This window comes from Quercus robur, chromosome 8, assembly GCF_932294415.1.
Source record: "Quercus robur chromosome 8, dhQueRobu3.1, whole genome shotgun sequence".
Classification (NCBI taxonomy): domain Eukaryota; kingdom Viridiplantae; phylum Streptophyta; class Magnoliopsida; order Fagales; family Fagaceae; genus Quercus; species Quercus robur.
The window spans coordinates 48,520,733-48,592,821 of record NC_065541.1 but is presented as its reverse complement, the minus strand read 5'-3'; the positions used below and the strand labels follow the sequence as shown (position 1 = coordinate 48,592,821).

General features: G+C 34.3%; 3 protein-coding genes, 1 long non-coding RNA gene and 5 other non-coding genes across 9 annotated transcripts; 8 read left to right on the top strand and 1 right to left on the bottom strand.

Annotated features, from left to right (window-relative positions):
- Nucleotides 1-12,910: 12,910 nt before the first annotated feature.
- LOC126696400 (uncharacterized) lies at nt 12,911-14,578 on the bottom strand. The gene is made up of 3 exons (XM_050393152.1): nt 13,961-14,578; nt 13,238-13,588; nt 12,911-13,138 (listed from the first exon to the last, which is right to left on the bottom strand). Exons 1-3 carry the CDS (start codon nt 14,576-14,578, stop codon nt 12,911-12,913), a joined length of 1,197 nt encoding a protein of 398 aa, XP_050249109.1.
- Nucleotides 14,579-15,284: 706 nt separating this feature from the next.
- TRNAG-CCC (transfer RNA glycine (anticodon CCC)) lies at nt 15,285-15,355 on the top strand. The gene has a single exon. It is a non-coding gene; the product is annotated as a tRNA-Gly (tRNA).
- Nucleotides 15,356-18,044: 2,689 nt separating this feature from the next.
- LOC126696785 (protein KINESIN LIGHT CHAIN-RELATED 1-like) lies at nt 18,045-21,413 on the top strand. Its single transcript, XM_050393507.1, has 3 exons — nt 18,045-18,834; nt 19,441-20,349; nt 20,952-21,413. The coding sequence occupies exons 1-3, from the start codon at nt 18,239-18,241 to the stop codon at nt 21,181-21,183; spliced, it is 1,737 nt and encodes a 578-aa protein (XP_050249464.1). The 5' UTR covers nt 18,045-18,238; the 3' UTR covers nt 21,184-21,413.
- Nucleotides 21,414-34,438: 13,025 nt separating this feature from the next.
- Nucleotides 34,439-34,655, top strand: LOC126697974 (small nucleolar RNA U3). Its single transcript, XR_007646345.1, has one exon. It is a non-coding gene; the product is annotated as a small nucleolar RNA U3 (small nucleolar RNA).
- A 17,527-nt stretch (nt 34,656-52,182) lies between these two features.
- LOC126697970 (small nucleolar RNA U3) lies at nt 52,183-52,398 on the top strand. The gene has a single exon (XR_007646341.1). It is a non-coding gene; the product is annotated as a small nucleolar RNA U3 (small nucleolar RNA).
- Nucleotides 52,399-57,884: 5,486 nt separating this feature from the next.
- Nucleotides 57,885-58,100, top strand: LOC126697971 (small nucleolar RNA U3). The gene has a single exon (XR_007646342.1). It is a non-coding gene; the product is annotated as a small nucleolar RNA U3 (small nucleolar RNA).
- A 5,277-nt stretch (nt 58,101-63,377) lies between these two features.
- Nucleotides 63,378-63,593, top strand: LOC126697973 (small nucleolar RNA U3). Its single transcript, XR_007646344.1, has one exon. It is a non-coding gene; the product is annotated as a small nucleolar RNA U3 (small nucleolar RNA).
- On the top strand, nt 63,457-64,312 carry LOC126696784 (uncharacterized). Its single transcript, XR_007646100.1, has 2 exons — nt 63,457-63,649; nt 63,800-64,312. It is a non-coding gene; the product is annotated as an uncharacterized LOC126696784 (long non-coding RNA).
- Nucleotides 64,313-67,975: 3,663 nt separating this feature from the next.
- LOC126696783 (LOB domain-containing protein 1-like) lies at nt 67,976-69,619 on the top strand. Its single transcript, XM_050393506.1, has 2 exons — nt 67,976-68,583; nt 68,973-69,619. Exons 1-2 carry the CDS (start codon nt 68,404-68,406, stop codon nt 69,324-69,326), a joined length of 534 nt encoding a protein of 177 aa, XP_050249463.1. The 5' UTR covers nt 67,976-68,403; the 3' UTR covers nt 69,327-69,619.
- The last annotated feature ends 2,470 nt before the right edge of the window (nt 69,620-72,089 follow it).

Here is a 72,089-nt window from a genome sequence, read left to right as displayed (position 1 = left end):
AAGGGGGAGATTGTAAAGTTGTAATTTACAACTATGTTTTTGTTGGCTTTAATTCCATGCCAAATTTGATTGTAATTATGTTCAATCTTTTGTACCCTGTATTTCATGTGGGTTTTATTTGTAAAGGTTGTGTGTGAGAGAGAGAGTGTGTGAAGACTCAAGGCAAATTGAAAACTGAAGTGTTTTCGCGGGTAGCTCGTGAGTAAGCATCCCGCAAAGTGATGCATGTGCCCTACACATGACTGGAATGCGAAGAGTCAGAACAGGATGGAGACAACTGGTTTTCACGAGTGTTTCGCCGGTAAGGCCTTCTCGCGAGACACCCGCGAAACATTTTGTTTTGCTGAACTGTCACTCCTGATACACACTATCTGTATTCACACTATATATACCCCCATTACCCACATATGTTGAGGAGTGCTTTTGAGAGAAAATCCTAGCCACAAACCTTGAGAGTTAGAGATTGTTATACCCACAATTCTCTACACAATTGCTTGTGGATTTTCCTCAACTCCTACCTCTCCATTTCCATACCATTGAGAGGTTGATAGCCCAAACACTTACCACACCCTTTTAGAGTGTTCAGTGAGGTTTTGGTGCTGTTGGAAAGCATTGGAAGAAGCCAAGTTTTGGCGGATGCAATCGGGCGTATTGCAGGATCCGGAGAGTTAGACAAGACACGGTTCCGAGAAGCCTTGTTGGAGTAGGAGCTTGGAAGGCTTAGGTGCATCGGGTAGATTGGGCTTGGAGGGTCTCTTGCTAACCCATGTATCTCAACTGATTATCTAGTAGATCGATTACCACTTGGAGGGCGGCGGAGAGGTTTTATGCTGAGTTCTTCGGTTTCCTCTTCGATAACACATTGACGTGTTATCTTGTGTTTGCATTCTTCTTCCCTACTCTTTGCAAAGTAGTTATTGCATTTCTTACACGGACAAAAAATTGTATCCCCCATTGTTGTATGCTCAAAAGCAAAATCAAGGAAGTTTTTAATTCCTTGTCTATATTCAGGAAGGGCTCTATTCCTAAGCTTTATCCAATTCCGTTCCATCTAAATTTGAATTAAAAATTAAAAAAATCTTCAATGAGGGACACACCTTAAGCTATACTCAACTGGAAAAGAGAACTAAAACCAACGAAAAAGTCTGCATAAAAAAATGTTTCAACATTAGAGTTTGAGACATTATATAAGACAATAGATAGATGATAGATCTTTTATATATATATATAATTCCTATTGCAATATATGAATAAATATTCCTTTTTACAATAGAGATAGACCATAAAGGAAAACAAGAATTAAGAAAAAGTAAATGATAAGAGTAAGTTTTCCAAAAAAACTAAGATATATTATAGAATTATGTAATATTACAAAGCTGCAGAGAATAATGAAGAATTTTTAATATAATAAGTTCTTATTTCCTAAATTAAGTAAATCCATCAATAGGAGCAAAATTTTCTCTTGGTCTTTCAAGTAAGATGTATAACTACAAAGAACAGCAAGGGCTGAAATTTCAAACAAAAGAACCACAACCAAATTCGGGGGACTTGATAAAAAATAACTTCAAAAAAAAATTATATATATATATATATATACTCATTACTCACTACAAAAAAACTGGTTCTATAGCTACGTTTTTTTCCCACTAGTTTTGAAAACTATCACTATAGGATACCTAATACAGTGCTTTTAGAAATTGCCACAATAAGTTGACCTATTACGGCTATGGCAGTTTAAAGCCGGCGCAATTTAAACTACCACTATAGATACCCTACTACAGCACTTTAAGAAATTGCCACAACAGGTTGAGCTATTATGATAGTTTCCAACCGCCACTAAAGGGGTAAAGATCTAATGCTTCAAAGCATAGGTTGGGGAGTAAGGTGATTAATTCTTCCCTCCCCTGTACATGCAAATATACATGCATGTATAGGTAAAGAAAGGAAATCTCAAACAAGATATGATAAATATAACAAAAATTGTAAGAGGGAACAAAAAGACAAAATAGTTATGACGAAGCAATTATTCAAAATCAAGGTGGAATAAAGAATTCACAGGACTGAGACAAAAACATCAGCAAATACTAAAATAATGACTAATGTTCAACGTGAGCAAAATGCTGCCAAGCAATACATGAACTTGTGGATTGAATTGCAAGATGTGTCCTTGCAATTTCCCAAAGCTTTACAGGCAATAACTTTGATTGTCTTATAGTAGAATGGTTAAAATTATCAGCTTAATAAAAATTTAAAGAGTAAGTGAATAAAATGTCATACACGGTAAGAATATGGTAAAACTTGATGAAGAAAAGGTGAGAGACGAAGCCAAAGCTATAATTACAAATGCAGAAGATAACTCAAAGGAAAGGATTCATTTGAACATTTCTTATTGCTATGCCCTTTTACCAGCGCAATTTGGTGGGGTTTTGAGCTTAATTTAAGAATAGAACAAGTGCAGCAAAGCTTACTGCAGAAGAGTTATACTATATTTAACTTATTTTGTCCCTATATATATATATAGTGTATTTTCATGAATGTTGCGTAACATGTGTCCTTAAGACATTCTTAATTTAACAAAAACTTAAAGGAGATTAAACATCGTAGTGGACAAAAAGTCATTAAATTTTTTCACCCTCTACCATTGTCTTTTCTCTCTCTCTCTCTCTCTCTCATCTTGGACCCCATGAACTCCTCCAATGGACAAACATGACTTAGTCCCAAATAGAAGCTCCTCCCATAACCCAAAAAAAAAAAAAAAAAGACATGGAATTGGCTTTTTTAATTTCTTAAATTTACTTTACTTTTCCTAGCCTTTTACAATCTTGTAATCCGTCAGGTGGTTCACAAATAAACAATTGGCCTTCAAACTTTTGCCAAATGATTCTAAATAATCATTGTACATGTAACCAGTTAGAACGTAATTTGCTTCTTCATCACGATGGTTATAACCATTGTGGACCATCTTGTATGCCTAAATTCCGTCCTTCATATTTCCAGACAGACTGCCTTTAAAAAATTGACTGTTCCTTTACATGCTCTTTTGGGTCTTCAATAAACGCCACTTTATAGGAAAATTAGAGTAAATTTAAGAAACAAGGAATTAGGTTCTGGTGTTCAGGTTTTTAGGCTGAAAAGGTTAAGGTGTTATCTAGTTCTCACAAGAACACCATTACAATGCATATATGGAACCTTTGAACACCTTTTTTTTTTTCTTTTTTTTTTTGGGTTATGGGAGGAAGAGCTTCTACTTGGGACTGTGAGTTATTTGTGTCCATTGGTGGAGTTCATGGAGGTCTAGGCAGAGAGAGAGAGAGAGAGAGTTTAATGGCTTTTTGTTTATTTTTAGAAAGAGAATTTAATGACTTAATGACATGACACTAGTCTTTTTTTAATCATTAGATCTAATGGAAATCAATGGTTTAAAAAAGATGTAACTTGAATCCATCTCATATATATATATATATATATATATAAAATTTTCCATGTCAAGGGGTTCAAACCCCCCTAGGTTGAATGTGGCACTGCTATTGGATAAGTCGAAGTATATTATGAGGTTATCACATTCCTTCTCATTACTGAATGAGACTATGATCTAAGGGTGTTCACGGTGTGGTTTTAGGCCATATTTAGCATCGCATTGCACTTTAATAGATCAGTCATAGTGCGGGACAATGCAGTTTGGTCAGTTTTCATATATATTACAACTATATACTATATATATAATATATATTTAATATAAAATAACACACACACATATGGGTGCGGTGTGGCACTCTTAACTTTGAACCGCAAATTGCATTGCACTGCACCGCACATTTTTTCACCTCTACTTGTTGTGCGATATAGTTACTCCTTTTGTGGGCGATTTTGGTCAGTTTTGTGTAGTTCAAGCAATTTCGTGAACACCCCTAATCACATCCCCTCTCAATAATGAGTGAATAAAAGTCATGAAAGAAGAGATAGGGTATATGAAGACTAATCCAGTCTAGAATTTCGTTGATCTTCCAAAGGACACAAAACCATTGCAAACAAATGGTTTTAAAGGTAAGACTGAGGTGGAGGGTTCAATTGAGAGATATAAGGCACACCTTGTGACAAAAGGTATTGACTACAATGAAACTCTCTCTCCAATAATGAGATTTTCCTTGATTACTGTTGTCATTGCCGTGTATTTGGATTTTAGAATTATCCAATTGGATGTCAAAATTGCCTTCATGGCCAAAGGACAGGAGCATAAAGTTTTATGTTTAAACGATCTATTTAAACAATTATTTGAGCAATGGTATCTATGATTACATTGAGCTATGATTTCTAGTAGGTTATTTAAACACTCATTTGAGCAATGGTATCCAGGATTCCATTGAGGTATTATTTCTAATAGGTTTACAATGATCAAAGAAGAACATTGACAGTAAAATGACATCGACATTATTGTCAGCACTAAATGGTAAGTGTCCTCTGCTTTTGAGACAACGGATATAGGTGAAGCAAATTATATTCTTGGAGATTTGAGAGGTCTTTCAAAGAAAATTCTTAGTTTGTCTCAACAGACTTACATTAAGAAGATTTTAAAACGTCTCAAAAATGCATAACTGCAAACCCATTAACACTCATGTTTATAAAGGCAAAACCTTAAACCTAGAAATGTGTCCCAAAACTAAAGAAAAAAAAAAAGGTAAGAGATGGGTGTTAAATATTCTAGTGTTGTGGGTAGTCTAATATGCGCTATGATGTGTACTAAACTCGATCTCGATGTATATTATATCTTTGGATTTGCCAATAGTTTTCTATCAAATCCCAAACTTGCTCATTGGAAATTGATCAAACAGTATACACTGATACCTCAAAGGAATAGTAGTTGACACACTTGGTTATCAAATGGAGATTTGTGCTTATTTGGTTATAGTGATATTCGAGTAGTGATCTAGCTAAGCATAAATCCACAATATTGAGGTAAGCATTTTTGCTCTGTAAAGGAGCAATTTGTTAGATTAGTACAGAGCAACCATGGATTGATCTATCTACTTAGGAGGCAACTTGGTTGAGGAAATTCTTTTCGCAATTACATATGGTCACATATGCTGATAATCTTGTGACCATATATTGTGGTAGTATGACAGCTGTTGTCTATACTAAGGATCCCAAATATCATTGAATTACCAAATACATAGATATCATATTATCACTACATACAAGATATGGTCGTTAAGAAGTAGACCTCAAATATATCACTACGAGGTTTTAGTCTAGTAGATTCTCTGACAAAGCCTAAATTTCAAGATACTTATGTGTCTCATGTTAGGAGTTTGGGATTATGTAGACCATTATAGTATTATTGACCACAAATATTGGATGTATTTGAATTGGAATTAATACATGTGATTTTTTTTTTTCATTCATGGTGTGACATTGTATTAATCACACTTTACAAGCGCACACATTCACCAGGTTTTTGGATTTATGGTGTATCAGTGTGTAAAGTTTAGAGATAATCTTTGTGATTTCTAGCACCAATCACTCAATCCATGGCTCACAAGGGTAAATGGGAGTGTTGGATTTGATCTCCTCTCAATGTGTAAGGTAATTTGGAGAGGGTGAAGGTATGAAAGTTACTCTGAGTTTCTCTACAATGGAATGGGTAATCTCTCCTCTCTACTTTGAATTAGGGTTAGATTTCATGGCTTCATGAGACAATAAAAATGTGCAATTGGATTTGAGAACAACGAAGAAAAAGGCTAACAAGTTTTTCTCAAGTGCCACCTCACTCGATCGAATTTCAAGCGAAACATTCTACCTAACTAATTTTTGAAATCTATTAAACTCGCTCAAAATTTGCTTGACAATAAGATTTTGATTGAGCGAGATACATATTGTTGCACTACCAACTTTAACTCTTGATCCTCTTGTATCAATGCAATTACAACTCAAATGAAGCTCAATACATGAAAATTTTGTAAATTACTAAGAAAATATTTGACATGAAATTAGCTAACACTAATAGACCTAATAGTAATCCATGAGCCCACTAGTTGCCACATTTTCATTTTTCCTTTGGATCCAATAAGAACAACTTGAAAGGAAATTTGAATTCTACTTTTATGTAAGGAAGTCAATACCATACCAGAGATTGTACTGGTTTGGCCATTGATATGATATATTTCGGATATTGGTCAATACCGGTGTACCGTTTCAGGTTTACTACTATTTTTTATATTTATAAATAAAATATATATATATATATATATATGTATATATATATATATATGTATGTGTGTGTATTATAATAAATATAAAAGTTTACCATCAAACATTTCCTCAATTCAGAACTAATTATTCATGGTTTTAGACTTTAGTATCAATTAAAAAAAAATAAAAATAAAAAAACTTTTTTTTGTACCAGCCAATATTGCTTGAAATTAGCTGGTATGGCCGGTACGGCCGGTATTTAAACCAATACGAAATGTTGATGTTTCGATACCGATATGCATACCGATACGGTATTGACTACCTTGCTTTTATAAGATTTTCAAAGTTTTAGAAAAGTAAGAATTTCTTGAGACTGTCTCATGGAAGGTTCTTCACACATTTGATGAGTCCCACACCATTTGTGGGACTTACATATCATGTGAAAAGCATTCTATAATGCGGTCTCATAAAATAATTTTTTGAAAAGCATTCTATAATGCAGTCTCATAAAATAATCTTTTCTACTCAGTGCAAAAGAAGAGAATGAATTAAAAACAATTTATTGAATCAACAAAGTGTATCTTCATCACATAACATTCATCACTTGTGAAACTCATATATTATGAATGTAAAAGTGGCCGTATAAGACGGTCTCATAAAATAATTTTTTCTGCTTCAGCTGAAACAGAGAATGAATAAATACTCGCATTGGATGGATAACGATTATGCTAAAAAAATGACAACCCTTTTATTAGATCCTGATTACACAACAAGGCAGCCCTCACCAGTCAGTCACCATCTTCATGTACTGCCAAAGTAGGTGATGGTGAAGATTGACACCAAAAGCCTTCTTCACTGATTAATGACCTCATCAGCTTACTATAATAATAACAAAGAGGTAGCTAGGTAATAATTAAGTATAGACCATAGACTCCTCCCCAAATGCTGAGACACTGTAGCCAAAAGGCAGCATATGAAAGCTGAAACCTGGCTCTAAAGTCCTCAGCAGAGCTTCTAAGGATGCCACAAGTACAACATTCCTAACACCAACCTCAATCAAATTAAGGCAGTAATGTATAAACCTAACAGCACTCATGCAAAGACAAAACAATGTAACTAACTACTGTAACCTCTCCCACAAATTTCTCTGTAAATAGTATTAAGAAAAAAGGAAGCTAGGACCAGTCAATGAAAGAGGGACCCACAAGTGATTATTAAGGTTTGCTTTTCTTCTTGATGTTCTACTAATAATAATAATAATAAGTTCTTTTGTACAAAAGCAACTGAGAGAGAGAGAGAGAGAGAGAGAGGGAGCTGGAGGGAGACTTATTATTAAGGAGCATGGGATGGCAGGCTTTTCGGCTGAGGAGACGATGCAAAGTTCAAAGTTCAAGTGGGGTTTTGAAAGAGAAGCGAGCAAGGCTGTACATCATCCGCCGCTGCATCTTGATGCTCATTTGCTGGAGAGACCATAAAGATAAGTGATTTTTGCGTGGCTAGATTGATGTTGATGTTTCTGCTTTCGCAATCATATTTAGTTGTAAACGGGAAAAAATGTGTCGCAAGCCTTAGTATACAGCTGCTGCTGCGACGTTCAGACTTTGCCGGTTTATTTTTATCTGCAAAGTGAGTTTTACTTGTGACACTTAAATGTATGTGGGCTTTCATTCCCCTTTTTCCACTTGTTTTCACTTTTCAGTCGTAGGTGACACTTTTTTTGTAGTTACGCTGTTAAAGCAATCATCTGTTGACTGTTGTATAACAAAAGCCCGTACATACATTTGCTTCAGTTTAAAAACAGTGGTAAAATCTTCCACAGCCCATTGTTTTCTACTGGTATGGAAAACATTTTTATTGGCATATGCAATGCTTATTTATCAGATTGTCTTCAGTTCTTCAGAGAATCAAACATTACAAAGTTAGGGCTCTAGGTAACGAGTAGGATGGAGCAATAGCTTTTACAAGAAACATTGACAGAATATGAAAACATTTAATTAATTTTGTCAGATGTTGCACTTGCAGCTAAGACCTTTGGTTTAAATTTTAATAACACGAGATCACCATGACAAGCCACTAAGCCTAACAAATTACCATTTTAATGTCAAGATTTCAATCCACATTTGTATCCACCACTTTTTGCCTACCAACTCTTGACATTTTTTTTTTAACAAATTATCATTTTAATGTCAAGATTTCAATCCACATTTGTTTACACCACTTTTTGCCAACCAACTCCTGACTTTTTTTTTTAAACAATGTACGGAATCTTTCTAAAGAAGAACTCTTTAGACTCGCCTCTACCAGTAAAATCTATGGACAATTGACACCACCTGCCAAAACTAATTGTCAAGTAATTTAGGGGCATTCATGTTCAACGGGTTAAGTAAGTTGTGCTCATGCATAGAAAACCATTTTTCTGTGTGTGTTGTGCTATGGCGGAGTTTTAGAGGGGAAATAAATCCCCCGTGTGTGACTGTAAACAGAGAAGGGCCTCAGAAATTGACTAAATATCACATGAAACTCAAGCCACATCATACTAGAAAAAAGCTTCAATTCTGATATATTCTTTGTCAATTCTCCAAAGAAAGCATATATTCTTCATCCCCAATACAGATGGAAAGTAGGTTCCATATTCCTCTGTGTATACCCAGAATCCGCCATACTGCAGAACCCTACGTAAATATCCATATAATATGTTAATGAAAAAATTCCTCTCAGGACTGAGGAGAAAAGCTCCCTTCCAGAGAACCTTTTCTTCCTCTTAATGCCACTACAGATTCTGGCTACGTTACACTGCACATAAACTGATCAAGACAGTGATAATCATTTCAGGTCTACAGAGTGACATGCATTGGATGCTCCATCCATGAAAAATGTCAATGTTTGAGCTCAATGCCACATGAGCAAAATGTCCACATTACATATATATTTCTACTTGTAATGAGTCTGGTGACTCTTAAGATTCAACACTTTAGCTCAATACATAAATAAAAATGGTAAAACTTAGGTTCATTTCCTTAGGTGTTGTGCATTAGGTTCCCCAATTAAAATCAAACACATGGCCATTGATTGATACAATATAAACATTGTTATCTTTCTCAAGGAAAATTAAATTCAATAGAGCTATGTGTTTGAATTTAATTGGGGAACCTAATGTAGAACACCTAAGGAAATGTACTTAAGTTTTGTAATGGCCAGGAAAAGCAACAATACCAGAAGTCTCATTGCTTTAGCAACCAGATAAGAGAAAAGAGGTAAAATCAAAACCAACCTAACTACAAGAGTACATGACCTGTTAGTTTCTTAACTTTCTTTCTCTGTTTTCCCATTTGAAGAGGATAAAAAGGTCAAAAGCTTTCTAGCCCAGCCATATTGCATAAGTAGAAGTAAATCATCATCTACTTCCATCTTTTTTTATTGGTAAAAAACACATGCACCCGATGAGCCTTAAACCCACGACCTTACCCTCCACTTAGCAATTATAAGGGAAGGAGGTGACTAGCTCAATTGGCAAGTCATCATTGGCTTCCAATAATTCCATGGATCCATATATCAACATTAAAATGGCAGACGTATGCATATATTCATAAGTTCATTTACAATACAGTTATGGATTCAGGTTTTGACCGGGTTAAAAACAGTAAAATACACAAAACTCAATTACTTATAAGGGGAGGAGGTGCCTAGCTCAATTGGCAAGCCATCATTGACTTCCAAGGACCAGGTTAAAAGCAGTACAATACACAAAACTCAATTACTTATAAGGGGAGGAGGTGCCTAGCTCAATTGGCAAGTCATCACTGACTTCCATGGACCAGGTCAAAAGCAGTACAATACACAAAACTCAATTACTTATAAGAGAAGGAAGTGCCTGGCTCAATTGGCAAGTCATCATTGACTTCCAATAATTTAATGGATCCATATATCAACATTAAAATGGCAGATGTATGCATATATTCATAAGTTCATTTACATGATCGTTATGGATTCATGGAATTATTGGAAAATATGTTGTGGAACACCATTCTGATTGCAGCCGAACAGAGCATGTTCAAGATATATACCATGGAAAACAAAGCTAAAAATGGGACATATAAAATGATGGGTTTTTTTTTTTTGAATACAAGTTTTGGCCCTAAGGACCTACACTTCATAAGATGCGATCCAAGGTTGATTGTGCTACCCCTCGGGGTTACAATGACAGGGAACAAATGCAATTGGAGAAGTTCACTCACTATGGTAACCAAAAGGAGAAGGGAAAGCCAATTACAATACATAATAAAATATTCAAAGGTATTATTCAGTCACGCATTCCCCATAAAGAACCAAATATCTAATGCAAGACTCTCAACCTTTGAAGAATAACTAGGACCCAAAACATAGGTGCCAACACAAATGTCATAGAATTGCAAATTTCCCCCAAAAAGAAGCAACAGAAAGGAGAACACCGGTAGATTCTAAACCCAGCATCAGAAGCAAATTGCATTTTATTAGTAACAAAAAGATTTTAATTCCTCTGAGTAAGGAAACACACAGAAAAAAGAACAAACCATTCACATAAAATTAGCTTACAAGAAATACAGAACTAAACTAAAAATTATGCAGCTCAACATTACAAAATTCACAATCAAACAAAGGAATTCAAGTCATAATCCAACTCACATAGATTGAGTCAACCCACAATTCGTAAGATCTCAAAATTCCCAATCCAATTCGACAGAAATTATCAATCAATCATCGCACCAAATCGAAACCCCATATATATATATTTTTGTTTTTGTTTTTTCCTATAATAGAAGCGTGCGTACGCATAAGTACAATCCATATTGAAAGAGAAGAAATGAAACGCAGAAAGAAACAATGAACAAACCCCTATATGTATAGAGAGAATCGTGTGCGTGGGAGCTAATTGGAAACGGCGGCGACGACAGGGTTGGGTTTAGGATTGGGGTTGGGGCTGTGGCTGTGGCTGTCGTTGGAGAAGATGAGAGGGAGATCGTGGGACTCGTCGGCGCCGTCGCTGTCGTCGAGATCGGTGGTGCTGAGGTTGATGCAGGAACAGCGTTCCAAGGAGGCGAAGAAGGCGGAGGCCACGTTGGACCCCACCCAGTTCGCCACCCTGTCCAGCTTGTCGCACGTTATCATGCTCCAGTTGTTGTTGTTGTTGCTGCTGCTGCTATTGCTATTGCTATTGCTATTGTTTTCGTTGTTGTTCTCTTTCTCCATTACTCTTTTGCTTTTGCTTTTTGCTTTTTGCTTTTTCTTTTTCTTCCTTGCGAATTTGTCAGAGGCTGAGAGAGAGAAAGAGAGAGTAGAATCTTTGTGAGAATCGATGTGTTGTTTTTTGCAAAATGTAACCGACCAATGCCTTTTTTTTGTTTTGTTTTATCAGTGACCGGAAGCTGCTAATATATATATTTTTTTCTTTTTTTCTTTTTCTTGAATTGGTCAAATTACTAATTTGGCTATCAATTATTGGACAAAGCTCAATTTTGATCGCAATTGTTACTTTTATGAATTTAATGGTCACTCCACCTTTGAAATCAAGTAGATATTTCAATATTTCTAAAAAAAAGTAGATATTTCAATAGTTTAGCAAAAAAAAAAAAAAAAAAAAAAAAGTAGATATTTCAATAACGTAGTCGTCTCTCCTTTAATAGCAGAATTTTTGTTCAAATTTTTTCTCTATAATTATTGGAATTTTGATCGCAATTGTTAATTTTGTGAATTTAATAGTCACACCATTTTTAAAATTAAGTAGATATCATTATGTCAAAAAATTTGTAATTTAATAATGTAGCTGACTCTCTCTCAAAAAATAAAAATAAAAATAATGTAGCCGACTTTCCTTTAACAAGAGTATTGTTGTTCAAATTGTCTTTTTATAACTGTGTTATCGATTATTAAAAAAAAGAAGGCAATGTCATCTTTGGTTTCCTCACAATTCATATTTTAACAAAATTATTAGTTGAAATTTGACTTGATTTTTAACATTTTACACTTTTTACAATAATCTTGTAATGTATGTTCAATTTGTCACATACATTAGTTTTCAATACATCTATAACATTTTCACAATAAATTTTAAATTGTAAATTATTAGTTCTAATTTAAATTCACAACTAACTTTATTTTTTTGTCCACCTATAACAACTAATAACAACTTATCATTTAAAATTTATTGTGAGAGTGTTGTGAACATAGTATTTCTCTAGGTTAAAATCTAATTAAATGAAAATGAGCTTTTAAGATGAAATTAACTTGATTTTAAAATTTGATAACATAATTTCACACAATTAATAATTGACGGATTAAATTGCATTTTTTTTTTTTTTTTTTGATGGAGGATTAAATTGTATTTTAATTTCGACTTGGTAGAATTAATTAATAATTTAGCCTTTTTTTTTTCAAGAATACTTCTAGACTCTTTTGAAGTACTACTATATGAGAGAGAGAGAGAGAGGTTGATGCCAATGCCAAGTAACAACAAAACTTCACCCATTGTTTCTATTGTTACTATTTTTTTCCCCTAGGATTTTTTTTCAAACGACACCTCAACGCTCAACCAAACAAATATTAGTATTTGAAAATCTAGCAAACTTTTTTTTTTAATAGCAAACAGGTTAAAACTAAAATACATAGTGATGCTCACTCACCACAGCCACAAGTTTTTTTTTTTTTTTTTGAGAACCCGGACCATGAGGTCCAGGGAGGAAAAACTTAATTAAGGAACATCAAACAAAAGGAGAGGAGCAATGTCCTCTGGTACATCCTCTAGCCAAACAACTAGGTCCGGTAAAACTTTAGCCTTCTTGGCGAGAGCATCAGCAACTACATTACAGTTGCGTTTGACATGAATGAAATGAATAAAATCAAAATCAGCAGCTAGAATCCTGATATCTTCAATAATGTTTCCATACTCCGCTGACATTGAATTGCCTTGGATGACAGCCTGAATGACCACTGCAGAATCACCTTCAACAATTATTCGTCTGAGCCCAATTTCCTTGGTGAATAGAACCACCCTTCAACAAGCGAGCGCTTCCATTACTGCAATTGAATTAGAGAGTGGGGTTGGGACTAAGAGAGCACCAATTGCATTGCCACTGCTGTCTCGGATGATCACGCCAATCCTAGCTGAGGAGCTTGCTTTGAAAACCACCACATCGAACTTGACTTTGTAGTATGGGAACTCCGGAGGTTGCCACTGAGATGAGACCGCAACAGATGGGGACTCGTCTAGAACTTCTTGAGCTGACACGAACTCCTGAAGAAGAGAACCTGCTCTTGGGATGATGTTGGCTACCGGTATCGTTGGACGCCCAAATTTCAGAGCGTTTCGACGGTTCCATATTGTCCATGCTGTCATTATAAAAATCTCCTTTCTGAAATTGTCCTTCACCTGCAAAAAACAATCCAATAAAGCGTTAAAGGTCAGTGGGCGGGCCTGGGCAGCAAGAAGAGTCCAAGACAGAGTGCGCCAGACTTCTTCTAGCTTGCTACACGCCCACAATGCATGAAGGGTGTCCTCGGGTTTAGTCGTGCATTGCTCACAGAGGTCAGTGGTGCTGATATGTCTATGTTAGAGATTAACCATTGTGAGGAGGGCGTTAGTACAAGCACGCCAAGCGAAGTGTTTCACTTTGTTCGGCACCCTCAAGGACCATAAACTCTTCCAAAATTTCAGCTGGGGATCAGGGGAAGAGCTACCTGCCTCACCACTACTGTCCAAAGCAACTAGTATTTTGTAGGCACTTTTAGTTGAAAAAAATACCATTAGGGTTAAACCCCATGTAATATCATCAGGAGGCATTCGAAGACTCAGAGGGATTCCCAAAATCAAGGAAGCTTCATGGGGGAGGAAAAGCCTTTCCACCACGTCAGATTTCCACATTCCTAATTCATGATTGATCAAAGAGCACACCTTTGTGTCGGGCTGGACTGAAGTAAAGGGTGATATAGCAGTTCTATTGGATTTAATCGGAAGCCATCTGTCCTCTTTTATTCTCACATCTTGCCCATTCCCTATCCTCCACACCATACCCCTACGGATCACATCTCTAGCTCCTAGAATACTCTTCCATGCATATGAACCAATGGTAGAGACTTTGTCATCTAGGATTGAGCAATCTGGGAAAAATCTTGCTTTGAATACCCTGTGGCAAAGGGAGTTTGGGTTGTTTATCATGCGCCACACCTGCTTATCCAATAATGAGTCAATAAACTTCTCAATCTCTTTGAAGCCCAAACCCCCAACTTCTTTGGCCTCACATAAGCGCTTCCAATTCACCCAATGAACCTTTCTACTATCCCCATTATATCCCGACAAAAATTTTCTAATCAAAACCTCCAACTCTTTCACCAACCCCTTAGGGAGTTTGAAACAACTCATAGTATATGTGGGGATAGCCTGAATTACCGATTTTATCAACACTTCTCTGCCTGCATGAGAAAGGATTTTTTCCTTCCACCCTTGGTGCTTCCTCCAAACCCTCTCCTTTAGGTAGATGAAACTTTGTTTCTTAGCTCTCCCCACTAAAGCCGGCAAACCTAAATATTTCTCATATTGTTGAATGGCCGGTACTTAAGGAGTTGCTGGATATTGCTTTGAACCTGTGGAAAAGTATTTGAACTAAAGAAAATATTGGTTTTCTCTCTATTAATTTTTTGCCCCGACCCTCTTTCATAGATTGCTAACAAATCTAGAATAGTTTGGCATTCCTCCTCCTTGGATCGACAAAATAGGACTCTATCATCAGAAAAGAAAAAAAAAAAAAAAAGATGAGATACTTTAGGACCATTACGGCAAATCGACACCCCATTTATATCATCCTGCACTTCAGTTTTTTTTAGCAAACCCTGAACAATATGGATTTTTTTAAAGATTAACATTGAATTTCAAAGTTTTGGTTGGACTTTGATAAAGAATTGCTCAACTTTCAAATATTGATTGTTCATGCATGCGCGTTAGCTTGCTTGACTATCTTAGTAAACCAAATCCAACTCGCTAGAGTGCAACTACAATATGGACAAAAGTAGAACCGGTTGGAAATAAATTTCCGTTATTTACAAATAAGCACAATGACTGACAACGGGAAGCGCATCTGGTGTAGTGGTATCATAGTACCCTCCCACGGTACTGACCAGGGTTCGATTCCCTGGATGCGCATTGTTTCTCTCTATTTTGCTATTTTTTACTCATTATGAAACATAATTTCTGACCCAAGGAAGTGGAAACAAATATCTGAACTAGAAGGGAAATCCACCAATAGGCCCAATAGCTTAGAATGTAAGGCAGCAGACAGGTTTGTGAGCAACCAAGTAATCAATTATTCAGCCAAAAAAAAAAACCAAGTAATCAATTACAGTACTTTGTTTCGATCTTTCAATTTTTTTCCCCTTTTTTTAACAAGAAGAAATATTAGTTTATGTACATGCCATCCCACTTGTCATAGTTCATACACTTTGCAATTTTTTTTTGATGGGCCTTACACTTTGCAATTTTACATTGTTTATAAATGTTCAAAAATACTATTTATAAAGCATTTAGATGAAAAATTAACTAGAGGCTTGACTTCTCATATTTTCACGGTGATACAATTGATTATTGGAATGACCCCAGTCCATCCATAAACACTAGTCAACAAGAACAGAGAACACGTAAAGAGTCACAAAAATTGGATCAACAAGTAACTCTTTGATGCTTAAGTATTTTCTTATAGTCTACCAAGTGGATATGATTAAGGGCAAAGATTTTTATATGTTTTTCAATTAATTGTCCATTTTTTGTGCTTGTTGTGGGTGAAATTCACTTTGTTATCCAAGCTTGGACTTTCAAATTTGAAACATGGCATGTTCTTCACTCTTAATCTCTTATGGAAATGTCTCATTGCAGTAACGATCCATCCCATGAATCCCAATGATTGATTGGGATTTAAATGACTTTCTATATGAGGAATTTGTGGAATTTCATTGTTTTCCAACTATGTTAGACTGATCTAGCTCGAGCTATTTCTTTATTAGACAAGATACTCTTGTCGAGCTGCCAGCCTAGCATAGTTGAGCCAATCTCCCATTGGCATAAATGGAACTAAAACACCTAGCAAATAATCGCTTCCCTTCTCTAAATTTTGCAACAAAAGTTGTGCCACTTAGGCATGTACAACAACCGCTCAATCTGCTCGAATCTTACTTTTAGTTATAATAGAAACTGTGATGCCTCAATTTGATTGATTGTGTGATGTGTGTGTGTAATGAGTCCCATATCGGGTATTTACTAGGTTGAACTGGGCTTTATTAACAACTACAAGGAACCTCAATTGTGACTAGTTCTTTTGAGGTATAGCGCAGATATAACTAGCTCTTTTCCTTGGGTCGTTACATGTGGTATCAGAGCCGGTCCGGTAACCCCATGTGGGCTCAGAGACACTACTCACAAAGTGGACCCTAACGAGGACGTTAGGGATTTAAGTGGGAGAGATTGTGATACCCCAATTTGATTGATTGTGTGATATGTATGGGTGTGTGATGAGTCCCACATCGGGTATTTATTGGGTTAAATTGGGTTTTATTAACAATTACAAAGAGCCTCAATTGTGACTAGTCCTTTTGAGATATAGCGCAGATGTAGCTAGCGCTTTTCCTTAGGTCGTTATAGAAACTCATTAAGAGAGTTAATTGAAATAAATTAAATAATTTGAAATTTTCATGGTTTTAGTTAAAATTTAACAAAGACAATACTTTTTTTGTATTGGTTTTCTTTTTAACGCAAAAATAAAAATATTAAGTATAATTTAGTATTGAAATATATTAAGTGTTAAATTACTTGAGCTTTGATATTATATATATTATCTTGAAATCCAATGAAAATCAAAATTAACTTGTAATTGTAGTATAATTTTGTGCCAAATTTCTATTTTAATTTCTTTAACTTTGGCGTCAAGTAATTCATTAACAATACTCAGTGCAAAAATTGAAATGACTACCTCATTGATCTAGTTAAGATCACCTCATGATTATTGCTTTTGAATGTTTCTCTGTGTAAGCATGATTACAACCTAGGCCCTAGTTTTCAATTAATAATAGGATTATCTTAACGGGTGCCCCTAAATCAATTATTAATAGAAAAGTTTTAATACAATTTTTATGAGAAATATAAAAACTGTTAAAAAAATAAGTTATTTTTTCTTTTCTTATAAAATTTTTAAAAAAATATTTCTTAGACCAAAAGTGTATTTTATTTTTTTTTCTTAAAAATAAATGAAAGACAAGATGCTTGAAAAGTAATTCAAAATTTTCAAAGGTAAAGAGTCCATTTGGTAGAAGAATTTGAATAATGTTATTTGAGTGTTTTTGATATACGTGTGGATAAAAAAATGTATAAAAATATTATATATTGTTTAAAATGTGAAAAAGTGTGTTAGAATTTACTTAGCACAAAGTCTTCAAAACCATCCTGTAGTGTAAATTTGAAGCTAAACAAGCACACACAGTATGATTCTCAACAAAAAAAAAAAAAAAAAAAAAAAAAAAAAAAGCACACAGTACAGGAGAATAATGTAAATTATCCGCAAAGAAAAAGAGCAGGAGAATGAGAGGAGGCTCCTTCCTGGCTCAAAGTACGACACACACTCAGAGACACAGAACGTCTCATGAAAGCCCCTTCATGTGAATAGACATGGATTTTGTTTCTCTTTTCCTTCCCTTTTTCATTCTAAAGCTTGTTATCAAATTAAAGTACCCAAACTCCTTCATCATTAGGAGTCTCTTCCAAGCAACACTTCTCCACCACCACCACCACCACCACCACCACCACCCCCACCGTCCCCACTAATCAATTCCCTATAGGCTATACTACAATATAAAAATATACCCACCCACCCACCCACCCACTCACTCATTCACTCACCCACAAAGACAAAATTCCTTTCTTCACTCTCACAACTCACAAGTAAAGTCACCTCTTTTTTCAATCCTAACATCTCAAACCACATTTATCCATACCCATTTGGAATTGTGGCTTGTGGCTTGTGGGTTCAGTGAGTTTGAAACGATGCCGGGTTTAGTCTCAGTGCAGCAAACACCACCTCAGACACCGTCCGTACCCATTTTCATACCCGGAGACCCGACCCGGATTAATGGATGTTCCAACAAAAGCCCGTCTCCCTCCAATTCACGAACCCGGCCCGGAAAGAAGACTCCGGAAAAGGTACCCACTACGGATTCCTCGCTCGAGAACCCGGATAAGGGTCCGTTTCTGTTGAAGCTCGCCCGTGACGCTATGGCTTCGGGTGATAACCCGAATAAGGCGTTGGACTATGCTCTCCGGGCCTCCATTTCGTTCGAGAATTGTTCGGGTTCGGGTCATGGGGTTGAGCTGGTGATGAGTCTGCATATTGTGGCCTCGATTTACTGTAGTTTGGGTCGGTTTGAGGAGGCGGTTCCGGTTCTGGAGCGGTCCGTTGAGGTTACGGATCCTGAAAACGGGTCGGATCTTGCGCTTGCTAGGTTCTCCGGGTACATGCAGCTTGGGGACACGTATTCGATGCTGGGGCGGGTGGACAAGTCCATTTCGTGTTACGGGTCGGGGTTGCAGATCCAGATTGAGACTCTGGGTGAATCGGATCCGACAGTTGCAGAGACTTGTAGGTAAGCTCCGCAAACGGTCCGTACCTTTTATTTTGTAACTAGTTGCTAACGGCTCACTTTAGCTTGTGATGTTATGGGGTGCTAACGTGCGCTTGGCCGTTGCATTGAGATTTGGGCAATTGGGCCCAACATATCTTTCACCTCCTAGCCGAATTAAATTATAACTTTTTTTTTTATGGCTAAATAAATAAATTTAATAAATTATTCCTAGTTTTATTAATGATTTTTTTTTTTTATCTACTACCTTGGTAGAACTTATTTATTGAGCTCTCATTCTTCACACACAAGTCATAACCCATGCATCACCTCAGAGTTTTATCATAATTCATAACTACAATGGTTAGAGTCTGTTTGGTAACGTTGATTGTATTTTTTGAAAATACATGTAAGTGAGAAAGTGGATAAAAATAGTATAATGTTGTTTAAAAACTAAAAATTGTTGCTCAAAATGTCATACCAAACAGTCCTAATTTTGAAAATTTTGAGCACTAAATACATCCATTTTGGCCCAAATGTGGTGGTCGAAATAGGTAGAATATAATAATATATTAATTAATATTATGTTATGCATGGCAATGATAAAAAAATTGACTTCGGAAATGGCAGGTACTTAGCTGAGGCCCATGTTCAAGCAATGCAATTTGATGAAGCAGAGAGCTTCTGTAAGAAAACTCTTGAAATTCATAGGAAGCATACAGCACCAGCATCCCTTGAAGAAGCAGCTGATCGACGTCTTCTGGCTCTCATTTGTGAGGCAAAGGGAGATTATGAATCTGCACTTGAGCACCTTGTCCTTGCTAGCATGTCAATGATTGCCAATGGTAAAGATAATGAGGTTGCAGCAATTGATGTTAGCATAGGTGATGTTTACTTGTCTCTCTGCCGATTTGATGAGGCTATTTTTTCCTACCAGAAGGCACTTACAGTCTTCAAATCCACAAGGGGTGACAATCACCCTTCTGTAGCATCAGTCTATATTCACCTTGCTGACCTCTACTACAAGACAGGCAAGTTAAGAGAGTCCAAATCATACTGTGAGAATGCCATGAGGATATATTCAAAACCTGTTCCAGGCGCCACATCTGAGGAAGTTGCCAGTGGGTTGACTGAAATCTCAGCCATCTATGAAGCCATAAATGAGCCGGAGGAGGCACTGAAGCTCTTGGAAAAGGCAGTGAAGTTATTGGAGGATACCCCTGGGCAGCAAAGCACAATTGCAGGGATAGAAGCACAAATGGGTGTGTTGTTCTACATGATTGGGATGTATGGCAAGGCTCGGAACTCTTTTGAGAGTGCTATAGCTAAGCTTCATTCCAATGGGGAGAAGAAGTCAGCCTTCTTTGGAATAGTGTTGAATCAGATGGGATTGGCTTGCGTGCAGTTGTACAAGATAGATGAGGCTGCCAGGTTGTTTGAAGAAGCAAGGGAGATACTAGAGCAGGAATGCGGCTCATTTCACTTGAACACAATTGGAGTTTATAGCAATCTTGCAGCAGCTTATGATGCCATGGGAAGGTGAGCATTCTTTCATGATCATTTCAAGCTTGTCTTTAGTTCTTTCTTAGCCTTTTGTTTGCTATGTCTTAAGTTTTTCTGCTGAATCACCTTTTTGTCCTGTTCCTCTCTCTTGTAATATTGTTATTTTAGACAGGTCCGTGATTGTTCTCATCATGCATATGCATATATAAGTATCTTGCACACCCTGATTATTTCTGAAGGCATTTACAATCTTCAAACCCCTAGGGGGTGGTACTCACCTGATCACATCACATCAAGTCTTCATAACCTTTAAGTGAGCCTTCTGTTGTCTTGTACTCTGAAGCTCTAATCGCAATCAGTCATGTTTTCCAGGATTATTATCATTTAACCATTTGAGACATACTGATATACTTATATTTTCCCCCTTCTTTTGGTAGCCTATCTCATCTTGTATGAATGTTAACCATTGAAAATTAGTGCATGCATTTTGATATTGCAGAACAGCCCACTGCCACTGACCTATACAGCTCAAAGAAGATACTCATAGAATTGTGTATACATAATATCTGAACCTTGTTCGTACTTGTCCCTTTATAATTTTAGTGCCTTATGTTACAGAGTTTTGGTATTTATTACAGGGTGGAAGATGCTATTGAGATACTGGAATACATCCTCAAGGTGAGAGAACAAAAGCTTGGAACAGCAAATCCAGATGCTGAAGATGAGAAAATGAGGCTAGTAGAGCTTTTGAAAGACACCAAAAGGACTCGGAACAGAAAGGGAAAATCACTTGAAAATCTTCTTGATTCCAACTCAAATAGGAAGAAAGAGGGAACTAAAAAGTGGTCTGGATTTGGTTTCAAGAATTAACTAAGAATAAGATAACCTCTTCTGACCTTTTCCTCTCACTGACTTCAGTTTTTTTCATGTAGAAGATCAAGTTCTTACAATTGCTGGAGCTTTCTTGCTCCTTAATAATTAATTTCCACTTTTTAATTTTAATTTATTATATTTCCTTGAATGTTTTCTTATAAAATATTGAATTTGTTTACTGGATGAAATGCTCATATGCTAGTGAATATAGTTTTGTAATTGCAATTTGTCAGGCTGTTTTTGTTTCGCCGATTACTATCATTTAGGGGTGTCAATGTTTGACACGACCTACGAAAATGACTGGGGGTTTTACGGGTTTGGGCCATAAACAGATCGACCTGAAACAGTCAAACATTCTATTCATTCAATTGTTAGTGTTGCTTTTATTATTAAACAAAAATTCACTACTCCAACAGTCCCTCCATGCATGTAATCTGAAGGTGGGTTGGTCTTTTGGGTATTTTTTTTTTAATTATATATTTTAAATTAAACAATTTCAGTGACTTCTCTTATCATAACCCTCCTTGAATGAATTGTTTTCATCCATTACTGCCTAAGCGTTTTAGCCTTTAAGTAGGTTTTACTGTTTAGTAACTCTTCTCACATAATGTATTCTAGTGGAATGTAGTTGGAATACATTCTAGCGGATTGTAGTTTTTTTTTCATAACAAGGTGATGTATCCCAAATATCATTTTTTTAAAAATAACTATTTAATTTTACATGCATATAACCCTATTCCAAATACATATAAAAAGTCATGTATAAAAAAGCAATGTTCTTTCACAAAGTTATAATTAAACAATTTCTACAATTTTCAGTAACAAGAAAATTACAATATTTTTAATAAGGCAAATTACATTACTTTTAATTCAAAAATATAACATAAAATATATCAAAAAACTAGGGTTTAAAATTTTGCAAAAGATGGATGAACATTACATAAAAAAATTCAAACAAATACGAATTAATATCAAAACTTCTCTCAAACAAAGTTCTAATTGTGAAAGCTTTTTGTGACAAACCCATCAAAATGAAGCAAACATCCAGTATTAGCCTAAAAGACAAAAAATAAATAAATAAAGAAAAAATAAAATAGAGCATGAATATTGGTTGGGTTTGGGAGAGAGAGAACTTAAACTCCACTAAAGACATAACACAAAACGCAAAAGATCATACAATGTATTTTGGTTTTTTCAAAAATGTACAATTACTGAAAAAATGGGAGGCCACTGTCCCACAACTCTTTGAAGAGGTTAAGAAAGAGCTTGATCTTATTCTCAGTCCCACAACTCTCTTTTGCTCGCCCGAAATATTCTATGAACATGAGGCCGAGATTAATGAACAGATCAAGTGGGTCTTTTTGTTTTTTCAAAAAATTTTCTTATTGTTCGGTCTGAAATTTCGAAAATGACAGTGTTACATTTTGTGTATTGGGTTTGTGATTTTAATTAGTTTCTCATTATTGTCAAAATGGCAGTGCAGAATACAATGTCTACTAACGTTGCGCTGAAGGGTATTGCCAAGTAAGGTCCTTTTTTTAAAAATAAAAAGTAAAATTAAATCCTCAATTTTCTTTTTTCTTTTTTTATAACATTTTCTGTTGCAAATTTGCATATAAGTTATGGGCAACTTGATATAGTGTGAAAAGATTTCTTCAAACCCTAACCTTTTGAAATGTTTTGTGTCATGTTTTTTATTAAAATTTGTTTTTTAACAAAAAAAATAAAGAGGTGGGTAATGGAAGCTTAACATAATAGAGTTTAAGTGGGTAAAGTGTCAAATTTCAAGCCATAAATAGATAATTTAAATTCGGGACAAACCATAAGTGGATAAGTTGTTGTAAGGTCTGTCTTTGGGGCCCAGGCCCAAAAGTAGGTGGTTCTGGCCCAAAGGATCTTAGACAATGAATTTGTAGAGAACGGGTTACAAAACTAGGACTGGACGAAGTGAACGTTAGTTAATTGCATGTCATGTAGTAGTTTGAACGTAAGAATATCTCCTTAATATCCACAGGATACTTAGTCCGAATAAACGTATGGGTGCACCTCTGGTTCTGATCAAAAACTATTGCCTTGCTCTTTCTTCCTATCTCCTTTTTGTTTTCCAATTTCCGATCCCTTCTTCATGGGGATTTCCTTCTCTTATATAACCTCCTTAAATTGATAAGAGTCTTACACTTGTTAACCATCTAGACTTTCACTTGAGTGCCTGTCCCATCGGACATCCACCTTATCTTTCTGTGAGTTGCATTAGCCAATGTAACACTGTTCGCCTGTCTTTTCCACATTAATGCGGCTGGAAAAGTAGCTTCCTTGCATTTAATGCGACAGTTGTGGTCTCCCCCTAGACGTCTTACATTTTCTTCCTTCTTCCTGCTTTGTGAGGCTCATCCTACTACCCACATTTGTTTGGGATGATTCTTCACTGTGGATGGGGCGCATATTGGGCCCGTATTTGGTGTGTCCGAAGAGACATTCCTCCTCGGACGTCTTTTTAAATAAGTTGGGATCAACAGGGTTGGGCTGGAAGTCTTTTGGTCTCCCTTTTTCCTTTTGGTCATGGCTGGACTCCGTGCGGGGCCCAAGGCCCATTGTTGACTTGGGAATTTTACCCCTACAGATGTAATTTTCCTAAATAAGATAATTTTTTACATAATAATTTTTCAAATAAAATAATATTTACTAGATACATGTTCCCCAATTTATTTATTTATTTTTAATGTCAACCAATTTTTTACAATTTTTTTTTAAAAAATTTAAGAAATTTCGTACCCACCTCCAAACACCACAAAAAAATCTGCCTCATCGTAAATTTGTATCCGTGCCACAAAGCAAAGAAAAAGAAACCTAACTATCTAAAACATTTGAAATTCACCACAAAATTCACAATTTCCTAATATAAAAGCTAGGCATTCCTAAAAAGAGACCTGGAGCCACCTTTTTGGGAAACGATTGATTGACAAGTTATCCACAATGATCATCTAAGCAAATTCCTCATCTTCCTTCATTTTCATGATGATCGAATCATCGTGATTTGTAATCATCATGAGCATCATATACTCTTGTACTCATCCTCCTCTTTGCACGACCATGGTACTTCAACACCTCCTTAACTTTCCTTTATTTCTTGACTAGCTCCTCTTTGTGTTGTTTTGTTGCCTCAACTCAACCTGAGACACCTTTCAAGGTCGAGGTGGACGAAGATGAATGGGAGGATTAGGAGTTTAGTTTTGACGGAGAGGACTTGAGAAGGAAAAGAGAGAAGAGAAAACAAAGAGGAGAAAGATCATTTGAGCCTGTGAATTGTGCTTAAATGAGTCCTCTAACCTTTTCGTAAAAACTAGAATGAGAGGTTAAAATGAGAATCCTCGATTTTAGTAAAAATGAGGAGGATAATGGCAAAAGGAGTTCAGTTATAGCTTACAATGGGGAGAACTTTTTTTGCTGAGAATAAAAGATAGATTTGTAGGTGTGGTCACAACACCCGACTCACTTAATGAGAATGAGAAATGCATCCTAGAATTGTTTTAGTAAATAAGAAGAGGAGTACATTCTAAGAAAAATGAATTCTTTGTGTCTCAACAAAATTTACCAAACAAGCACAAATGAAAAAAATGCATATCTTTGTTAAATATTGTAATCTGCAACCATTAAGTATTCAACAATTGCAATTTTCCTCTTCCCCCCACCCCCACGCTAACTATAACAAAATGGGAAGAATACTAAAGTTAATTTAATGCGGGTTTGGATACAAATCAATGTATGTTTCTAAAAATGGGGGCATTGCAGTTGTCATATATTTAAGAAAGGAAAAGTGCAATTTTCCTTAAAAAAAATACATGTATTGTACTTTAAATGTTGTACCTTAAGTTTCTTAATTAAATTTAACCATGTGGTTGTATTGATTAATGCAGTACAAACAATGTTATCTTTCTTAAGTACAACTACAGAATTGAATTTAATTGGAAAACATACAATACAACACTTAAGAAACTATACTTAAATTTTACCTCCTTTTTAATTCTATTTGTCAATGACTAATGAAGAGTATGAATCCATTGTGGATCAATTAACGATCACCAATCAACCCTAAAGGGCTTGTCTAATTGTTTTAAAGTGTTACATGATCCATGAGATCATGAGTTTAAGGGCTTGTTTGGATTTTTTTTTATCATCACTCGTCACTCTTCACTCAATTTTCGTTACTCATCACTCATCATTTAAAATATCTAAATTTTTTAATTACACCCGTTTGGCCCGCATAACTCAGCTTTTCATCACTCACACTTTTCTGATTTTTGTGGGACCTATTCCTGTAACTTGGTCAGTCCTCCTGTTAAGCTTATCCACGGAACCATTCCCCACCATTTTCTCTTCTCTCATTTTCCCTTCACCCCTGTTACTCTCTCTCTCTCTTCACCCTACACTCTCTACCACTAAGCTCACAAGCTCAGCCTTCTTCTCCACCAGGGGCCGAAGCTCACAAACTCACAAGCAGATCATGCCGTGAACGTTGGTGACCGACAAGGTTTGCACCGGCGGCTCAGCCTAGTAGTTTAGCGGAGGAAAGATTGGTCAGCGCAGAACCTCGAGACAAAGAATCCACCGCTGTTGTTGGCATCGAATGGCGTGAGACTGTTCTGGGTTTGTTGGCATCAGATTTTGCCCAAACTATTCTGGGTTTGTTTGTTTGTTTCTTTTAATGCGGATTTTTATATTTTTCTGGATTTATGTGTTTCATTTCCTAGAGGTTTCAATGTTAATTGTGTTGGAATTTTTTGTGTTGAGATTGATTTTGAGTGGGTTAGTCAACTGGGTTTGTCTTCGTTTTTTGCTTTGATTTTCTCTTCGTTTTTCCCGTATTATTCTCCCAAACCCCTCCACGAACCCAGCAGCGAAAATCACGGTCTGGACTTGCGGCGCCGATCTCCACCGCCACCCAGCGCCGTCAATCTCCACCATCACCCAACCCTTTATCCGTCGATGTTGTGTGCTAAAAGACTGATCCGTGCCCGTGGAAGTTCCAATCGCCATCGTTCCTCCGTGCTTATGTTTTTTGATTTTTTTAATGGGTCTGAGATGAGAAAGGCGAAAAAAAAAAAAAAAAAAAAAAAAAAAAAAAAACAGATGCTTGCAGCAAAGAACAGAGAAAGAAAAGTTTGTTTCTTGATTTTTTTTTTTTTTTAATGGGTTTGAGATGAGAAAGGCAGGAAAAAAAAAAAAAAAAAAAAAAAAAAAAAAAAAAAAGAAAAAAAGAAAAAAAAGAAAGAAAGAAAGAAAGAAAGAACGAACTGAGAATGTGTTTGGCAAAGAGAGCCATTGCAAAAGGTGGGCTGGTGTGACTTTGCTCTGACTATGGGACCCATGTTGTGGGTTTAATTATGAAAATGCCATTGAAAACAGAGTTATGGAAACTGAAAATACCTAAAATGTGTTTTTAGTTTCCATAACTTATCACTAAAAAATCAGAGAATTGAGTAATGGAAACAAAAACTGAAAATAGAGATATGAGTTATGGAAACTAGAAATTCAAACACCTCCTAAGTCTTTCATTCAAATACTTTGGGATCAACTTTAGAGATTTCTCCTTATTTGTATTCCCAATGTGTATGGGACAAAAAACTACACTTATCCGTAGATTAAATAGATGCTCTGAGAACACTTACATTTAAAAAAGAAGAATAAGTTAAGGGCACCAACCAAAATGGTATGTCATAACTAATTACTCATAGTCACTTTGTTATGAATAAGGTAAAAATTAGATACATGATCTTAGAGCATTCATAGTAAGAAAGCTAAAAAATGTAGCTTTTAACAACTCAAAACACGACTTTATCTATTTTAACACCATATTTTATAATACATCCAACATCAAAGATTTTATTTTAATATTCAACATATTAAAATAATATACACAATACAATAAAATAATATATCAAACACAATAAGGGCATTCACATCAGCTCGTCTAAAAGATTCCGTCTATTTTACACAAAAAACCTATTTTTTCTATTTTACACCATTACTTTTACAAAACACTCACATCAGTTTATCTATTTTACAAGACTATTCAATAAAATATTCATTATTCATCAATTTTTTATTATTTTCACTAATGGTTATACTTTTTTAATTTAAACTTATATTTTAAGTAAACTACTAACACCGGTGGCTTGGCCAATAGAGCCGCTTGTGGTGGAGGTTCGATGGCCCACCGGATTGGTGTCTCCTACCATTGTACTGCCATCACCGGTGGGCCGATTGTTGTAATAGTGTCTCCGACGACCGCCGTCGAATCGATGTCTTACGACGACCGTCGCCGAATCTATGTCTCCGACGACCGCCGCCAAATTGATGTCTTCGACGATCGTCGCCGAATCGATGTCTCCGACCACCGTATTACTAGAATCGGTGACCGAATTGATAATGTTGAATCGATGTCTCCGACCACCGTATTACTAGAATCGGTAACCAAATTGATGCTATTGAATCGATGTCTCCGATCAACGGTCATTTTTTTTTTTTGGACCAACGATCATAATTTTTATTGTTATATCCACCGATCATAATTTTGAAATTCAAACGGTAAATTCAAACCTAACTTTAAACCCAATGGTAAATTCAAACATAAATGTCATATTTTTTTAACTTTAAATCCAATGGTAAATTCAAACCTAAAAGTCATATTTTTTTTTTTTTTAACTTTAAACCCAATGGTAAATTCAAACCTAAAGATCATATTTTTTTTAACTTTAAACCCAATGATAAATTCAAACCTAAATGTCATTTTTTTTAACTTTAAAGCCAATGGTAAATTCAAACCTAAATGTCATATATATATATATATATATATATATATATATATATATATATATTTTTTTTTTTTTTTTAACTTTAAACCCAATGGTAAATTCAAACCTAAAGATCATTTTTTTTTTTAAACTTTAAACCCAATGATAAATTCAAACCTAAAGGTCATATTTTTTTTTAACTTTAAATCCAATGGTAAATTCAAACCTAAAGGTCATATTTTTTTTTAACTTTAAACCAAATTGTAAATTCAAACCTAAATGTCATATTTTTTAACTTTAAACCCAATGGTAAATTCAAACCTAAAGGTCAAATTTTTGAAATTCAAACTCAAGTCACATTCTTGCTCTATAAATATGACCATTTTCTCTCTAATTTCCACCCACTTTGACAAAATTATCTATTCCATTCGGTTTAGTAAATCAGTATATGTAGCCTAAAGCAAACACCTTTTCTACCATACATTGACATTCTATACCTAATAATTCATTTAGTAAAAGTCCACTCATAATTTATAGTTATTCAATAATTTAAAACACAGTAGAACAATAATGTAGAACCATGTAGAACAATAATTTTTCTTTCTTTATCTCAAACAGGGGTATTTAACCCCCTGCTAACAGCAGAAAAGTAATGTAGAACTATGCAGAAAATCATGTCTGCAGAATTCAGAAAAATGACAGTATGCAGAAAAATCACATTATACAGAAAAATAACAGTATGCAGAAAAATAACAGTATGTAGAAAAATAACACTGCAGAAAAATGACACTATGTAGAAAAATAACACTATGCAGAAAAATAATTATGCAGAAAAATCACATTATGCAGAAAAATAACAGTATGCAGAAAAATAACACTGCAGAAAAATAATAGTATGCAGAAAAATAACAGTATGCAGAAAAATGACATTATGCAGAAAAGTGACACTATGCAGAAAAATGACACTATGCAGAAAAATAATTATGCAGAAAAATCACATTATGCAGAAAAATGACAATATGCAGAAAAATAACAGTATGCAGAAAAATAACACTGCAGAACAATAACACTATGCAGAAAAATGACACTATGCAGAAAAATAACAGTATGCAGAAAAATAATTATGCAGAAAAATCACATTATGCAGAAAAATTAACACTGCAGAAAAATGATACTATGCAGAAAAGTGACACTATGCAGAAAAATAATACTATGCAGAAAAATAATTATGCAGAAAAATCACAGTATGCAGAAAAATGACACTATGCAGAAAAATAATTATGCAGAAAAATCACATTATGCAGAAAAATGACAGTATGCAGAAAAATAACACTGCAGAACAATAACACTATGCAGAAAAATAATTATGCAGAAAAATCACATTATGCAGAAAAATCACATTATGCAAAAAAGTAACAGTATGCAGAAAAAGAACACTGCAGAACAATAACACTATGCAGAAAAATGACACTATGCAGAAAAGTGACACTGCAGAAAAATAACATTATGCAGAACAATAACACTATGCAAAAATATAATTATGCAGAAAAATAACATTATGCAGAAAAATAACACAATGCAAGTACAGCAACCTGTTGAGAAAGTGCAGAAAAATAGCATATACAACTAATAAAATTAGCAACCAATAAAATAGCATATTTACATTCAAATAACATTTACAACAAATAAAATCAGCAAGTACAACCAGCACAATACAAAATTTACAACATTGCATCTATTTCCTTGCACAAGTAAAGACTACAAAAAATTATGTGCTAGTATTTTTGCAATATACAAAAAATTACTTGATGATATTGTCAATAATAATATTCCATTATGATGCATATTTAGACCTTAACCTCTCCAAGATTTCCAAACGACGTAGACGAATGTATTCTTTTTGTTCAGGATCCATAGTTCTTGTATCTTTCATCATAAGTTCATCTTCCATTTTCCTCTTTTCTACTTCATTCTTCTCTTCCTTGATACGAATCAACTCTCTTCGTTCTTCGGATGCAATGCGCATTGCCTCTCTTCGTTCTTCTAATGCAATGCGCATACTTTCCTTTTTCTCCTCATGCATTCTTCTCTTTTCTTCCTTGATTTCGTCCAATTGGGAGGAAAGTGTTGGGATCACGTCATCACAATTCTTTCTTTTCTTTAATTTCTCCTTTTTGGCCTTCTTGCCTATAGGTCTCTCTAAGGTTTCGCCGGAGTTCATCTCTTCATTATCTTCATCTACATTTATTGAGCTTGCAAAGGATTGTGTGGCTGGTTGTGTGGCTGGTTGTCTTGTGCGGGCCTTCAAACTATCTCTTAGAATCAACCACTTAGCTTCATTCCTCAAAATTCTCCAACAATGCTCCAATTGAAATGCATTTTTGCAATTAATTTGATACATAGTTTTTGCATCTTCAATCTACAAAAGTAAAAAATTGAAAATAATAAGAATCATAAAACTAAAAGTGTTTTGATGTACAATACATATTAAATGTTGAGTTTAAATATCTTGTCATGCTCAGTTTTACCGCTTTCATTCTGATTCTCAATTTGGGCCAAGCATCCACAGAACTTGTTGGTCTCCCTTTGAATTGTTGACCACCGACTATTTAAAGAATCCTTAGTGCGGTTAAATTTCTTGTCATTGTGGAAGGTAGACCAAATTCTCTCCCAAAATGTTGTGTGTTTTTGGTCCGTCGATGTCACGGCATCTAAGCTAACATTGAGCCACGCCGACACTAGCTTAATGTCTTCATCTATGGTGAAGTTGATTCCCCGTTGACCTCTCTTAGTAGTTGATTTTTTTGCAATAGGGGGTATAGATTGTCCCATTTCAACTTGGGGTGGAGATTGATGGACATTGACGTCTGAATGCGAAGTGGACATCAAATTACTGCTGTCAAAAGACTCAAAACCTTGTTCATTGTCTTGTAAAATGTCAAGGAAGAAGGGATTTTGATTTTGTGAGTCCATCACCTAACAAACACCAAAGTAATTTAGAAGCAGCACTAATAAGCAACAAAATTGAAAACAAAAAAGAAAAGGCATTGAGAGCATGGAATTCAACCACAACCAAGCATAGATGAAGCACCCTTATGGTCTAATTCATAACCAAGCACCCTTATGGTCTAATTCATTGACCAATTCATGTACAAACACAAGCAAATCAAACCTCAAAGCAATAGAATTGAGAGCATGGAATTCAACCATAGAAATAATAAGTATTCAACCTCAAACCTCAAACCTCAAACACAAGATAAAACCCACATGGAATTCTAACTTGCTAGGCATCATTTTTTTTTTTTTTAATAAGTACTTGGGTAGCCGCCATATTGCAAATAAATTTTAGTAAAATCCATGTGTAAGAATGAAATTTAAAAGAATACAATAAAGAACGCATGGTACTAAAATGTTTATATCAAATGCTAAATTCACAGACAAAAATGCTAAATTCCTTCCTATATTGAAATGTACATATTACATCTTTTCTTTATGAATATTTTTCTTTTTATTCCAAACTTTCTTCTCTTCCAAATTTAAATTCCTTTTATTTTCCATACAAGCAACCAATTAGAGAAACAACTATTTAGTATAAAATGAAAAAATAAAAAAATACTTCCAATGATCTATTTTTGGTTAAACATTTTAGTGCAAGATTGTCCTATTCCACAGCATTATATGGCTTTCTTTTTGGTTGGGGAAAATGAGTAGTTTAGGTTGTATCTAAGATGAGATGCCATATTATCATATTCTACTCATTAAAAATAAAATGGAGGTCACAAAACTCAGAACAAGATGACATTCTAGATACAGCACTATAATTATTTGTATAGTGTTCCCACTTCCTACTTCCCACTAAAGCTTATTCAATACCAACATATTAAGCCTAGGTTTTGAACCAGTTATCCACAGAGAACATTGATCCTTATAAATGGAGAACAGTAATAAACAAAAAAAATCACCAAGGGAATAAATAATGTGTCTCCAATATTTGTAAATTGAAATTAATATCATATAGCTTAACACAGCAGACATCTCTAGACTACCTTATGTACTAAATTCCTTATGATCTGCAGTAAATTCCTTATGATCTGCAGTTCTAGGAATTTTGAGAGAGACAAATGTTTACCGGCATGGAAGTAGTTGTTACTAAGACTTTTGCAATTGAGGTTGAGGTTGACCCTTTTGAAAGAGCTTTCAAATTCAGTTACCTAACTTAAAGATTTGATTATTTCAAACTTTAGGGGTTGAGAATTTCATTCAATCTATCACCATAACCACCCCCCAAAGGGGGTCCCAAAATCAATAAATCAGTTAACAATCACTGTTTAGTATTCGCTTGTCTTTTTTTGAAAGTCTCTCAAGTCATCAGAGTGTTCATTCAAGAAGAACAACCAGAGACTTTTTGTTGCATATCTCAATTAAAGTTCCACTACCACCTAAACCAACGAGAACTGGCATGTCTTGGAATTATCTTTATCTATGACTATAAGCATGTGATATATACATAATCTGAAAATGTAGTAAAAGAAAAATTACTAAAGAACTTGGACAAAGAAGCCCTCATCTCTTTTTATTCTCAAACCACAATCCCCACCTCCCAATTCAAATCAGACCCATGGGGGACTGGGATATGATCTCTTGATTCATTGTCATAGATTTAGCCAGAAATGCAACGATAAATCATTAACACAACATAATTGCACCTTAAAAAGAGATACTGCCAATAATATGCGAATAAGAAAATGTTAGTGGAAATGGAAAATGACTAGTTTACGTTGCCCAGACAAGACCCAATACACCCGCCCGATAATCTAGTGACTTTTGCTAAGCAACAAAACCAGCCACAACAGCCAAAGGCTACAATACAGGGCAAGCTACCCCAAACAACAACTTGACAAAACCAGCTAAACTACACAGCCAAGTCCAATTATACATACACACTGACCAGGCACAAAATCTCAGCAGCTAACTAACCAAATACAAGGTAATCACGGTAATAAAGCTAACAACCAAATATCCACACAGTAAATCAGCTAGAACTCTGTAACTATGAACATCAGACAGAGCAAAGTTCATAAATTAAAACGTAGATTGAAACTTTTTTGACCTATCAAGAACAAAGTTCATAAATTAAAACTCATTTATGTAGAACTATCCCATGGAGGTACTAAAACAGCACACCAGCTCTCAAAAATAACTTCGGGTGTGCTCCGAAGAATCCATAAAAAAAAACCCCAAACCAGAAAAAATTTGAAACAAGAAACCCCCAAAAAAATTAGTTTAGAGAAACTCCCAAGAATCTTGATTGAAACCAAAAAACTCTAAAATCTCAATGAGAAAAACCCATACCTTTTTTAAAGAAATCAGCCCCAATGTCTGTCAATATAGAAGATTCCGTCAACCCAATGATCCACCCTCCTCATCGGAACTGCAAAACTCCTAAACCGATCACATTTTATTTCCCATGGTGATGAGAATGAGCAAAAGAATTCGGTGATGAGAATGAGCAAAAGAATATGAGAGGAAGAACTCAAAAGGGAGAGGGAAGCTGAGACTGAGAGAGGCGTTGGTGTGCTCAGTGAGATGAGAGAGAAAAAAAAGAGCGAAAATGAGGCATTGCTGTACATATAATACTGTACATATAATATTATTTTAAGTTATAAACGGGCTACAGTGCCCGTGTAAATTTACACGGGTACTGTAGCTCGTTGAAAATTATACACGAGTTTACATGATTTTGCAAAGACTGATGTAGTGTATTTTTTGCTTCAAAATGTGTAAAAATGGTCAAAATGTGTATTTTACACATTTATACACAACTATCCAAGAGCTGATACGAATGCTCTAAATAACAATCATAACCAACACATTAAAATATTATTTTTTTAACACCAGACATTAAATTTTTTTCTTTTTTAAAAGTAGGTCACTGTAGCTAATACTCAAATTATTTTGAGTTTGGCTTCTTTGCTGTACACGGCAAAGTAAATTTAGCAACCTAAATGGGGATGCTCTTAGGTGTTGTATATTGTGTTCTCCAATTAAATTTAAACAATTAGATGTATTATCCAATAAAACACACAATGTTATTTTTTTCAAGAATAATTAAATTTAATCTACCAAAAAAACTTGGATATAATTGAAGAACTTAATGTATGCACATAAGTGTGTGTATATATATATATATATATATATATATATATATATATATGTCGTTATTGTCACAGTCAGAGGATCATACCACGGGCCCAAGACACCATCTGTCCTAATTGTAATTGATCGGAGGAGCCGGGGTATTTTTGTCCTTGTGCAGCCAGCAATGACAGAAGTGGGAAGGTTTAAAGGGGCATTTTTGTCCACGAGCAAGTAGTTTGATTCAAACCAAACAACACTGTCCCATATCGACCAGATAGTAAGTAGAACTTTAGTTTATTTAGAGCGAAGCAGCTTGAGAGGGCACGACCTTACTTGAACAGGATCTGTTCTATAGGATCGTACCTCTGTATCCTTGCTCACTAAGGAGACAGGACCCCAAACCTGGTGGATGAACCATGGCCGTGCGATCAGAGCGTGATTAACGGCCTCGTTGACTCTGTTTGAGGCACCGAACTGTAGAGGATCGTTCTCAACAGGCTTCGGCTGGTTGGGATGGTCGCACGGGCTGTCTGACAGGCTTCAAAATCTTTTTGCTCTCTTCACAAATCACAATATCCCTAAACTGTCTGAGTTTTTTTTTTTTTTAATCTTCTATTTTTTTTGGATTGAATTGCTTGGTTTAAGGCTTTAAGTTGCAATGTGGTGATTGTTTCCTCTACTAATTTGATGCAAAAATGCATGTACACAAGTAACACAAAGTGTTTGATAAAATTCCTAAGCAGTGTTTTGATGTTATTCTAGGAGGAAGAGAAATAACGACTGTCATGCTCTGTTGTGACTTTTAATGGGGTGAGATGTGGTTGTTCGCCTTCTTTTAAAATGTCAGTTTTTGGGTTCTTGTCATTTGAATATGCGTAAGCAGAGTTATAGATAATTGTATACTTTTGAGTTCACGCCTCCCTTTGTTTGGTAGCATAACTGCATTGCCTGGAAATGGCAGGTACTTTGCTGAGGCCCATGTTCAAGCAAATGCAATTTGATGAGGTAGAGAGCTTCTGTAAGGAGACTCCTGAAATCCATAGAGAGCATACTGCCACAGCATCCATTGAAGAAGCAACTGATTGATCATTGACGTCTTATGGCTCTCATTTTTGAGGCAAAGGGAGATTATGAATATAGCGTAGCAATTGATGTCGGCATTGCTGATAGCCTCTCTGCCAATTTGTGTCCCAACAAAATTTACCAAACAAGCACAAAAATAACAAAATTCATTTTCATACCTAGAAATCTATAAAATGCATTTTGAGTTGAGTTACCAAACTTAACCTTAGACTAAAATGAGTTGTTTGAAAAAAATTAATTATGATATATATTTATGATTTTAATTTACTCGTGCATTGCATAGGGGCGGTCACCAAGGGTTAATCAGGGTTGAAAAAAATGTAGCAAATAACATTAATAGTGAAACTATCATATCAACAACGATTTCAAAATATAAAAACTTGTGAAATGAAATTTTAAAACTTTATGTATTTGCGTATGTTTTTATTTTGTGATGTTTATATATTCAAATTTTATTTTTATTAAATTTTTTTAATGACCACCCCTAAATAAAATTCTTGGAGTCGCCACTGGTATTGCATGAGCACTTTTCTACTATATATTAACTAGCATGTCAAGAAGATAGGGAAACTTTAGACCGCCTGTTTCTTAAATAACTGGATCCAAGGAAGCCAAAAGGAACATGTTGGTGCTAACACAATGACAATGGAAATTGTTAGGTTCTAAGGAATTAGGAACTAATATATTAGAACTCTATTTTGTAATTTTGGCAAACTATGATCAAAATGTTTTAGTCTTGTTTAGACTTGCTAAAAGTATATGCTTTTTATGTAAAGTTGGAATCGAGTTGTTGTAAGATTTATTGTGTAAATCTGTCTGGCTCGATCAATCAAGAATTAGACTCGATCAGTCGAAAGTCATGCAAATCCACTGGTATTGCATGAGCACTTTTCTACTATATATTAACTAGCATGTCAAGAAGATAGGGAAACTTTAGACCACCTGTTTCTTAAATAACTGGATCCAAGGAAGCCAAAAGGAACATGTTGGTGCTAACACAATGACAATGGAAATTGTTAGGTTCTAAGGAATTAGGAACTAATATATTAGAACCCTATTTTGTAATATTGGCAAACCATGATCAAAATGTTTTAGTTTTGTTTAGACTTGCTAAAAGTATATGCTTTTTATGTAAAGTTGGAATCAAGTTGTTGTAGGATTTATTGTGTAAATCTGTCTGGCTCAATCGATCAAGAATTAGACTCGATCAGTCGAAAGTCATGCAAATTGTTTTTTCTGCAGAATTTCCAACTCAACCCAAGCCCGTTTGACGTATAGGGTTTTATGTTTTGCCCTAAGTATAAAAAGGAAAACCCTAACCATGTTTTAGGTTGCTCCTTATACTGTGTGTGTGAATCTTTTGTGAGATCAAGAGGTGGTTACCTTCACACATACTTAGGGTTTCCAAGATTTAAGACTATGTCAAGAACTTGGTGATCAATTCAGTTACAGATTCAAGAACTTAAAGATATACAAGCAGTTGTACTTGCTGGAAATCCAAGAAAGAAGTAGTCCGTGGACTCAGAGCTGTCACGTGGTCGTGGTAGTAAATTTCCTATTCGAGGTAGTAATAGGATGTTAGTGGTCTAAGTCACTATTGTATAAACTTCAATTCTTTCATAGTGGATTCAGTTTACCTTGAGGATAGCTAGGTTAAATCCTCCCCAGGTTTTTTACCGGTTTGGTTTTCCTAGGTTATCATATTGTTGTGTTTTTTATTTTCTGCACTTTACAATAATATGATATATGTGTGTTAACCTAGATTTGATAATTTGACTAAGTAATCACTTGGCTAATTACCTAGGTTAATCTGATTGTGGTTTTAAGAGGTCTAAAAACAAACAAAAATCCCTACCACACCATAACTGATTGGATAAGTAATTGGATCCAAGGAAGCCAAAAGGAACATGTTGGTGCTAACATAATGACAATGGAAATAACACAAAAAGAAACTGAATAGTACTTCTGAATTTTACTAATTTAAAGAAAGAAATTACATAATACTATTTGGACTGAGGCGCGGCATTCGCTCTCTTTAAGGAGATTCAAGCCATTGGTTGGTTAAACTTTGTAACTAATGCAGACCTTCTCTGACTTGTCTCTCCCAAGATACAACAGCCCAACAAGTATCGTATGGATAGAACAACCTTTGCACAAATTGTTCAAGCCCAAAACTCCACTAGAAAGAACACCCGTCCTTGCCAAGAGGCTAATTCATTTCCATTTCTGATACCTCCACCCTTCACCTTCCTCTTGCACACGTATCTAGCCCAATATCTGAGACAATTCATGTTAGCCCATTAATCACCACAATTAAAAAAAATAAAATAGTCTCTCTCATTTTCAATGTGGAATTAAACATTTTCACTAACTCCTCATCTTCCATATTCACTCTCACATATTTACATTTATGTTGTAACATTTATTCATTTTGATTATTTAATATTAAAATGCTCCAACAAAACATCGAATCAAGAACTGCATTCCTACCTTATTTGTCACCCTTTGGTGTATATGGCATCGTCTTTGAAGGAAAATTACCCAATATAAATGAGGTTATGCTAATCTCAACTGCTTTAACTCGCAAGTGCAATGTTGCTTTTATTGAAAATTTTACGAGTCAAGAACAAACAACAAAAGGAGACATCTAGCATCTTACTCCTGCCTGGCCTTACCAAGAGGATTGGCAATTGTTGTGTCAAGTTGAAATTTCCAGAAGTTTGATTAGAGGAAGAAGAGGTGCTTCCTTGATAGGTAAATCAAAGGAAGGAAGCCAGCTTGCCAGAAAAGCCTTTCTCACAGCATTCCAATATCCTAAGAAAACAAAGTTTGCTGCGATCTGTGAGGCGCTTCTCTACACAGCTCATCTGGGTCTTCAAAGAGTGGCGATCCTAACTAATAGTAAGGAAATCCAACTCTTTTGGAGGTCTAAGACTCACTGGCCTTGGTGGATTGAAACTTTATTAGAAGAGATATATATATAATGTTATTAAGCAATACTCTACTCTAGTTGTTTTTTTTAGAACTTCAGACTTTGAATTAGCTGAAAGCAGGAAACTTGCTAATTCAGCAAGACAGACTCCAAATTTTGTAATGTGATGTTATCTCTTTGCCTGGTATCAAAATAATAATAACTAGTCGCAAACCCGTGCTATGCACGGGAACCTACTTGTTTGTGTAATAGAATAAAATAATTATATAAAATTTTAAATTGATTATGAAACTATACGATTTCATGAATTTCTCCTGTTTCACTTCAATTTTTATTACGATTTGATAAAGAAGTCATTGTTTGAACGTGTAATATCTTGTGAAAAATCTACCAATTGGTTTCAGATATTAAAATTTTTGAAATGCCAAAAAATATTAAAGAATAAGAAGATTTATTGCCTAGAAAATTTTGAAACAAAAAAAAAAAAATATATATATATATATATATATGTGTGTGTGTGTGTGTGTGTGTGTGTGACTACACAATAGAGAAATACAAGAGAAAAATAGTTTATCTTTAAAAGAATATATAATTCATGGTATAACCGTTGACATCTGCTAAACATGTTCAGATATTGCAATAACTAACGCAAAAATGTAGATATTAAAACTTTCAAAATGCCAACAAATAAAATTAAAGAAATACGTGTATATATATATATATATATATGTATGTATATTTGATAGAAAATTATATTATTTAAAAAAAATTAAGTGATAGAATTAGAGTCCCAAATAAATTTATGAGTTTGAATAGCACCAGGACATAATGGTATGTACGAGTGTGGCATATGGTGATATATATATATATATATATATATATATATATATATATATATATATATAATTTTAGTTTTTTGTTGTTATCTAATATATAATAGCAAAAAATAAATTAACGCATAATCAAAAGATTTTGAAATAAAAAAATTATATTCTATAACGTAGAGTTCAAGAAGTTTGGTTGTAGGGTTTTTAAAAAATTAATTAACTTTTTTTTTTTTGGGTTTATTGCAATAAAGCCGATACTTATCCTTTTATTGCAGATTTTTTTTTTATTTTAAAATAATCATCTTTGTGGCATATGGTGATATATATTTAATTTTTTGTTGTTATCTAATATATAATAGCAAGAAATAAATTAACACATAATCAAAAGATTTTGAAATAAACAAATTATATTCTATAACGTAGGGTTCAAGAAGTTTGGTTGTAGGGTTTTTAAAAAATTAGTTAACTTTGTTTTTGGGTTTATTGCAATAAAGCAGATACTTATCCTTTTATTGCAGATTTAAAAAAATAAATAAATAATCTTTAGATTAAACTCAGCTTAAAATATCAAATTTTATCCAAAAAAAGAAAAAGAAAAAAAAGAAGATAAGTATCGGGTTTTGGAGAAAAAAATAGTGTTTTTAATTTTATTTTTTAAATATTGTGTTGTGCTGATATGGAAAATTGTGGTGCCAGTAGAGGCTAAGATTTTGAAATAAAAAAATTATATTCTATAACGTAAAGTTCAAGAAGTTTGGTTGTAGGGTTTTTAAAAAATTAATTAACTTTTTTTTTTGGGTTTATTGCAATAAAGCTGATACTTATCCTTTTATTGCAGATTTTTTTTTTTTTTAATAATCATCTTTGTGGCATATGGTGATATATATTCAATTTTTTGTTGTTATCTAATATATAATAGCAAAAAATAAATTAACGCATAATCAAAAGATTTTGAAATAAACAAATTATATTCTATAACGTAGGGTTCAAGAAGTTTGGTTGTAGGGTTTTTAAAAAATTAGTTAACTTTGTTTTTGGGTTTATTGCAATAAAGCAGATACTTATCCTTTTATTGCAGATTTAAAAAAAATAATAATAATCTTTAGATTAAACTCAGCTTAAAATATCAGATTTTATCCAAAAAAAGAAAAAGAAAAAAAAGAAGATAAGTATCGGGTTTTGGAGAGAAAAATAGTGTTTTTAATTTTATTTTTTAAATATTGTGTTGTGCTGACGTGGAAAATTGTGGTGCTTTATATATATATATATATAGATAATAAAAATAATGTAACTCGTGCTTATGCATGAAATGGAAAATTACAAATGGGGATTACTTGGCACTAAAATTTAAAAAAAACATTAAATTAGACACGTGGTACAAAATTATACTATAATTAGAAACTAATTTTGATTCAATTTGAATTCTAAAATATTAACTTCAGCATTATATATACACACACTTTTAACAAATTAACAAAATCCCAATTCAAACATGCTAAAAATGCACTATTTAGAGAAGTACAGGAATTTAGGGATGGCAATGGGGCGGGGCGGGGCCGAAGGATGAGATCTTCGCCCCCACCCCGTATGGATTTTTCTTGCCCCATCCCCGCCCCGCCCCGCATGACGGGGAAAATTTCTTACCCCATCCCCGCCCCTTAAGGCCCCGCAAAGACCCGCGAAGCCCCGCCCTACACCGTAAAACTTTATTTCTTGTTAATTTTCCCTACAACTATTACCATTTTTTCAAATAAAATGACATGTTTCAATAATAAAAATATACTTGAAATTAAAAATAAATTTATCCTATCAAATCAAACTAATTTTTAGCAAAAACTAAATAATATTATCTAAATGTTTAACAAGACAATATCACAACAAAAATCTCATAACATGATAAAATAAAATTTTAACAAGCTTAAAGAAAAAGTGTTGTTAAGCAGCCAAATGCCCACACAAAATTACAAAAACAATGACACAGACACATATTTAGAGCCACAAACCCGTAACTCATTAAAAAAAATTATATTATGTTCATGATGAAAAGTAAGTTGAGAAAGACCGTATGAATCATGAATGAAATCATCAATTCAATAGTATATAAATTTGTTTCCAATAAAGACAAAAAAAAAAAAAAAAAAGAAAAAAAAAAAAGAAGAAGTTAAAATCGGTACCTTATTTCCAACTTTGCTAGAGAGAAAAAAGAGGTAGAGCCACGTTAGGTAGAATAAAATAAGCTGATGATATTTTTGTTTAAATAGTAGGGTTTTAGGGTACAATAATATTACAATTTAACCCTTATTAATGCGAGGCGGGGCGGGGATGGGGCGGGGCGGGGTGGGTCTAAAAAGTGTAAACCCATCCCCGCCCCGCCCCGTGGTGTGGGTCTAAAATCTCGCCCCATCCCCGCCCCACCACCTTTGCGGGGCGGGGAAAACCCACACGGGGCGAAGCGGGGAGGGGCGGGTCAAGCGGGGCGGGGAAAAATTGCCATCCCTACAGGAATTTAGAGAAGCAAATCCCTTGTTTGAAACAATTATATCTATCACACTTTGGAGTCTGAAAATATCTAAACAAAATAAACAGAAACATCCTACGAAAGCTAAAAGGAGTGGCTCTGCAATTATAATTCAGCAAACCGATATGGGGCATATTAGGATTGAATTGTGCTAACCTTGCCATCAGGATTGAATTTTGGTACTGCAAGCAGATAGTTAGAACAAGACAAAATGGCATTTTATTGGAACAAAGTGGGGACTCTTTACTTCTCTTCTCCCCTAAATGCTTTAGATAGAAAGATACAAACATTATGTTCATTGAAATATACGAATGGGACATGCAACCGTTTGTTGTATCCCCAAGAGCATGCACATGGAAGCCATGAAGTGCAGGTATAAAGACCATAAATATTTCCCGTTGCTGTAGCTAGGCCTGAAAGTTTTTGAAATGAAAATTATCACTTTAAATAAGAAAATAGAAATTTACATTTCCTTAATAAAATAACAGCAATTTCAAGTTACCATCTCCTTCTTGGGTGAAGTAGATAATGCCAGACAGCCTTAATTCTGCAACTAATTCTAGATTCATTTAGAGACACAACATCGTGTGAATCAAATTTTACTATAGAGTAATTTTGCTACGAAAAAGGAAGAAAAAAAAATCCAACTCAGATTCTACATTTGATTTTTGATTTTTTTTTCCATCAAAATGAGGTCTAAACGTTGATTGCGTGCATTGACAATCACGTCTAATTTAATGGTAGGCTTTGTACTTTGTGGTTCCACCATGAGAGGATGATTTAGAATCCAAGAATGACATTGTTGCAGCAACATATTTGGCTTCAACACAGAAAAACAAACAGAATCAACAAATAGAATCCCAAACATTGGACCCAAACTTTGCCCCATAATATAAATATAAAATTTTGAGGGACATTAGACTTGTCTTCTTCTTCTTCTTCTTCTTCTTCTTCTTCTTCTTTTTTTTTTTTTTTGAGAACTGGAAATTTCTTTCATTGAAAAATGAAACTGAAAACTAATTACATCAAATCCTTTTGAACAACGTCTACAATAGATAAGGGAGTTGCCCCCAACCAAACGTTTTAAGAACCGTGTATTAAGACCTTTCACGCCAATATATGTACTGCGTGGTTTGCTTCATGCTTGACATTGCAGCCAACCTAGCATCTTCATTGACATGGCCCAGTAAGGATGAATTCTCTGTAGGATTCTGAAGAGCTGTAACTACCTGCAGAGAATCGCTCTCAATAATAGCTTTTGTGAAACTTGTTTCTATAGTAAAGAGAATACCCCTTCTCAGTGAGAAGTTCTCACCACCAGAGTTTCAATTGTTTCTACATCTTAACCAGAGCTTTGACAGAAGGCCAGCCTGACGGTGGTGCAATTCAGATCTCTCTCTCTCTGCGTTATGGACCTTCTCTCCCACTCTATCTCTCGTTTTTTTTTTTTTTGGAACCAGGGCCTCTTAAACAGTACCGGCCAATCAACAGTAATATTTTAATTTTTTTTTTATTGTTTTCAATTTCCAACCAAATAAACAGTATTCAAACAGATCTGAAGTACATTTTATCCCTCTAAAAATTGTCATGTGTTGCCATCCTAATGGCTGGATGCATTGTACTTAAGCCAAGTTTTTATTGTAGTCTTTTTGGTTTTCGCGTTTAATAGCAAAATTAAGAAAATTTAATTGATACAATAACTCACTTAGTATAAAAATTCAAAAACTTATATGAGACGTGGTACAAAATTTAAAATTCAATTAAGAATCTAATGGGACTTTCTTTGAACTTTGTGCATTAATATAAATATATATAGATGACACCAACCTAATAAAAAAAATGTATTCAGTACTTAAACATAAAAATAATAATACAATTACAAAAATTGATGGATTGTAATTCGCCAAAATATAAATGTGGCAACGTAAGGGCTGATAATTTTTTTTTTAATAAAATAACATTATGATGGATTATCATTTGCAACCATTAAAGTATTTTACAATTTCAATGTTCCCCCTGACTATAAAAACGTGTGGAAGGTACTGAAGTTACTTTAGTGTGGGTTTGAACACAAATCCGCTAATGTGATTGAAAATACTAACAGAGTGGATAAAATACTTAGTAAGAAAAGTTAGAGTTAAATAGAGGATATTCTCACTTTTTAATCTGAAGGGGGATATAACAACTACCCTATACTTAAGGAGGGGAAAGTGCAATTTGCTTCACAAAATTTAGTTGAATTTAATTGAAAAACCTATAATACAATACCTAAGAAACCTAAATTTTACCCCAATCTAATACTATTTGTCAATGACTAATGAAGGGTACGAAACTATAATCATCAATCAACCCTAAGAGTGTGTTTGTTTTGAGGTGAAATAGAGTGTATAGAAATCTTTGAAGAAAAAATGGGAATGAAAGCTTTTTTGGTGAGTATTTCGTTGGAGGGAGGGGAGGGAAAAAAATTAGTGGGGCTCAAGTGTTTTCTCCCCGGGCCCACCAAAATGTTCTCTCCAAAATGAAGAGGAAACTAAGTGGGAGGAATTTGATAGGTAAATGATGAAAATGTCCATGTACACTTACACATGGGCTTGTCCAATCCGTTGCTCTTTTTTTTTTTTTTTTTGGTGTGATCTATACGTCGCCTTTTTTTTTTTTTTTTTTTTTTCTTTTCTTATAGTTTGGATGTTGCCTCTTACTTTTTCTTTTTCTTTTTTTATTCTTCTGGTTTGGACGTTGCCTCTTACTTATTCTTCTTTTTCCTTTTGATTTCCTGGGTAGGCTTCTTACTTCTTTTTCTTTTTCCTTTTGATTTCCTGGGCAAGCTCCGTCTAGTTGCTCTTCTTTTTTTTCTTTTTTCTCTTTTGCTTTCTTTTGTGATTTTTTGTTTTTGTTTTTTGTTTAGACGTGATTTTTTTTTCTAGATATGATTTTTATTTCCTAATAAATTTGGGTGATTACTTTTTTTTTGTCACTTTTTTTTGTTTTAATAGGCATCATTTTTTAACAAGGATATATGAGTAAACTTATACATATACAAACACATTTTTTCCATCCCTCCACTTTTCCACTCCCAACCAAACAAAAATTGGGGAAATTAAAATCTTTTCTATCCTCTCACTTTTCCACTCTCCCACCATTTTCTATCCTCTCACTTTTCCACTCTTCCAACCAAACGGACTCTAAAGGGTTTGTTTAATAGTAGACCTGGTAAAATTGGATCCAGATCTATTAGCTTGACCCAAATCCAATAATTTTTTACTCAAACTAAAAACAGGTTGACCCGTACCAAACCTTTTTTTTTTTCCTTTTAGGTCGAGTTAGGCTAACCTGTCTAACCTGCGACCCAACCCCTTTTTTAAAACTTTTTTTTTAAATTTAAATCAAACTAGACAAAGTTAGCAAATCATTCCAAATGCTAAACCATGTAAATGTAACATGACATCAATCATTCCATATGTAATGACTACATTGAATCAAATAGTGGCCACCATAAAGTTTTCTTTCTACTTTGACTACGGGTCAACAAGATTTAGAGAAATTGAGCTTACAATATAAACTCAATATGGTAAACTTAGACTGAAACAACATTTTTACATCCTTTGATATGATAAAAGACTCAAAGCATTGGTTTGAACCTCAAATTTCCAATAAAACTCATAAGATTTGTAGGGGCTTTTTTTGCGTATTGTGCGTTGGGCTGGGCTGCCTCCTGCGGTAATGGGCCCGAATGTTTCTGAGTAAGGGAGTTGGGGCCGGTCCAATTTTAACTCAACTTGGGCCAGTTTGTGCACAAACTATGCCTCGTCTGCCAGGAGTAGGCTTACGGCAAGCAAAACTGTTTCAGATGAGTTACGGCAGACAGATATAATAATAATAGCAAAACAGAGTATTCTGACTATTTAACAAAAATGGCCAAGTAATCCCTACTTATAAAACATGATTACAGTCATGATAATGTCATTTACAGAGAAAGTAAAGGAGAAAGAAAATAATATGAACTAATCAAGAACGGGCATAAATCAAGTTTTAAGTTTGGTCCGCTGAAGCAAAACCAAAGAGGGGAGAACGCCTCCTCTCAATGCAAATAATCTCCCAGGAAAAGATCCTACCGTGGGGATTAATGGCTTTGAGGGAGTCAGACTTGAATGGTTATTGCCCAAAAGGAATCCTTGTTACGTTTTGGAAGAGAGCAGGATTTGAAGGGGGAGAGAGGGAAACCGACCTACTGGTGCATGCCCATTGTATTATCTCTCTTTTTTCCTCAATTTCCTCTATTCTTTCCTCTATTTTTCTCTCTTATCTTTTTCTTTTCTTTCTCTTGTTTTCTTTTACTCTGTTTTTCTTTTACTCCGTGAATGCCCTCTGTTTTTCGATCCTGTTTTCAGGGCATGGCAAGGGCCCTTTTATAGTGCCTGCCGTGGCCAATGTTTTGCCACTTTGCCCCTTAACCGCTTTTGTCTAGTCTAGGCGTACTTGCCGACCACCAAAGGGTTCGTCTGTGTGTCTCACCTTTGCCAGGCAACGGCAGGTTTGTTTCATTCGTCAGTCCACCGTAGCACTCTTACCTGCCACAGCATAAATGCTTTCTCTCTCTTTTCCTCAAGGCATGCACCTAACGGTTCCCCCCTTAACCTTGCCTCTTTTGGGTGGTTTGTCATCCCAGCAAGACGTACCTCCCAAAAGGGCTTGGGCAGGAGCCGCAAAATAGGTCTTTTCCCCTCTCCCCACCACCAAACCATACCCCCTTTACCTCTTACCTCTGACCCATGGCCCCACCACGTCCCATATTGGTTGGGTATAGGCTGGTGGTGCCTAGGCCTTGTGCGTGCTTTCCTTTCAGATATGTCCAAAAGTCTGCCTGCTGCTCATGCGTTTGCCGTAATCTGGAGACTCTCCGTCCGTGTTTTCTGGCCTTTTATGTGGGCTTTTCTTTGTTTTCCCGCTCCATTCAAGAGCTGGACTTTGTCTGATGATGGGTCTTTCATTTCTTTGGCCCACTCTTGGTTTTCTTTATTTCTTACAATGTTGTACTGTTATTCTTGCCGTAATAACTTAATCCTGCTGGGCCTCTTTTGGGCCAGCCGTTTATTCCTTCTTTTAGTGGCTTGTCATGGCCACTATTTTGCTTTTACTTATGGGCTCCTATGTCCCTTTGGGCTTTCCTTTGGGCATCCACGGCCTGTTTGCTTTCTTTGGGCTTCCCCGGCCTGTTTGCTAATTCCACACTCCCATGGGCTTTTTACTAATTTCATTGGGCTTCCCTGGCCCAATAACCTTATTCTCATCCTTGGGATTCATAGGCCTGCCATAAACCCCTTACTCTTTTAGTTTGCATTGTCTTGGGCCTGCGGCGGCCCTTTCTCGCTTTTCTACCTCATACACTGCCCATGGGATGCTATTTCTTTCTTTTCGGGCTTCTTTGAGCCCACTTGCCTCTTCAAGACTCATTTGTTTATTTGTTGGGCCTGTGATCCATTATTCCTGCCGCTTGGGCCTAATGGTTTTTTGCTATCTATTTTGTCAATTCCTTGTTGCCCTTATTATTGGACTTTCTTTCTATCTGCCTGGGCTCTTACAAATGGCCCTCAACAAGATTTTTGCATTGTCAGCCTCATCTGTTGCAAGTAAGCCAACATCTTTTTCATTGTTTCCAATTTGAACAAATTTTATATCTTAGAGGATGAGACTCAAAGGAATGAGTATGTCGCGCGAGAATGCCACCAAATTTATGGGCACCTAATTTCTATTTTTAATTTTATGGTTTTTTTAATGTAAGAAATCTTTAAAAAATCAAAACTATTTTGTTTTTGCCTTTTTAGGTACTCAATGACAAATCACCTAACTTTTATGATGATAATATCGTTAGCGAACATTGAATTGTGTAAGCTTAAGAATCTATGTATTATTTAACTTTTTATTTTTTACTATTTTTTTTTTTTGACATTTAGCATTTTTCTTGTTCATTTATTATTATTATTTATTTTTGCATGTGAAAAAAATATGAGTCAACCCATAACGCAGTCAACTCAATTTGCTTGCAACTTGTTTAGGATGACCCATTTTGATCTAAACTCTATTAACCCGACCCAATTGTGAGGTCTCTCTAATAATTTTCAAGCATTAAGTGACCCATAATATCATGAATTTAAGTCTTTTATGCAATAATCTAGGATCAACTTAAGTGATTTTTCCTTTAATTTATTATATACCCGATGTGTATAAGACAAAAAACTATACAAAAAATTAACTCAACCAGTAAAGTCTCTGATGATTGAATAAGATATCTGAAGTTCAATCTCTGCCTACACAAAAAATTATTGGTGTCTTGATTTGACAATAAAAAGTATGATCATCGGAAGAGGATGTCATAGGTTGAAATTTATCCAAAAAAAAAACTACACTTAATTAGATTCGATTAGATGCTCTATCAACACCCACATATTATTAAAAAATAAAAATAAAAAGTTAATCAAATAGAAGTTAAGGGCACCAACCAAAATTGTATGCCATATCTCATAGTCGCTCAGCCATAGTGGTAGGTTGTATGTCTATGTTCTATGTTACATATTTTGTTCACAATTGATGTCCATTCCATAAAGAGGAAGAGTGTTGCAAAGGTTGAAGATCAACATATAATTTAGAGTTTATTTGGGAATAACTTATTTAGTTGAAATTAAAATTTTTTTACTAAATATTGTAAATAAAGCTAAATGGTAATTGAAATAGTATAGTGGAATCCATAAATAGTACCAAAAAGTACTAGACGTATGAATAACAGTAAAAATAAATTAGATAGTAAAAAATTTACTTTTTTTTTTTCAACTTTTCTCCGTACACAACCTTAGTCATCTATATATATATATAAAACCAAAGCTTTTGAAGCTTCCACAATTTTCTACATCAACATTAATTAAATTTAAAAAAAAAACATTAATTAAATTATAAAAAAAACATTAATTAAATTATAAAAAATAACAATAAGAAGCCCAAAATATTTTTCCAAAATCATAAAAAGCAAACCCGATACCCAGTACCCACAAACCCTACGCTGATTCCTCTCTCTCTCTCTCTCTCTCTCTCTCTCTCTTTCTCTACCTTTCTCCCCAAAACCCAACTCTGAATTTCAATCCCAAACGCCATCGGTCTTTATCTCTCACCTTTCTCTGAATCTAACCAGGGTTGTTGACATCGCCACCGTTGAAGGCGAAAGTGGCCTCCACAATTGCCTCCTAGCCCGTCCATTAGTCCGACCCAGCCGATTGAGCCGTCCTTCAGAAAACCCGATCGTTGCTTTGTGGTGTGCTTCTTTCCTTTTTCTCTTTCCTCTTAATTGATTTTTTGTTTTTTGCAGAGTTTCTACATCTTCTTCTTCCTTTGTTGTCAGAGTTATACCAAAGAAGAATCATTAAAATCCTGGTATTGAATTGTTTTTTAATGCAATTTTTATTGGATTTTTATTTTCCTAGGATTCTTTAATTTGGTTTTGATTCTGGGTTTGTTTTGGTTTGATGTATGGTATTTTTTGTTGTATTTATCTTACATTGGTTTTCCTTTTCTATAATTTATTATACAGGCATTGTAAACATAAGTTAGTTTTGTACATTATGAAACAGTAAACAAGTTTAATGGGTAATATAATCTTTCGGTTTTTTATATGCTAGACTGTGGAATGTTATGTTGGGGCTACTGCTATTTTGCATTTTGTGGCGAATTTATTTCTGTTTTGAAGGTTTGGGTAGGTTAGTCTCAAGAAATTCTTTCTCTATGATTTTCTCTAAATCTTATTTTTTGAGTTTCAGTTTCAGGTAATGATGATGATGCCAATTACTCAGTCCCAATGCCAACTGAATCCTAGCAGAGGTGTGGTTGCCTTTTTGGTTGTCACCGTTGGCATCAGGTCTATCTCTATCTCTCTTTTTCTAATTTTGGATTGTTTAATAAATAATGGAAACCCGTAGTTCTAACAGTTCTTCACTGCATGAGAAGAGAAAAGAGGCCAACCCCATCATCCTCAAAGTGTTTGACAAAATGCCTGGCTTGGAGGCATGGGTTATAAAGATAGCTTTTGACCTTAACATAGTCCAAGTTTGTTTTGGATTGTGTTTATCAGTGAATAACTAATGGACTAAGAAAGCTTAGTTATAATCTATAATCAATTCAATTTAGTAGATTCTTTTATAATTCTCAAATATAAAATTGTTTGCTTATTGTCTTCCTTGATTTTGTACCAACCTTATATCATGGTTTAGATTGATTTTATTAGGTATGCATTTATTTGTTTAATTGATTGAAAAAAAAAATTAAAAGTCTTTGTTTCTCAATAATTTATAAGATCCTTCTATAGTGGTGGCTATTTCAAGAGATGCTTTAAGTTCAAATCAATATGTGTCAAATTACCTAGCCAAAGCATCCGACAACTATAATTATGAAAAACAATAACTCAGCCCTCAAAAAATGTTTGAATTTTGGCAGTGTTTAAATTTTCAATGTAGATTTAACAATGTTTCTTTCTCATTGTAATTTGTGATATATGTTAATGATGATTTTAGGGTCCTCCAACTCATGAAAGTATGCAAGATTTATGTTTCTTTCTCATTGTGTTTCTTCCAACCCAGATGGATACAAGAAGAGAGAAGTTTTGATGCTAAGGTTGACAGTCATAAGTGGAGAGATTCCTAATCCAATTAAGTTTCCAATATATATTCTCTTTGGATCTGCTGATTTTTCATACTTTACATTGTTTTTGGGCAGTACTGGTAACTGGTAAGTTCAAAATGCTCATTTTCTTTTGTAGTAGCTTTAATCTTGTGCTTTCTCTGTCATATGTCTCTTCTGTTGTTGACCATTTAGCGAGGCCATTTATAAGTGAAATGAACCTTCTGTGTATTCTTGCATTGTCATCACTATGTTAGTTCTATTTTTTTTAGTGTATTACATCAATGTTGGTGTGTATCATATTTCTATGTTTCTTATTTTACTCATTGATTGTTTAGTGAAATATGATACCGAAACATTGAGCATGTGTGTGAATTTAATTAGTAATGTATATATGAAAAGTTAATTGTGTAATTTTCTTTTAGTGTTATTAGTGTGTGGTTGATGCATTGCTGCCTATATAAAAGGTTTTAATTCTGCATTGTTTTGGTTTGTGACTTTTAATGTCTCCCCCAAATTATTTCTCCCCCAAATTCCGATACTTCCTACCCATGGACCTCTACATTTTTCAAGTATGTTGGCAAATACAGAACCCTATATTATAAATAGTGTATTTTTAGAGATTATTTGTTACAATCGCAATTCATGGCTTAAAATTTGTATAGTTTGATAGGTGATTTTACTAATAGGCTTTGGCTTTAGGATTTATTTTATTTATGTTAAGTTCTATAAAAGGAGCACTGTTATTTGTTCCTATGATTTAATTTGTTGTATTGGTTGGTATGTGATTTTACTAATAGGTTTTGGCTTTGGGATTTTTGTTTCTAACATGTATTCGAATCTAAATAAATTAGGTTTCGTATGTCAAGTGCTATAAAAGGAGTAATGTGGGTTTGAAGGTTTTGTCTTGGTTATCTTTGTGTTTGTTCTCTATGTGTAAAATTTGGTCTATGGATCCAATTTTTAAAAAAGTTTTCTTCTTCAAAACGTTATTTTTCTGCACTATTTTTCTACATAAAATCTGCACTATTTTACATCTAGAATCTGCATTTTTTTTTACAACCAAAATTTACACTGCACTGTTTCATAAAAATCTGCACTGTACTGCACTGCACTGCACTATTTCATAAAATCTGCATTGTTTTGAATAATTTTCTGCATTGTTTTTAAATAACTGTCTGTATTAAGTACTTTTTAGCACCTATGATATAACCAATTTTCTGTTTTGTATGTCAAGTTCTATAAAAGGAGCAATGTGGGTTTGAGGGTTTTGTCTTGGTTATCTTTGTGTTTGTTCTTTATGTGTTTGTTTCTAATAGATTTCTCAACCTATTCTATTGACAGGCTTACATCAGTAGTATTTCAAATGAATGTGATAATAAGATGGTGATTCTACAAAGTTTCAAAAAGTTGATGTTGAAAGCAATGTACAACTCACACCAACATCTGTAATCAAGGAAAATAAAAGGAGTTATTCAGTGGCTACTGTGAAACAACAAAGGAAGAAAATACAAATAATACTTTAAAGTTGGCTTTCAATTTATTTCAAATATTAATTAAGTAGTTCTTTAAATTTGTGTTTCATATATTTATTGGATAATTAAGGATGTTAAGGATTTGAATTTGAATTTGAATTTAAATTTAAGTTTGATTTATATTTTTCATTATGTAATTTAATGTTTTATATCAAGGATAGAAAATTCTGAGGCTGGAATCTTAATAAACAATCAAAGAGGAAGAGACAAATAATTGTTAACTTCAACATACATAATAGTTTTCCCGTGCATCGCACGGGTTAGCGACTAGTTCTATTAAAAATAATACACGAAACAGGCTCTCGGTAGTCTCTTGAAGACCCATATTTAATCCCCGTTTTTTTTTTCTTAATTAATTAATTAATTAATTTGTTGTTATTGTTGCAGGAATAGGATCAGAAGATTTTTTTGTCCACGGACATGTAGTTTGATTCAAACCAAACAACATTGTCCCATATCGACAAGATAGTAACCAGAACTTTGGCTTATTAGTAGTAAAATAAATTAAGAGGGCACGACCTTACTTGAACAGGATCTGTTCTATAGGATCGTACCTCTGTATCCTTGCTCACTAAGGAGACAGGACCCCAAACCTGGTGGATGAACCATGGCCGTGCGATCAGAGCGTGATTAACGGCCTCGTTGTCTCTGTTAGAGGCACCGAACTGTAGAGGATCGTTCTCAACTGGCTTCGGCTGGTTGGGATGGTCGCACGGCTGTCTGACAGGCTTCAAAATATTTTTGCTCTCTTCACAAATCACAATATCCCTAAACTCTCTGAGTTTTTTTTTTTAATCTTCTCTTTTCTTGGATTGAATTGCTTGGTTTAAGGCTTTAGGTTGCAATGTGGTGATTGTTTTCTCTACTAATTTGATGCAAAAATGCATGCACACAAGTAACACAACGTGTTTGATAAAATTCCTAAGCAGTGTTTTGATGTTATTCTAGGAGGAAGAGAAATAACGACTGTCATGCACTGTTGTGACTTTTAATGGGGTGAGATGTGGTTGTTCGCCTTCTTTTAAAATGTCAGTTTTTGGGTTCTTGTCATTTGAATATGCGTTAGCAGAGCTATAGATAATTGTATACTTTTGAGTTCACGCCTCCCTTTGTGTGGTAGTGGTGTATAGATAATTGGATACTTTTGAGTTCACGCCTCCCTTTGTGTAGTAGTGGTGTATAGATAATTGTATACTTTTGAGTTCACGCCTCCCTTTGTTTAGTAGCATAACTGCATCGCCTGGAAATGGCAGGTACTTAGCTGAGGCCCAAGTTCAAGCAAATGCAATTTGATGAGGTAGAGAGCTTCTGTAAGGAGACTCTTGAAATCCATAGGGAGCATACTGCATCAGCATCCCTCGAAGAAGCAACTGATTGATCATTGACGACTTATAGCTCTCATTTTTTAGGCAAAGGGAGATTATGAATCTAGCATAGCAATTGATGTCGGCATTGCTCATAGCCTCTCTGCCAATTTTGTGTCCCAACAAAATTTACCAAACAAGCACAAAAAATAGCAAAATTCATTTTCATACCTAGAAATCTATAAAAATGCATTTTGAGTTGAGTTACCAAACTTAGGGCTTGTTTGGATAAGCTCTTTCAAAATGTGCGTTTTAAAAACTAGCGTTTTTAAAACGTGCGTTTTGCAAACACCATTTTAAAAACCATAAATAAGCGTTTGGTAACAATGTGAATATATATGTTTTCTATTTTTAAAGCCACATTAAGGGCTTGTTTGGTAGTAGATTTTAAGTATTGTTCAAAATGATGTGAAAACTGTGGTTTAAAAAATATTGTGAAAACACGTGTTTAAAGTACTCATAATGCAAAAAATGTGTTTGATACCATATTTCTAATAACATTTTTTTAAAAGTAAAAAAACATAATTGTGTGTTTGGTATGTGTGGCAAGCAAAAAGTAAAAACAAGGAAATAAGCAAGTTATAATTGTATTACTATTTGCTTACACAATTCATTTTTAGAGGTGGAGTGCAAGGTCAACCTTTAAATACCCATTCTATGACAAAAATTAATAGTCAGACCAATCTTAGGTGTGTAGTAAAAATATTCAACTAGAAAAAGCCCTTAAATGGCTAAGTGTCTGTCCACAGGTTTGGTCCAAGGAATAGGTTACAATTGGATAATCTCTCTCTGTTCTTTCTTTCTCCCCCAAAAAGAACTCCCCTAGATCCAAATGTTTCTTGGCTTTATATCACTTAGCCAAAATGCATCTAGACTTTACATTTGGAGGGTTAGGATCAATCTCTCTTAATACTTGTCCCATCAAGACCTTGCTAAAAGGTTTTACACCAAGGTGTGGGCTGTGTGAGCACTATTCATGTTATTTCTCCATTAATGCGGCCAGTTAAGTGGTTATAGTGCATTTAATGCAGAGGGGATGGCAGTTTTTTCCTTCATTTTTCTTCTTTTCCTTGTTTAATGCTAAGTCACCCTTTTTCTCCCTCGAGTTGCACCATGCTCCCTTCACCCCTGACTCTTAACTTTTTGAGGTTAGGTAGGAGTCCTCGGTGCCCTTGTCAACTGTGGTAGTTCAACATCTTCTCAAGTTAGGTGAGTACTCTCTAGGGGCATACCGCCAATATTCCATGAAGTTTACCTCATCGGAAATGCCCCTACCTATCCTATTAGCTTTTTTGGATCCTCGTCCCCCCACAGTATGTATTGGTATTTTAAAGAAAAAGTGTAATTTTTCTAATATGATCAGTAAAATGTAATTATTTATTTATTTTCTCTCTTTCCTCTCCATCCGATCTCTCTCCTCTGCAAGTCCAAGCTTGAACAATTCACCGAAACAACTGAATCAAAGCCAAATTACTATTTTTTTTAGTTAAGACAAAAATTTATTAATGAATCCAAAGAATAAGTATTATACAACTGGGATCTAGCAAACCCGTTCTCCAGACAAGAAGCAAAAGAAAAAATTACAATGAGAAAACTAGTAAAGAGGGGCCGAGAGAAAATAGCATGGGAATACAATGAAAGAAGCCAAATTGCATCACAAGTCATCTAAACCAGGAAAAAGAAAAAAGAGAAGAAGAAGAGAGAGTAGCAGCATTCAAAAGAGAGGAAAATAAAAAGAATAAAAGAAAGAAAGAAGAAGAATAAAGAATATTCAAAAACAGTGTGCAAGAGAGGGAAAAAGAAAAAAAGAAAAGTCTGGAGAGAGAAAGAAAACTTGTTGGGTATTGTCAAATTGTGGGTCTCACAATTTTCCAAATATTTACAAAAGTGTCATTGAACAATGTTATTTGAAAACTAAAAACTGGCAAGATGAGTTCTCTAAATTCAGTATTTAAATACCCTAAAATGAGAAATATAACTCAAACACTCCAAGAGAAAGATATGTTCATCGCCAAAAATATTAAATTAAATTTTTTTTAAACTCATCAAGAGAAAGATATTAAAATGATTAAGAAAATAATTATATTAAAATGTTCATTGCCAACAATATCAAAACTAGACAATCCATTATAATAATAATAAAAAAGTTCTTATCCAAAATATTAAAAACCAAAATAGAAATAATAAAAATATTGTTCACAACCCACAAATGGACCGAGCTATCTTGTCACGAACAAATTTTATCTCCTCATCTTGTATATTTTCAACGTTTGCCTGTCTGTTACTACCTACTCTACTACTATTGCTTCTTGGTCTGTCCAAGTCATGCTCATCCCAATTGAATCCCTCATCCTCCCTATCATGTTTCCTAATAAAATTATGCAAAACACAAGTAGCAACTATAATGTTTCTTTGGTCCTTAATGTCATAAGATGGCATTTGCTTCAAAATTTTCCATCTATTCTTCCACACTCCAAAAGTTTGCTCAATCGCACTTCTAAGTGATGAGTGAACATAGTTAAATCTCTCTTCTATGTGATTCCCTCGACTAGCTTGTTGAAAATCTAAAAGATGGTACCTCTATCCCTTTTAAGGTGGCAAATATCCTTTCTTTAAGGGATATCCAATATCAACTAAATAATATTTTCCTAGTAAAAGAAAAAAATATATGTAAGATGTACGTAAATAATATCCTTCATACATATTTAATATATAAAAATAATATATACCTAATAGTGGTTTTGGAAAGTAGACAAATTATCAATGGATAGCATCTAAGAATATACGTTTATCATATGCTACACCTTCCCATCCAGCTATAACAAATGTGAAAAGTAATCAAAATCACATGTTGCCATCACATTAAAAACATCCTTTCTATTATAATCTGGAGCTTTCTTGTCGTCTCCAACAACAACTTGGATATGTGTACCATCAATGGCACCAATACAGTCCTATAATAGAACATAAATTTTAGTTACTTAGGAAATAATCCTAACAAATATTAGAAGCAAATTAGAATGTATGAAATGAATACCTGAAAGTGTGGCATGTATAATGGATTTTTTTATATGTGTCTTGGAACTAAACTAAATGTAGAGTCAGAAGACTTGAGAATATCCATTGACATTATGTTAAGACGCTTCAAAACTCTATGAAAATGTCTATGTATAGTCTCATCAAAGTGTTGAAATCTTTCTTGAACCAACCAATTACATGCTCTTTGTCCAAGTATCATCAAACATATACCTACTGACTCTTCAAGTCTAATATGTCTTGTGTGCCGAAGTCCATATGTATGTTATAAAACATTACACAACTAGAAGATAACATGTGACTTCATTCTAAACATTTCATGACATTTCGTTTCATTACCCGTCAAACAAGGTTGTTCAAAATCTTTACAAGGTTGTTTATCAATATATTTCATATAATATATCACTGCAGCATGACATTCAGCAACAACAAGATCATATAATTCTTCATCATCATTGATGCGCCCGACCAAAATGGTAATCGTCCATACATGGCAAGATAGGGACGATCTTGATAAAATCGTCCAAAGAGAGAAGGTCGTCGCTCAAACATCCGAACACTCGTTCCCACTCTTCGCGGAGCGGTTACAAGACATTAATCAACCTTCAGACTGTTGGGAATGGCAGCTCATCATTAACACCCAGCAAAGACGTTACTAGGCTAAATTAAAGCCTCCATCAAGACTCCACCAACGGCTAGAAGAAAGGACCTGCAAGCACACATATAAAAAAGCTAAACCCCGAAAGGGGCAGGGTAAGAAAACACTCTAGCAAATTACTCCCATTGTTCTCCTTTGTCAATCTTTCTAACTTTGGCATCGGAGACCTTTTTGCAGGCACAACGCCGGCGAACTACTTCCTTTCGTTCGTCCACGGGGTGCAGAAGATTGATCTGGCGAGGAACAGCTTCATCTGGACGATCATAATCAACTGACGATCAAATCATCATCAATCATGTTCATCATTTTCCACATCATAAGAATGATCATTATCACTATTATCAATATAATCATTGTAATCCATATAAATGACACCTAAAATATAATAGCAATAGATTAGATAAATCATAATAAAGAAAATGATTAAACATTTAAAAAATTATAACCATTAAAAAAGGCAACCAACACGCTGGAGAGTTTTTCACCCATATTTGGATATTTATCTGTTTGTTCAATATAAACCCTCAAGATATACTAACTACTAAGATATCAAGTTAAAGTCAACTCAATATATGAATGATTAGGCTTTTTTTTCCTTCTTTTTTCTTCTTCTCTGTGCACTGTTCACAGATTAATATTTAAACCTCTATTTCTTTCCTTTTTACCACCTGAAATGATGCAGCCCAAAAGGCCACTGATTTAATTTTTTTATCAGAAAACACAACAAACTCAACACTACTAAAAAAATAAAGTTGATTTATTGGCAGAACAATGAAAAGAGGTCCCAACTCTTGATTGAATAGCTTTCTGTTCAAAGATACAACCAAGCCAAGCTTCTATAAAATAGAAACTTTATAGGGAACTAGGCCTTAGCCTTTTACAAATAAAACTCAGACCAGTGTAAATATTTCAGAACAGCCCTTTGAGACCCTTAAATAGGCCGAAGAATATCTCTGTAAATAAAGAATCTGATTGGCTTCTCTATTTATATATAACTAAATATGTAAAACGTTGTTTTCAACCAAAAAAAAATATATATACATATATATATATATATATGTAAAACGTTGTATGATTCAAACCAAACAACATTGTCCCATATCGACAAGATAGTAACCAAAACTTTGGTTTATTAGGAGTAAACTAAGTTGAGAGAGCACGACCTTACTTGAACAGGATCTGTTCTATAGGATCGTACCTCTGTATCCTTGCTCACAAAGGAGACAGGACCCCAAACCTGGTGGATGAACCATGGCCGTGCGATCAGAGCGTGATTAACGGCCTCGTTGCCTCTGTTAGAGGCACCGAACTGTAGAGGATCGTTCTCAACTGGCTTCGGCTGGTTGGGATGGTCGCACGGCTGTCTGACAGGCTTCAAAAATCTTTTTGCTCTCGCCAATTTGATTTGCATGATTGAAGGGATAGAAGCGTAGATGGGTGTGATGTTCTACATGATTGGGATGCACAGCAAGACTCGAAATCTTTTGAGAGTGATATAGCTAAGCTTCATTCCAATGGGAGAAGAAATCAGCCTTCTTTGGAATGGTGTTGAACCAGTTGGGATTGGCTGCACGCAGTTAAATTTGTGCATGTATTGTCGCATTGCAGAACAGCCCCCTGACATATAGAGGTTTTGTGGATTAGTTAATAAGAGAACTCCGAAGCTATGGCATCCCAATTCCCCCTTCCCCCCGCAACACCCCACCCCCACAAAAAAAAGATACTTGGAGAATTGTGGATAACAAATATCTTAACCTTGTTCTTACTTCCCCCTTTAAGATTTTAGTGCCCTCAGTTTTTGAGCTGCTATGTTATAGAATTTTGGTTTTTATTAATGAGACTGTAATGCATTCTCAAGGTGTGAGAAGAAAAGTTTGTAACAGCAAAAATGCATTGCTTTATTAATAAGCTCGATCAGATTATTTGCTTTATGAATTTGATGCAAAAATGCATGTACACAACGTGTTTGATAAAATTATTAAGTAGTGTTTTCATGTTATTCTGGGAGGAAAAGAAATAACGACTGTCATGTTCTGTTGTGACTGTTTTGATGTTATGAAAAGAAATAAGGACTGTCAATGTCTGTCATGCTCTATTGTGACTTTTAATGGGGTGAGATGTGGTTGTTCGCCTTCTTTTAAAATGTCAGTTTTTGGGTTCTTGTCATTTGAATGTGAGTAAGCAGAGTTAAAAGTTTTCTTTTTGGGGCTTTGATTCATTGGGGTTTGAGTTCACATCTCCCTTTGTGTAGTAGTGGTGTTTTGAGTTCACACCTCCCTTTGTTTAGTAGCATAACTGCATTGCCTGGAAATGTCAGGTACCTAGCTGAGGCCCATATTCAAGCAATGCAATTTGACGAGGTAGAGAGCTTCTGTAAGTAGACTCTTGAAATCCATAGGGAACATACTGCACCAGCATCCCTTGAAGAAGCAACTGATTGATCATTGACGTCTTATGGCTCTCATTTTTGAGGCAAAGGGAGATTATGAATCTAGCATGGCAATTGATGTCGGCATTGCTGATAGCCCTCTCTGCCAATTTGTGTCCCAACAAAATTTTACCAAACAAGCACAAAAATAGCAAAATTCATTTTCATACCTAGAAATCTATAAAAAATGCATTTTGAGTTGAGTTACCAAACTTAACCTTAGACTAAAATGAACTGTATGAAAACATTTAATTATGAAATATATATGATTTTAATCTACTCGAGCATTGCAACCATTAAGTATTTAACAATTTGTAGCTCACAACTTTATTAAACGTGTTAGCGTTCTTTCAATGTGGATGGAGGATGCCGATTATGACTAATTTCTGTTTAATGAAATATGTCAGTATTTCTGCTCAAAAATAAAAAATAAAAAATTATTCAACACTTTCAATCCCCCCTCCACACCCCCCCCCCCCCCCCGCCCCCCCCCCCCCCCCCACAACACAAACTATAGCAACGTGTGGAAGGTAAAGTTACTTTAGTGTGAGTTTTAATAAAAATCAGCTTATGTGATTGAAAATACTAACTATAATAACAACGTGTGGAAGGTACTAAAGTTACTTTAGTGTAGGTTTGAACACAAATCCACTAATTTGATTGAAAATACTAACGGAGTGGGCAAAGTACTTATGACAAAAAGTTAAAGTTAAATGGAGGATATTCTCACTTTTTAAATTGAAAGGGAAAATAAGTAAATAACAACTACCCTATACTTAAGGAGGGGAAAAAGCAATTTGCCTCACAAAATTTAGTTATTGGTCCTCAAGTCTTATTCCTTAAGTTTTCCAATTAAATTCGATCATATGGTTGTATTGACTAATGTGACACCAAAAAAAATGTTATTTTTCTCAAGGACAACCACATAGTTGAATTTAATTGGGAAACCTATAATACAACACCTAAGAAACCTAAATTTTACCCTTATCTAATACTATTTGTCAATGACAAGGGAAGGGTATGAAACTAAAATCATCAAACAACCCTAAAGGGTTCGTTTAATAGTAGTCCTGGTAAAATTGGACCCAAATCTATTAACACAACCTAATTCCAATAATTTTTTACCCAGAGTAAAAACGGGTTGAGTCGTACCAAACCTTTTTTTTTCCTCTTAGGTTGAGTTGGGCCAACCCATCTAACCTGCAACCCAACCCCTTTTTTAAACAATTTTTTTAAAGAAAAAAATCAGACTAAACAAATTTAGCAAATCATTCTAAATGCTAAACCATGTAAATGTAACATGACCTCAATCATTCCGTTGGTAATGACCATGTTGAATCAAATAGTAGCCACCATTTCTTTCTAGTTTGACCATGGGGCAATAAGATTTAGAGAAACTAAGCTTACAATATAAATTTTGCAAGCATTAAGTAGCTTAGACCAAAACAACATTTTTATGTCCTTTGATGTGATAAAAGGTTCAAAGCATTGGTTTGAACCTCGAATTTTTGCAATAAAACTCATAAGATTCTTGCATTGTAAGTCTTATCTGTTGCAAGTAAATTAACATCTTTTTCACTGTTTTTAAGTTGAACAAAGTCTATATCTTAGAGGATGAGAATCAAAGGAACCTGTATGTAGCCCGAGAATGCCACCAAAGTTATGGGCACTAATTGTTCTATTTTTAATATAAAAAAAATTTCTATCTTTTTTGATTTTGTGGATTTATTTTTAATGTAAGAAATCTTTTAAAAACCAAAACTATTTTGTTTTGCCTTTTTGGGCACTTAACAACAAATCACCTAACTTTTGTGATGATAATATCATTAGAGAATATTGAATTGTATGTTTAAGATCTATGTATTATATAACTTTTATTTTTAACTATTTTTTTTATTTACTTTTGACATTTAGCATTTTTCTTGTTCATTTATTCTTATTGATTTTTGCATGTGAAAAAAATACAAAGCAACCCATAACCCAATCAACTCAATTTGCCCGCAACTCATTTAGGATGACCCTTTTTGACCTCAACTAGATTAACCCAACCCAATTGTGAGGTGTATCTAATAATTTTCAAGCATTAAGAGTCCGTTTGGTTGAGAGTATGGAAAAGTGAGAGAATAGAAAATTGAGAGAGGATGGAAAAGCGGGGAGATAGAAGATATTTTAACTTCCCTCATTTGTATTTGGTTGGAGGGTAGAAAAGTGGAGGGATAGAAAATAGAGTTACTCTCATACTCCTATTACATAACTTTTTTATATAAATATTTTATAAAGACAAATCACCTAACTTTTGTGATGATAATATCATTAGAGAATATTGAATTGTATGTTTAAGATCTATGTATTATATAACATTTATTTTTAACTATTTTTTTTATTTACTTTTGACATTTAACATTTTTCTTGTTCATTTATTATTATTGATTTTTGCTTGTGAAAAAATACAAAGCAACCCATAACCCAATCAACTTAATTTGCCTACAACTCATTTAGGATGACCCGTTTTGACCTCAACTAGATTAACCCAACCCAATTGTGAGGTGTATCTAATAATTTTCAAGTATTAAGAGTCTGTTTGGTTGGGAGGATGGAAAAGTGAGAGGATAGAAAATTGAGAGAGGATGGAAAAGCGGGAAGATAGAAGATATTTTAACTTCCCTCATTTGTATTTGGTTGGAGGGTAGAAAAGTGGAGGGATAGAAAATAGAGTTTGTATAAATTTACTCTCATACTCCTATTACATAACTTTTTTATATAAATATTTTATAAAGGTAAAATAAAAAGAAAAAATGGTTCAACTCTAAATGATTCAAAGTATGGACCACAACTGCATACAGAGCAACCAAAAAAAAAAAAAGAGGAGTTTAAATGTGAGTAGCAAAAAATCCAAAAAATGATTAAAAAAAAGGAAAAAAAAAAAATTCAACGTGAGACCAAAGAACCCATAAATGAAAAAGGGAAAAAAAAAAAGTTTTAACGTAGCAAAGAAAGGGGTAGATAAGTCATTTTAATCCAACCACATCTCCTCCCCATTTTCTCTCCAATTTGGGGGCTAAAAAATGGGGGGCTTGGGGAGAAAACAGCTAAACCCCACTATTTTATCTCCTCCAAAATGATTCCAACCAAATACCTTTTCTACCCAAACTCTCTCTTATTTTCTCTTCCCTATTTTTCATTCTCCCTATTTTCACTCCAACCAAACGTAGCCTAAGTGATTCTTAAGATCGTGAGTCTAAATCATTTATGCCGAGCATATAGGACAAAAAACTATACATACTTGGAGAATAATTAGATTATGTTTGGTAACAGTTTTTGTTTTCTATTTTCAAAAACTTGTTTTTGGGAATATAAAGAAAAAACAATTTTCTTATATTTTTGAAATCATAAACATGTTTGGTTAGTTAAAATTAAAAAAAAAAAAAAAAAAGTTTTTTGAAGAAAAAATAGAAAATACTAAAATATGTTGTTACTAGGATTTGAACTTTAATGCTAATTCATTAAACGAGATAAATTCATTACATTAAATGCATATTTTCATTGAATTTTAAAAATTAGAAATTGAAAACAGCATTTTGCATGTTTTCAGTTTCTTTCACAAATTGAGTTTTTAGAACAATTTTTGTTTTCTTTTTATTTTAGGTTGCCAAACAAGTTTTTTACTTTCAAAAATAGAAAATTGTTTTCGAAAACAGAAAATAATGGAAAAAAAAAATAGTTTCTAAACATAGATGCTCTATGAACACTCACATATTAAAAAAAAAAAAAATGTTAATAAAAATGAAGTTAGGGGCACCACCCAAATTGGTATGTCATAGGATTATCAAAAAAATGGTATGTCATAGTTGCTTAGCCATAGCGGGAGGTAGTTATAACTCTAGCTAGTATATTGAGGACCCATATTTGATCCCAATTTTTCTTATTATTGTTACTGTTGCAGTAATAGGATCAGAATTGCTCAAAAAAAAAGTAATAGGATCAGAAAATTTTTATTTTTATCTGAAAAGAAAGATTTTATTAACTAACATAGGAAATAGGATCAGACGCTTCAGACCACGGGTCTCAGTCTCTCAGATACATCTGTCCTAATTGGTCCGGAGAAATGGGGGTATTTTTGTCCACGAACAAGTAGTTTGATTCAAACCAAACAACACTGTCCCATATCGACCAGATAGTAAGTAGAACTTTGGTTTATTAGGAGTAAACTAAGTTGAGAGGGCACGACCTTACTTGAACAGGATCTGTTCTATAGGATCGTACCTCTGTATCCTTGCTCACTAAGGAGATAGGACCCCAAACCTGGTGGATGAACCATGGCCGTGCGATCAGAGCGTGATTAACGGCCTCGTTGCCTCTGTTAGAGGTACCGAACTGTAGGGGATCGTTCTCAACTTGCTTCAGCTGGTTGGGATGGTCGCACGGCTGTCTGACAGGCTTCAAAAATCTTTTTTGCTCTCTTCAAAGATCACAATCATAATCATCCCTAAACTCTGTGAGTTTTTATTCTTTTCTTTTCTTTTTTTTTTATAATTGAATCGCTTGGTCTAAGGCTTTAAGTTGCAATGTGTTTGAAAAAATGCCTAAGTGATGTCTGATCATATTCTAGAAGTTTTTGCCTGTCAATTGACTTTGGAAATGGTAGATACTTAGCTGAGGAGGCAGTGAAGTTCTTGGAGAAGGCCGTGAAGTTATTGGAGGATATGACCGGCAGCATTGCATGATTGCAGGTATAGATGCGTAGATGGGTGTGATGTTCTACATGATTGGGATCATGGGATGCATGGCAAGGCTCGAACTCTTTTGAGAGTGATATAGCTAAGCTTCATTCCAATGGGGAGAAGAAATCAGCCTTCTTTGGAATGGTGCTGAACCAGTTGGGATTGGCTTGCGCGCAGTTAAATTTGGGCATGTATTGTAGCATTGCAGAACAGCCCCCTATCCTATACAGGTTTTGTGGGTTAGTTAATAAGAGATCTCTAAAGCTATAGCATCCCAACTCCACTCCCCACCCCAAAAAAATAAAATAAATAAACAATTACTTGGAGAAATTATCTTAACCTTGTTCTTACTTTCCCCCTTTAAGATTTTAGTGCCCTCTGTTTTTGAGCTGCTATGTTACAGAATTTTGGTATTTATTAATGGGTGGTTGATTTTATTGAGATACTGGGTCCGTTTGGATAATCTGTTTTAAAAAATATGTTTTGAAAAACAATGTTTTGTAAACATAATTTTAAAAACCACAAATAAGCATTTGGTAAAAATGTGAAGAAAAAAAAATGTGTTTTTTAATTTTAAAGACACAATAAGTGTTTGGATAAACTATATTAAAAATTGTTGTTTTTGGTGTAAATTCCAAACACAATCTTGATTTTTGAATGAGAAACAGAATAAAGAAAACTCCTTTATCCATTTATTCCTAATCTCACCCAAAAAAAAAAAAAAAAAAACACGGAGTTCTGATTCCAACAATATCTATATGTCTACAAATTTAAAGCAATAATTCTAACCAAAACCCAAAATGGGCATGTCTCAAAAGTAGCCAAAACCCCAATTAAATCCACAACCCATGAAGAAACAAAAATAGCAGCAGCAACAAATCCATCAGTCAAAATAAGTTCTAAAATTTTGATTTCAAACAATCATGTAACCACCAAGCAAAAAGCCCAAATCTATAACATAAAATCAATAGAGGGGTAACGGAGAATGGTTACGTGGCAAGCAAGATCAAGAGCAGCGACGTCAAACAAAGCAGAAGCAAGAACAGAGAACCTACAGAGAATGGCAGAATGACTGAGAGAACATAGGAGATATACATGGGAGCTTTTATTCAGTAATTAAAAATATCATTGGCGTTATTTTGATTTTCTGAAGAAAAAATTAGCGATAACTCAAATTGCGTTTCTGAAAAATTAGAGAAAAGCAGTTCTTTCTAAAATGTGAAAAAAAAAAATCTAGGTTTAAAAAACACAAACGTGCTGATTTTGTGTAGCCAAACAATTTACAAAATCACGTTTTGGCTAAAACGCGTGTTAAGGCTTTGTTAACAGCCTATCCAAACAGGCTCACTGTAGTACATTCTCAAGGTGGGAGAAGAAAAGTTTGGAACAACAAATCCAGATGCCGAGGATGAGAAAAATAAGTCTACTAGGGCTTTTGAAAGAAGCCAGAAGGACCTGGAACAGAAAGGGAAAATCACTTGAGAATATTCTTGATCCCAACCCAAATAGGGTAAAGGAGGGAACTGAAAGGTGGTCTGGATTTGGTTTCAAGAATTGACTAAGAACAAGAGAACCTTTGCTCACATTTTACTCTCACTGACTCCAGTTTTTGTCACAGAAGATCATGTAAAGATCAAGTTCTTACACTTGCTGGAGCTTTCTTGCTCCTTGAATGTTTTCTTATAAATTATTGAATATGTTCAATTTGTTTACCAGATGAAAAGCTCATTTGTTACTGAATATAGACATATGGTTTTGTGATTGCAATTTGTAAGGCTGTTCTGATTTCTCTCATTACACCATCATTCTATTTGGATACAAACAGCATTCTTTTTTTTATATAAAAGGATATACAAACAGCAATCTATTTGTTAGTGTTGCTCTTGTTATTAACAATGAATTCACAACTCGAACTCCATGCTTGGAATCTGAAGGTAGTTAGACTTTTTTTTTTTAGTAAATTAAAAAATTTCGGTAGCTTCTCTTATCGTTATCCTCCTTGAATGATTTATTTTCATCTACCTTGGTCGTGAGGCCACTCTATAACCTCAGCATTTTAGACTAAGATGATTTGTTTGAAAAATTGTACGCATGGTTCTCTATTTGAAGCAAAATTTTTCTTAATAATATAATTTTTTGAGATCTATGAGTAAGAAAATTCAAAAAAAGTGTAATTTTTTTTTAGAGACCGACAATTTTTTAGAAGAATTTTAGAGACCGACATGACCAAACACCTTTTTTTTTTCTTTTTCTTTTTCCGCCTGACAAGACCAAACTTATTGTAGGGAGAAAAAAAATTGAAAGTAGGATGGATTAGTCAATCTTTAGATGTTTATAAATAATATATGTACGTCATTATACGTGTGTATATACGTTAGAAATATACAATATTAGACACAATATATTTCTTTTTCTTTTTTTCAAGATAAATAAAAATTTTATGCAAATAATCAAAAGAATACGTAACTCAATAGCAAAATTAGCAAACTTAATAGAGAAATGTTATGTCAAAAACATCTTCACAATAAATTTTAAGTGGCAGGTTGTTATTGTTATTAACGGTTATTGGTGGGCAAAAATGTACTTTCAATAATGGTTCAAATTAGAACCGGTAACAACTTATCATCTATGATTTGTTGTGAAAATATTGTAAAAATGTTATGAATATAACACTTTTCAACTCAATATATATATGGATTGGGTTTAAGTTACACCTAATGTAACTCTAAGTAATGTTACACCACCCAATAACTTATTATAGAATTCATATTTTGAAAATTTCACTCGTGAATTATATGTTCTATATGTTCTTAATAATCATGCCAATTTTCATGTCAATTGGATGTTATTTACCATTTAATCCATAAACTAATCTTTTATGTATTATTTTAAACTACAAAAATTTGAATTTAAAAAATTGATTGATGACATGGCTATAAATCTTTGATCAACTTAAAATTATGGAAAATATAAGAAGATAATATAATCTAACGGTAGATTTTTCAAAATTCGCATCAAATTAAAAAATATTGAGTGGTGTAACATTACTTAGAGTTACATCAACTGTAATTTAAACCCAACCCTATATATATATATATATATATATAGAGAGAGAGAGAGAGAGAGAGAGAGAGAGAGAGAAATTGAACAATTATTAATGTATATAAATAGAGAAATGATATGTCTACAACATTTTTACAACATTTAAAACAATAACAACTAACCACCTGTGATTTGTTGTAAAAATGTTGTAGACGTCGTATCTCTCATATAAATATATAGAATCCAAAAAACTAAACTAAACTGATAATAAAACATGTAAATTGATAAATCAATTTAATTGTTTAAACACAAGTTGAAAAATAACAAGTTGTAGCATAAAGAATACGTTTTTATCATTTTTCAAACATAATAATAATGTTCTTTTATTTTGTAGAGAAAAAAAAATACTATATTATTTTCCCTTCTTTCTTTTGCTTTTATTTTACAGTTTCGAACCCTAAATAGACTGATGAATATGATATATTTTCCTTGTATTTTCGTAATAAATTAAGTTACAAATAAAATATATTAATCAATTAATATAATGCTATAAAATATATATCCAAAATCCACCAAGGACCGGCCAGATTTAACCAAAGATGTATAGGTAAAACAATTCAATTAGATAACTAACTCCTTCTAAACGTTTAAGACTTGTTTAATTGTTGATGAATTATGACTGATCCAACAATTTCAAATCTTTTAGGAACTTTCGTGGAGACTTGCATTCCAGTCGCGGTCCAAAATCTAGCTACGGCTGGTCATGAAATGATCAAAAACACGTGGGCATTGAAACTAATGATAGAGTCATGGAATTTAATCACAATTTAAAGATTTTCTACATGAGTAACAAAAATATACAATACGAGAAAAATCAAAACTTGCAGAAGATAAGTTTGACTAAAGTGCATGAATTGGAGCTCATCTCAAGGATTGTGATAAGCTTAATGATGTGTCCCAATAGAATCATTGCGAATTCTGAATTATATTCCCATTGGGGGAAAATATTCTTCTTCCTTCTAAAAACAAAATTATCTACCTTCTAAGGCAAAACAAAAAAAACCCTTCCAAAGTCCAAACTGGCAAATTAGGCAATTTTTTTTCAAATTCTGTATGTATGACAGCCAGTTAAGACAGAAGTTGGATGTCACCAAACAGGAAATTTCTTCATTGGATAGAGACTAAGTTATGTCTCCAATATCAACAGTGTGTTTGAAAAATCCTAGCTTTTGTGCCAGTACTGCTTGTTAGGTTCACTACTGTCCTAACACTGAGATATCACAACATTTTTTTCAACATAGTGATCAAATTAGACGTGTACTAAGTGGCCGCCTCCCCAACTTCCTTGCACTTAACTTTGAAATTTTAGCACCCCAAAGAAACTAGTTACTCCATCAACATCTTACTGATATCTTCTTCTTCTTCTTCTTCTGTTATATATACTTATAAGTTTCCACTCCTCAACCTTGCATTTCAAAGGAAAAATATGGGTTTCCAAGTGGTAGCACAAGGCAGGGCTCACCAACCGTGCGCTGCTTGTAGGATGCTACGCCGGAAATGTGAGAGTGATTGCTTGCTTGCGCCATACTTTCCAGCTGAAGAGGCTGAGAAGTTTGCTGGCGTGCATAAAGTATTTGGTGCCAGCAATGTCATCAAAATGATTCAGGTGGGATACCTATGGTGTGGAACATGCATGTAATCTTTTCTAGGTTTATAATTTTGGGATTATCATTTATACACTGTTTCGAATAAAAATATTTTATACCACTTTTTTGGATTATCATTAATACAGATTCCACAATTTGTGATGTACTACAATTGATGGAAAAGAAAATGGAATACAAAAAGTTAGATAGAGAATTTCTATTAACACTTCCTGTCAAAAGGTCCGGTCCAATTACATGATATGTACTGTTCCATTGATTATAGTGTGATCAAGTGGCATGGAAAAAGCCCAACTTAAGTTTAACTTTTAATTTTCTTTTGTTATAAAATAAAATTTCTTAATTAGGAACGTCTTATTCTAAGATATTGGATTTGTCATTTTGGTCATAGATGGTGGAGGAGACAAGCAGGGAGGATGCTGTCAAAGCCATAGTCTATGAAGCAACAGCCAGGCTCAGAGACCCTGTGTATGGCAGTGCTGGAGCTATTTTCCATTTGCAAAAGATGGTTCAGGAACTCAAGGTGCAATTGGAATCTATAAGTGCTCGAGTTCTGGAGTCACAAGCACAAAGAGACGAGCTTTTAGGACTTCTTAGGAATGTCAATCACCTCGATCGTCTTGTCCATCCCATTAATGCCCCAGTGCTTGATGAAGGCAGTTTTATGTTAGATGATGCTGCGTTAATGGCCTATGATCCTGTCAAATTTCCAGCAGAGTGTGACTGGTTTTTATTAGAAGAATAAAAAACCCACATAAAAAAATATTTTACATAGAAGACTAGTGAACACGAAAGTATATATCCTTAGGTAAAAGGTGAACCATATATATTAGGAAGCAGGTGAATTGATTTATTGTAATAACAAATAATCTTTAGGACTAGCGAGTTAAACTTTGTGAAGAACTACACATTTTCAGTGTGGAAATAACCTAATAAGTTGTCAATTTGTTTCATGATGTAATGGTAGGATCAAATTCTTGTCAATGATTACTTAATTTATTGGTGATATTTTATTGGCAGTGTTATGCTTTCTGCGTATTTTGTGCTCTTGCTTTTTACAGATAAAATCTTCTGCCTTGTATCAATTAGAAATTCAGCATGATCACCTCATTTTCAAACAGTTTATGTTTATCTTTAAAATGATGTAACTCACGATAAACTATACATCGAATGATTCAATAATTTACATATTTCGCTGTATTTGATGTTGTAATATTTCAGAAAACCGGCACCAGAAGACAAAAAGAGAAGTACTAGAACAAAAGATTTTTTTAACTCCCATTTGTCAGAAACTAGCTGAAGAGACTGAAAGCCGCCTATATGCCTAACTATATTTGGTGGCCTTATCCCAGATTTCTAAATTGGAATTTTACATGCATGAAGTTTGAGAGAGAGAGAGTTTGCACGTGTCAAATTTGGAAGGAACTAGATTATACCATGGTTCTCAATTCTCCATTCAAAATAACGAGAGAGAAGTAAAATGTAGAAGAAGACAACCAATCAATGACGTGCCACTATCCTCAAGAAGCTTTTACTTTTTTTATTTTTTTGAGAAGTAGTGGTAGCTTTTTTTTCGGAGTATTCCTCAACAAGCATAAATTACACAATCTAATAAAAAGAAAATTTTGTATATTGACAACAACAACAATAAAAGAACACGTAAATACATAAAGTTTACAATTGCTTTCTAGGTGGTTTTTTTATCAAATATTTGTCCATAATTCTAGCAAAAGAGTAAACAATAAACTATAAGTTCATTTGAAATATTAATAAAATTATTAATTATTGTTGTTTAGTTGTTTTATTAATTTGTTTGTTTTTTATAAACTATAATTTGTTATATTGTTATTTCATTAATTATAAAATTATTTATTATTGTTTAGCCTAACATAATTTAATTTGTTTGTCTTTTATAATGTATTGTTTTATTATTGTTTAGCTTAACATAATTTACTTGTTTAATTTGTTTATTAATCGTCTTCTATAATTTGTTGTGTATAATTAATATGTATAATGTAATTAAAAGTTGAGTGGGCCAATCAAGTCATAAACCCAAGCCTTAAATTATACCCATGTTATAACCAAACCATAAACCAAGGCGCACCCTTTAATTTAATTTAATTTTTAATAACGTTTTTTCCCTTTTCCTTTTGTTTTCTCTGTCAAGTCTTATTTTAACTTATGCGTCATTTTTGCTTTAATCTTTTTTCTCTCCTTCACACATGTTTTACATCTTATCCCTATCCCGTCTCTTCTAGATTTTTCTTTTTCTTTTTTGAAAGGGAATAAAACTTCATTAAACCAATAACAGACATACAAGGAAACCTGCTACGCAAGACAGAGAACATACAAGTTACACCATATCAGAATGCAGAAACGATAGAACAAAGGAAGGAGCAACGCCTTTCCAAATTTGATGGCTTCCAGTTCTTCAAGCATATTTAGCAAGCTCATGAGCCACTGTGTTGTGGTTTCTGCTTAAGTGCTTGAAATGGCAAGACTCGAAAGAATCACAAACCTGAAGAATTCCCTGAATAAGGTGTCCAAAGGTGCTTCCCATAGCCTTATCATTGATTGCTTGAATGACAGCCAAAGAGTCTAATTCAAAGACAACCCGAGGCAACTGAAGTTCTTGAGCAAGAAGGACACCTTGTTCTAATGCAAAGATTTCTGTAAGCTCAGCAGAGTTATAAGATTAGAGTGGCAAGCGAGGCAACTCCCACACTGGAAAAATTATCTTGCTCTGAAGATGCACCATCAACATTCACTTTGTGGATTCTAGGGGGTGGCAGAACCCATTTAGAGGGGGCCGGTCTTGTTGGGTCAAAATCCCAACTTGCAGAGTAAGCATAGTCTTCCACAACAATTTTTACCATATGCCAAACTTGGAGTGGGGAAAGGTTATTATCCTTGTGCACAATTCTGTTTCTATTGGACCATAAAGCCTAAGCTGTGGCAAAGAAGAGTTCCAAGTCTTCAGACGTTGAGTGAGATAGGATAAATAAAGCAGAGTCTAGGAAAGATTTTCCAAAGCCTTGCAATCGAAGAGGATTTTCAGGCCAAAGGCTCTAAACTAAGGATAAAAAATCACAACTAATAAGAGTATGATCTATATTTTCAGCTTCTTTACCACAAACAAGGCATATCTTATTTTGAGCAATCCCTCTCTTGAAAATGGCATCCATAGTAGGGAGACTATTGACACATGCTCTCCAAACAAAAACTTTGATCTTTGCTGGCAAGTTGAGATGCCAAAGCCTTTTCCACAAAGGTTTGCACGGGTCCCCAATTGAACTTTCTCCTCTAACATTTGACACAATCATATTGTGGGCTATGTGATAGGCACTTTTGACTGAGAATTCTCCTCGTCTATTTCCAATCCAGATCATTTTGTCTTCTGGAAGGATGTGACTTAGAGGAATCTTCAATATTGTGTCAGCTTCAAAGGAGAGGAAGGATGCTCTTATCAAATCCACATTCCACCACCTTGTTAAAGGGTTAATGAGAG

Coding starts and splice junctions, on each gene's coding strand:
- LOC126696785 (XM_050393507.1), top strand. CDS start 18,239: ATGCCGGGTTTAGTCTCAGTGCAGCAAACACCACCTCAGACACCGTCC. Junction 18,835..19,440: donor ACAGTTGCAGAGACTTGTAG/GTAAGCTCCGCA, acceptor CGGAAATGGCAG/GTACTTAGCTGAGGCCCATG. Junction 20,350..20,951: donor GCTTATGATGCCATGGGAAG/GTGAGCATTCTT, acceptor TATTTATTACAG/GGTGGAAGATGCTATTGAGA.
- LOC126696400 (XM_050393152.1), bottom strand. CDS start 14,578: ATGAGTTGTTTCAAACTCCCTAAGGGGTTGGTGAAAGAGTTGGAGGTT. Junction 13,589..13,960: donor CATGGGGTTTAACCCTAATG/GTATTTTTTTCA, acceptor TGTTTTTTGCAG/GTGAAGGACAATTTCAGAAA. Junction 13,139..13,237: donor CACTCTCTAATTCAATTGCA/GTAATGGAAGCG, acceptor GTGGTCATTCAG/GCTGTCATCCAAGGCAATTC.
- LOC126696783 (XM_050393506.1), top strand. CDS start 68,404: ATGGGTTTCCAAGTGGTAGCACAAGGCAGGGCTCACCAACCGTGCGCT. Junction 68,584..68,972: donor ATGTCATCAAAATGATTCAG/GTGGGATACCTA, acceptor TTTTGGTCATAG/ATGGTGGAGGAGACAAGCAG.